A 72089-nucleotide genomic window follows, 5' to 3' on the forward strand; every position below is an offset into this window, starting at 1 on the left:
TCCGCCCGTCTCGGCCTCCCCAAGTGCTGGGATTACAGGCGTGAGCCACCGCGCCCAGCCTAAAAATCACCTTCTTAATTAAATTAGTATCAAAAGTGAAATTACTGTTCTATCCATATTGGTGACATTACTTCTTAAATTATTCAAATGAAAATATATTCTACGGCCGGGCGCGGTGGCTCACGCCTGTAATCCCAGCACTTTGGGAGGCCGAGGCGGGCGCATCACAGGGTCAGGAGATCGAGAACATCCTGGCGAACACGGTGAAACCCCGTCTCTACTAAAACTGCAAAAAAATTAGCCGGGGGTGATGGCGGCGCCTGTAGCCCCAGCTACTCGGGAGGCTGAGGCAGGAGAATGGTGTGAACCCGGGAAAGTGGAGGTTGCAGTGAGCCGATATCGCGACACTGCACTCCAGCCTGGGTGACAGAGCCAGACTTTGTCTCAAAAAAAATAAAAATAAAAATAAAAAGAACATATATTCTACCTGTGAGTTCAGGAAAAATTGACCATAAAGGAATGGTATCATACACAAACAAATATAGCTCACAGTTTTCGCCTAGCAATGAAGTGTTTACAGAACAAGTTACAGATTATTCTGCAATACGAAACAATTCTAAAGTGTTTTTAATCTTAAAATTCAAATTAGAAGTGAAATGATGTTCTTATTTCAGCAATGAATACAGAAGTGAAATGACTTGATTTTTCTGACGACTGTATTTTTCAGTGTTCATCTGGGTTTAATACTTTAAAGATTCCCTTTTATTCCTTAACTAATATTCTGTTTGTGAATGTAAACACCTTTTTCAGTTCCACTTATTCTGCAGAAGGACCCTTCCACATCAAGGATTAACACAATATGCATCATGGGTTCAAAAAGTTCAATTTGCAGCTCTCCTTAGCAAATCATGAGAACCATCTGGACTGACTGATGTGGAGATTGAAAGTAACTGATCCTGCAATTGAGAAGCTTTTTGAAACATGAAATTAAACAAGATGATATTAAGCATTCTGAAGTTCATCAGAGTGGCACATCAAATGTGTTACTAGCTGTTCATTTTCCTTCGTATTTTTATGAAAACCCTTGACTAGCAGAATGGAACAGAAACAGAAGGTAAAATAGCGAGCTATTGATGCAGTGATCAAAGACACACAGCTGGTTTACTTTGTTATAATAAGCATTTTATGTGGTACATGAAGACTTTGATCCCTTGATAAATGTCATTTGTAGGTGAGCAATTATTAATAGGATTGTAAGACTTAATATGCAAGGATAACCATTAATACAAGTAGACTCTTGTAAAGTGAATTAGCAATCATTTTACTTATGAATAAACACATACTATTTCAGGTCATTTTCTTATTGTTTCTTGAAAAAAGTCTTTTATAAGTCCAGTTAAATGTTATCTAATTTTCGCATCATATTTCATGGTTAACAAGGCTTATTTTCTTTCTTTTCTGATTTTAAAAGCTAAATTTCACTGGGGATATATCTTTTGTTTAAGGCTGGGTAACTGATAACCTAAGCCAAGACCCAAAGTTTGTTATTTTCTTTATTTCCAGCACACAATATTTTCCATCATGGTATATAACATCTTGCTAAAGAAGCAATGTTTTTTTAGCAAGACAATTGAAAAGCATGAACATTGGTTTACTAGAAAGATTTTTATTGTTCCATATTATTTACAACTATTTGCTTATTTCCATGTATAAAATGGTATTGATTCAATAGACTTCTTCCACATTTGCATGATATTCAGCTATACCACTAACTCAGGCACTATCCATATGACTCCAGAATTAAAGCAATATCTGACAAGAGGGTCCAGTGTGACCTCCCAACTGAATTAGAAGATAGGCATTTTGTGATTTGAGGAAGACATCCTGTGAATTTACAAATGTCCAGGAAGTGATACAAAAGAAAAACAAAAGACTTCAGTCTAGTTAAAAGTAGTGCCACTATTTGTTGAAATGCAGAAAGCTGTAATAAGTATCATTCCAAAATCTGGGGATAAGGTACAGAAAATGGCATCTCCCAATATAATCTTGGACATATTTGTCATTAAGGAACACAATGAAATATGACAAATTGTACAGCAACTTTTAAAAATTGCTAATAACACCTTCCTTTCTTGTTCAGATGATGCTCTGAGACATTGCCATTTATTTTGACTGCCTCTTTTTAAACAAACTTCCACTTAGGAACTTTAAAACCATCTATAAACCAATAGTCACAAAATAAGTGGGGAACTCAGTGTCTAAGCATTGTTGTTCTGCCAGACACAGTACTGTGCACTTACATAAATGCTATGATTTGAGCATGACAATAATGAAATAGGAATTGTACTTTTATTCCATTTTTACAGGTGAAAGAAATTGAGGTCTATAAAATAAATCAAATAATATGTTCAAATTCATAAGGGTTTTGATTTTAGAACTTTTAGATTTTTTGTTTAATACCTATTATTTTTAAATAATTCGACTCAACTCAGAAGTTAAAAAATACTAAAAGGAATGACCGTGTTATTTTCAGCCAGCTTTTCCCAATGATTACATCTAACTTAACCTAGTACATTGCCAAAGTCAGGAAATTGACATTGTTTCTATACTATTAACTCAGGTTCAGACCCTATTCATATTTTGAAGGATTTTACATGTACTCTTGTGTAGGTGTGTGTGAGTGCATGTGTGATGTGTGTATAGATCTATGAAGTGTGGATTTATGTAACCATTACCGTAATCTGGATGCAGAACAGCTCTATCACCACAAAGAAAGTGTAACATGTTTTCAGGTTATTCCGCACTAATCACATCTTCCAACCAACCCTAACCCTTGGCAGCCACTGATCTGTTCTCCATCACTAGGATTATGCTATGTAATTCAGGTATTTTTGAAGCCAAAACTCATGAGGTTGCAAAATAAATAATAATGTTTTATAAAATGTTATTTTCAGTCTTTATAAATGGCACACTGTAGCACATATTCCAATGTGCTATACATGTGTAGGTGGCAAAGTTTGAACATGGATCTAAGTGCCTGAATGTAAAAAATATTGTACGCTTTTATCACAACATCCCCATTTGTAATCTTTTCCCCCAAAAGCTAGTAGTAGTGATGTTTGCTTTCTCTTATTTAAACTATCAGAATTATAGTCATTACTAATTGAAAGTGTGTTTGAATAATGCCTGATTGCACTTACATAAGGTATCTAAAATAGTTAAACTCCTAGAAACAGAGTAGAATACTGGTTGCCAGGGCCTGGAAGGAGGGGAAATGGGGGTTGCTATTCAATGGGTATAAAATTCAGTTATAACAGATGAATAAGTTCTGGAGGTATGCTGTCAACAGAGCACCTATAGTTAACAAGATTGTATTGTGCAGTTAAAAATTTATTAAGAGGATATGTCTCATGTTAAACATACCTACTTAATTAACAGAAAAAAGCATGGAATATTTTATGCATAAAAATTACATATATGCCTGAATTTCACATTTCGTTTCACAAATTGAACTGGTGCTGAAAAGGTATTTTTATATTGAAAAACATCTAGCTGAAGGAGAAGTTACAAATGAGGGATCATTCATAAATAAAATATCATCCTAGGGACTGCTGCTGTTTTTCTATTTTGAATGCCCTCCACAATTAGTCTTACTAATTACTTTGACTCAATGCAAAATAATGATTTCTCAAGAGACAATAGAGAGTAGAGAATAAGTCCATTCTTGAGAAAATTTGTAGTTAGTCAAAGTAATTTTTCATCCTCTTTTCTTATTTAAACCTCAAGTACTCTCTGAGACTCTCTGCTCTTCTTTTCTAGTGTAAATTATGCCAGCTATCCAGAGAGTCAGGGCTTTCTCTAACCGCTCCTCCCTAGAGATGTCAACAGACTTTTACTCAGCTAGACTGTCTATTTGTCTGTCTTCATATCAAATTCGCAAGACCTGTGGACCATTCTCTTAGGCCCTTGCGGGGCAGTGCATAATACATTCCATGCTAATTATCTAATGAAGTTCACTAAGTTAATATTTTATTATACCACATAAAATATTCTTAGATCTAACGGTACAAAAATTTCCAATTATGGGCCGGGCACGGTGGCTAGCACCTGTAATCCCAGCACTTTGGGAGGACGAGGTGGGCAGATCATGAGGTCAGGAGATCTAGGCCATCCTGGCTAACACTGTGAAACCTCATCTCAACTAAACATACAAAAAAAGCTGGGAATGGTGGCAGGCACCTGTGGTCCCAGCTACTTGGGAGGCTGAAGCAGGAGAATGGCACAAACCCGGGAGGTGGAGCTTGCAGTGCACCCAGATCAGGCCACTGCACTCCCACCTGGGTGACAGAGCGAGACTCCGTCTCAAAAAAAAAAAAAAAAAGAAAATCCAATTAAGTCACTCCTTTGAATTACATCTAAAGGCTAATTTAAAGAGGGTATCACAAAAATAGAAATGATAGTGACAGAAAATGGTCCCAATCTTCACTGCACTGTTGCTGAGACCACCTTGCCATTCATGATTATAGAATGCCTTTCAGGTAACATAAAAAGAGCCAGTGTTAAAATGGAAGCTTACTACACCCATGTGTAATAGGCAGGACCTCTATTATTATTCATAGTTTACAGATGAAGCAGTTAGATTCGGCCCAGGTCACTGGCTTATTAAATGACAGGCTAAGACAGAACCAAGTTTTATTCTCAAATAAGACCATAAAGAAGAGGATTGATCCAAATGAATTATAAACATTTCTTACAGCCCCAGTAACAATAATTGATAAGCTAATGATTTCTTTAATAAAAATCTGATAGGACAAGTAGAATGTAACAGAATCAACATGATCTGTTAATCAGATTTGGGTAGTAGTTGGTAGCTAAATTTTGGATACTCATGGACATAAAGATGACAATATTTATGACTTTAAAGATGACCATTCCACAGTTTCAGAATTTCTACAGAGAAAGAGATGAAGGAGCTTTCTGAAGTGATTGAAACTGTGTGAAGATGAATTATTTGATTGATAAACTGCTATCATTCTAAATTGACTTTGATTTCTGAAAAAAAAATCCATAAGGATGAAATATGTATTGAATGGAAATCATATTTTGTTTTTCCATTTTTTACCTAATAAAAAAATCAGAAAAACAGATTTTTTTTAAAAAAAAAAAGAAAAGATGACAATAATAGACAATGGAGACTACTAGAGGCAGTAGGGAGGGCAGCCAGGGTTGAAAAACTACAGGGTACTAAGCTTCATACCTGCGTAATGAGATCCATCATACCCCCAAACCTCAGCATGGCACAAAATACCCAGGAAACAAACCTGCCTGCACACCCCCTGTATCTAAAATACAATTTGAACTTAAAAAAAAAAAACTAAAAAATAAATAGAGCATATCATTACTCTTTGAGTAGGACATTGTTTTAATTTGGGCTGCCATAACATATTTCCATAGAATAGGTAGTTTAAATGAAAGAAATATACCTTCTCACAAGTCTAGAGGCTAAATGTGTCCAAGATCAAGGTGCTGTCAAGTTGGTGTCTTCTCCAGCCTCTCTCATTGGCTTGTAGAGGGCTATCTTTTCCACGCATCTTCACTTCATCTTCCCTCTGTACCTGTTTGTGTTCAAATTTCCATTTTAGCTTAATTTAGCTTTACCTCTTTAAAGATCATGTCACCAAATACTGTCACTGTATTTTAGGTACTGGGAGTTAGGAACTCAGCATATGAATTTTGAGTGAACACATAAGGCAAGGGTGAAATAGAGCGATTATTTAAAAGGCTATTGCATTATCTAAAGGAAAAATGTTTTCTAATTGGACTAGAACACGGGTTATGAGATTCAGTAATTATAAAAGTTATATAAAGAAAGGAATTATACTGCTTATCAATGTTTTTTCATGAACTCCTCCAAACATTTTAGATTCCCTACCGTTTTCCCCCATGCTAACTATAATCCATGCATTAGGTCACCCAACTGGATATTCAAAAGATAGAATTCAATGTTGGTGTGTCTGGTTCCAAAGATCACATTCTGTCCTTCATAGCGTGCTTCCTGGAGGTTGACTTTTATCCTCCTAGAGTTATTTAATAGCAAGTGAATAAATATATGTTAATTAGGAAGCCTTTGATCATAGAGTGATTATATATGTTTTCCTAAAGATTATAATGTATATTTACTTTGCTTTTATATAGAATACATATCAGTAGTAACTAGACTTGAATTGAGGCTTTTTGTACAACAGTTCTTTATTTAGTCCCTATTGTTTATCGGGTTTTATAATAAATACTGGGAGGAATCAGAAGTGACTGTCTTTGCTTTGAGGGAATTTCCCATGATGTTGAGAAGAAAGGTAATATGCACATACAAATATGGTATTTGCCATGAACCAAATGAGTTAGCTGACAAATCGTGCTAGAGGAGTTCAGATGAAGAAAGCAGACAATCACCCCAGGCTTAGAAAAAGGAAAAAAGGATGAAGCTTCACTTCCAAGAATCTACAAATCCAATTTAAAAAAAGACAAAACCTAATAATACCATGTCACAAAAGTAGACTTCTTTTATTCTAGGTAGGCAAGGGTCTTCTTTTCTGAAGTCCTGTGTGAATCTTAGTCTTACAGTTTTAGGTTTCCAAAGATTGCTATTACATAAAAACACAGAGAGCATCCTGTGTTTTTCCTTCCTAGCAGTCTTCACATTTTCATTTTGTTTGTTTTTTTAACAGCAGCATCAGTTGGTAATTGGCAAGCATCAGGAAAGCAGGGATGACTTATATCTGTTTTCATTCCATTTTCACTCCTTCAGCACATAGAAAATATAGTGAGAAAGAAGTCAGTAGATTAGGTTCAAAGGCATAAAATGTGGCAAGAATAGCAATCAGGTAAGACATTTGCGTAAAATGAGATGATTGCAGGGTAGTTTTAAAAGTCATTTCCCTGATGAAAATATGGACTGTTGTGCACACTATTTCATAGACTTTGTGTTTGTTAAAGGTCTTAACCAAAAATTATCAAAGATTTCTCATATTAATAAATGTCAATAACATCATATTAATGGCTCTATAAAGACCTTATTCTGTGATTGTATCATAATTCAACAAGTGCCCTATTGTTGAACACTTAGACTCTTTCTGATTATTTCTTTACAAAAAATGCTATATTATACATTTTTGTATGTACTTTTAAGATATGAAATTGGTAGGGCAAGAGATGTGAATAAATGTAAGGTCTTTGATAAATACTGTCAGAATTCTCTCCATAGAGGATATGATAAAGCATCTTTTCATTTGAAGGAACAAGAATAACTGCTATGTGCTTCTGAGACTTCCAGTACTTTTTTGGTTTTGAGTTTTATTGTTGTTTATTTGGTTTTTTGGAGGTTTTCTGTTTTGTTTTATAAGTAGGTTTCAGTATTACTTAGTGATCAGTCATGGTGGATATTTGAAGAATAATTTCTCTCTTTCGGATTATTCCTCTAACACTACAAGCAAGTATCACTGTGTTCTTTCTCTAAAGGAAAATATAAAGCATAGACAAATTAAATGCTGCTCAGATTCTAAAACTTTGAAAACACAACAATGGAGAAAACAAATAGAAAGTTTGTAGCTACTCAATGACAAGCATTGAGTGAATCCCAGTATGCCTATTTTTGCATAGAATGAAAAAAGACACAGCAGGTTCCTTTGAAACATCAAAGTGAGAAAATTGACTACAGCTTTAACAGCCTTCAAAGAAATTTTGGCAGAATGAAAAAGTATGCATAATTGAGAAAAGTACCCTAATCTGTAGAATAAAATAGGTATAAAAAGAGGCTAAACAAAAATGCTGCTGCCTGTTCTTTCCACAACAATTTTCCACCTGTCCCTGACTGCTGTGTTTAGGGAATCCAAGTTTAGAGCTGAAAAAAATAGGAGGTTGGAGAGTTTAGGACGAAGGCAGTGTAGGGCTGTGTAAATTGCAGAGAACTTGGAGCCGGAAGACTTGAGCGGCATGCAATTGTGGGTGGGCTATGAAATCGGGGAGCCTGGCTTTAAATCCCAACTCAGACATGTACTAATCCTATGATCCCAGGCAAATACCATATCCCCTCTTTGACTCAGTTTCTACATTTTTAAATAGAGATAAAAATAGTGCTTTATGGCTGGGCGCAGTGGCTCAAGCCTATAATCCCAGCACTTTGGGGGGTCGAGGTGGGCGGATCACGAGGTCAAGAGATCGAGATCATCCTGGCTAACACGGTGACACCCCATCACTCTCCTAAAACTGCAAAAAATTAGCCGGGCATGGCGGGCGCCTGCAGTCCCAGCTACTCGGGAGGCTGAGGCAGGAGAATGGTGTGAACCCGGGAGGCGGAGCTTGCAGTGAGCCGAGATCGCGCCACTACACTCCAGCCTGGGCGACAGAGCGAGACTCCGTCTCAAAAAATACATAAATAAAATAATAAAAACAGTGCCTTACTTTCTCAGTACCCGACTCATATTATTTATTAAATATTAGCCAGTGTTTTATTATATAACTAGATTGGAACTAGACACGTCACCTTACTTTGTGTCTCAATTTCTTCAACTGTAAAATGAAGTAGTTAGACAATGTGAGCATGTGATATCACAACCAGAAGTGAAAGTCTGTGGTCCTGTCAGAACAGCTTAGAGTAGGTTTGGAAATTATTTGAAACCAGCAAAGTGAATATGAAAATAAAGAATTTGAAGCACAGTAGGAGAGAAAAGGAGAGAGGAGAAATAAAAAAAGACACTTTTACAGAAGGATTTTTTATATCTGCATTTATCCTCTGAAACTATAATTATATCAAATATATGATTGATTGCATAGGCCATAAAGTTACTCTAAAATAGTCATTTGTGCACTGCAAGAAGAGTGGCTTTTTCCAACTTCCTTTTGTAAGCCAAAAAGTGAATGAGTCAGATCTCAAGTGATTTAGAGATTTTGCTTTGCAAGGTGGAGGATACTTGCAAAGGGAAAATAGGAGGTTGGAGAGTTTAGGACATAGGCAGTGTAGGGCTGTGTAAATTGCAGAGAACTTGGAGCCGGAAGACTTGAGCGGCATGTAACTGTGGGTGGGCTATGAAATCGCGGAGCCTGGCTTTAAATCCCAACTCAAACATTTACTAATCCTATGATCCCAGGCAAATACCATATCCCCTCTTTGGCTCAGTTCCTACATTTTTAAATAAAGATAAAAATAGTGCCTTACAGCCCGGAAAAAGAAGCACAAGTCACAAGTAGGCGGTGTCCCGTGCTTTTTCTAAAGAGGGCTTCGGGAACTTCAATATTTAAAGGAGAAAGAGCAAGCAGGCAGGAAATTAAAACCAGGGAGGAAAAGAAAGAGAGAGAGTAGGCAAGGAAGCTAATTGCTACATTCTTGCGAGGCTCTGATTAGTTCTCACTGAGTCTGTATGTTACATGTGGCAAAAAAAAAAAAAAAAGAAAGAGTCAGTTGTGCATTCATCCTGGCTCTCAGTAAATCTACATTTTACGTAAGTTAAAGTAAGCATGTGAAATTACAGCTATCTGTTTGGGAACAAAAGGATGGCAGTTTTTGAATGACTCAGGTTCCAAGCTTAATTTTTCTTTGTCATAGTGAGTTTGGGGTCCTGAGATTTTATTTTCCTTTCACACTTTCTCCCAATATAAAGCTTCCTCATAGACGCCTTCTTTTTTCAAACATTTACAACCCTCATGGTTTTCTCTCCTTTTAAGTACAGAAAAACATAATACTGTGTAATAATCTTATCTGTCTTAAATACAAGACTGCTTAGGATTCACTTAAAATTTAAAAATGGCTCCACATTCCTGGTTTTCAGCTGGATTGTGATTTCCACCACAAATCAGAGCTTTTTAACATTGAGTTTGAGTTTCACAGACCCAGTAAAGTGGAAATATAGACTTTTTCTTAAGACAGTGTTATGACAGTCCAAGGAATCATGGCCAAACTTAATTACCTGTTGTAAACATCATTGCAGTTTTTTACTGAACTATCAGACACTTTCCAGGGCTTATCACAACGTATACTCTAAGTAAATATTATGGGTCCAGGCACACTGGCCCAGGCCTATAATCCCAATGCTTCGAAAGGCCAAAGCAGGAGGATTGCTTGAGGCCAAGAGTTTGAGACCTGCCTGGCCAACATACCACAACCCCATCTCTAAAAAAAATTTTTTTTTTAAATTAGCAAAGCATGGTGGCAGGTGCCTGTAGATCTAGCTACTTGGGTGGCTGAGATGGGTGGATCACCTGAGCCCAGGAGTAAGGTTACAGTGAACTATGTTCACACCACTGCACTCCAGCCTGGGTGACAGAGTGACACCCTGATTCTAAAAATAAAAAATAAATTAAAAACGCATAAATACGTAAATAAGTATTATGGAATCAGCAAATAAATACATTGAATAAACGATTGAGTAAAATTACGTGGTAATGAGGCCTTTCTTGTCTATCCTTACACAAAATAAATCCCCAGGCCCCCACATCCCCCTTACTATTCATGTTTTCCTCCATACCATTCATAGTCATGTTGTACTACATGTGTATTTGTTTATGGTCTTTCTCTTGCTGCTAGAATGTAAACTCCATGATAGAAGAGACGTTGTTGGTGTTTTCCTTTGTATTTTTTTCACTGCTTAATTCCCACTGCTTACAGTAAACACACAATAAATATTTACTATATGGATATTTAAGCAAGTCACTTCCCTTGATTTCTTCAAATTATTTATGTCACTTTGAAAGTAAAATCTCTCTTCTATACATCATTTTTCCTTCAATCTTCACTTTTAATATCTGTCACCGGCAAACTTAACACGTCTGCTCTTTGTCCAGGTCAACAATGAGAATTTTTAAGCACTTTATTCAATAAGTACTGAGTGCTCCTCCATAATGGACACTCTACTATACATTTCTGCCTTACTTGTGGAATGTATTCAATGTAATTACGCCACACACATAGACGTCCAGATCCTTGTGTCAAACTTACTTTCCTTGGCTTTGTGGGAGAACATGTACTTTTATGAAGCTCAGTTTAAGGCAAATGTTTCATGAAAATACAAAACTGATGGATATATGTATGCAGGGGTCCTTCTTATACGTCTTTTACAAACAATGAGGTTGTATTTCTCCTTTAGTATTTAATGTGTTTCATCAGATAATGCCCTACAAGTTTTATCAAAGCTTTCTGTCCACGTTTTGAGGTTGTATGAGAGTGAAAAAAAATGCAGTCTGCTGCTTCACTAATAAAACTAGGACAAAGGCCATTTAAACTTAAATATGTGAAAAACTTGCTTTTATTTCAAGCATTTTAAATGTCTAAATTTGGACTGGAGTAAAGACATTTCATAGAAAAACAGAAATATTTGTACTTGTTTATTTTTCAATCTTGATAACTTTTAATAGTTTACAGCCACAGTGGCAGCTTTTACATGTGTACATGTGTTTAAATATAGTTTCATACCATAAATAGCCATGTGGCAAAATACCCGCCTCTAGGCAAAAAAAAAAAACAAAAAAAAAAAAACCAAAAAAAACCTTTGCCATTACATAAACACCTTTAAGTAATACTGAAAATAGATGTGAGGTAACTTTTTATCTAAAGTGACTGTAGCCAACATTAAGACATATTCACTGTAACAATTCAAGTTTTAAAATCCTTGTTTTATAACTCTAAAATGTGCCTTTTTTAAAAAAAACATCTTTACATTTATTGCTATTGTACATTTATTTGGCAGGAAACAGGGATGTTTGATGTCTTGCAATGATAAAATTATCCTATTCAATAGAATATTATCTCACATTCTGCATGACTTTTGAACATTCTATAAGACAATTACATAAGAGAAAAACCAATTTGTAGATATCTGAGTGAGTACAACCATTTAATAAATGTGAATAAAAACATTTCCGAACATTTTAATATACACTGCATTTTCTGATAGTAAGATTTTAGGTTAAAATAAGATCACAATTTAAAAAGTTTACCATTTTGAAAAAAATCATATCACTGTTTGCAATGCCATTTTCATACTTGAGATGCTAGTCCAACATATTGCTTATCCATTTGCTTTTGTTTGATTTTATTGTTATTAGATTCATGATAATCCTAAAATACACACACGCACACACACAATTACTTCGGTATTTTTTTTTTATTAAAAGCCCAAAGAAAAGTGGTGACAATGTTCAGTTGAAATTTTGAAATTGGGTTTTATAATTCTGCCCACGTAGCAAAAGTTGAAATGGTCGATGAAGATGTAGTTTTTGAAATAATGCAGCAAGTAGTAAAATCAACAAAACCAAGTGAAAATTATACAAGGAAACACAATAATAAGTTAACAAAGGAATTATATATAATACACTTTTTCTTCGTGTTGACAAGACATGATTAAATCCTTTTTAATATTTTCCCATCTCATAAATAAATAAGCTTGCTTGTTAATACTTTGTCTAACTCTAATTTTTATTCTGTTACCAATGTCAGTAATACTTTATTTTTCATTATTTCTCTTATAAAGTGACTTCTGAACTTCCTAGTTTGTTTAAACTATCACAAGGTCAGAAAACCAAACACAGCATGTTCTCACTCATAGGTGGAAATTAAACAATGAGAACACTTGGACACAGGGCAGGGAACATGATACACCATACACCACGGCCTGTCATGGGGTGGGGGGCCGGGAGGAGGGATAGCCTTGGGAGAAATACTTAATGTAAATGATGAGTTAATAGGTGCAGCAAACCAACAGGGCACATGTAAACATATGTAACAAACCTGCACGTTGTGCACATGTACCCTAGAACTTAAAGTATAATAAAAATAAATACATAAATAAAATTAAATTAAAAGGTAAATGCAAACATATTAATCATAAGTAAATGAAATATCTGATGATCTCATTATGTCTGGTAGTAATGTCATCTCTGAGTACTTAAATATTCATCTATATATTCCTTTGCTAAATTTCCCTTTATTTCTCTTTTATATTAAACTTTTTTTTAGAGAGCGCAACTCCAAATCATCTTTTATTAATGGAGAAAGGTCATATTTAGCAAAAGACACAAGGCAGGGAAGTGTCAGACCTGAGGCCTGAGCCCGTGCTGAGGGAGAAGGAGGCTCGGGGCACGTGGGAGAAGTGCTGGGAAGGGCTGAGTGGTGGGGGCCGCAGAAAGTTCCAGTGGGCAACACTGTGGGCAGGTCATGGGTGGGACTCACGGGGACCTCGCTGCTAACTCTTGTTGCGTTGGCAGAGTGGGGTGGGGGGAAGGGAGGATCGTTAGTGCTGCCACCTGGAGTGAGAGCCGCCCCTTGGTTCCTGAGGGCACCATCAAGGGACACAGGACAGGAAGCCCAGGATGGTTAGTGCAGCTAGGGATGAGGGCCAGGGAGAAGCAGGTGCTCTGGAGTGGCCGGGAAAAGTCCAGACACGGAGGCTTAGGAGCTTCCTGTTAAGTGCGTGGGTTCCGCCCTGTCTCTGCCAGGCACTCTGACTAGGGATGGATGATCTCTCTCTTCAGGTGCTCCGTGGTGCTCTTGCTGCCAGCAAAGGTGGTCCGGATCCCTTTGCCCATCTCCCCTGTGACCGACAGCAGTTCCCTGTGGGTGCTCTGGGAGCCCTGGGCGCCAGGTGGTTTCATGGCCTGCATGCAGCCGATGGAGGCGGTCCAAAGTCGTTAAATAGCGGTCTGAAAGGGACAGCAGCTTCTGGCACCGAGCCCGACGGCGACGGGACGCTTCCTGTAGGGACCGGGGTGCCCAGCCCAGGGGTGCTGGAGCCGGGGGTGCTGCTGGGGGCAGGTGTGATGGGTTTGTAGGACATCCTCAACTTCTGGGCACTGCGGAGCCAGCAGGCCGCTCCTCAGGGTTTGGCTGCCTGGCCGCTCAGCTGAGATCTGATTTGCAAGCTGGCTGCACGCACCCTACTAAATCTGTGTTGAACTTTTTAACTGCAATTTTTATTAATCTAAATACAGTTCAGATATTCTCGATGAAAATTTCACATTTTAGTTAGTTGAGACATACTAAAATGTAAAATACACAATGGATTTCAAAGGTTTCATATGAAAAAAGAATGCAAACTATCTCTAGTAATTTTTACATTGATTACATGTTGATACAGTATTTTGGATATATTGAGTTAAAATATGCAATTATTTTTTAAAAAAAATCTATGCTACATTTTTGTTAAAAAATTTAAATAAACTATGAAATTACTTCTTGGGATAGAAAAGGGGACATTATTAAATATTTACCTAAATTTTTTTCAAAAACATATCTTTAACAAAAACATTATCAAACAAAACGAAAGTATTTTAATTTTGAATAGGTAAAATAAACTTATTCCTGCTGGAATTCAATCCTGGTATGATTTCTTTTTTACGCATTTGAGGACTCTGTTTATAACCCAGATAAAACATAAAGCTTATGAAACTCCTCTGAGAATGTCGAACACAAATTACCTGTATAGATATCAGGGTGCAGATGATGCTGAGGCCGGGCTGGCTGGAGAACAGCAGGATGAACACGCTGTACTGGCACCGGGGCTGGCCCCAGGTCACCCGCCCTTCATGTACGTGGCGATGGTCACCTGGCTCACCAGCAAAGTGAACAACAGGTCGGTGGCGGCCAGCCGCATACCAGTGTGTAGAAGGCGGTCTCCTTCTGCTCCTCGCGCGACTTGCACAGCAGCACGATGGCCACCAGGTTGCCCACCACTCCAAAAATGGACGGTCCCAGGCTGTCCAGCAGATTGGGCTCCAGGTGAGGGACACATTGACCTGGGAAGGGGTTAATATGACGGTGGCTGGTGGTGTGCAGCCCTGGAGTGTGAAGCTGAGTCTGGGGTGATGGAAGAGAGACAAAGCCTCCATGAGTGAAATGACCACCTGCAGGATGTCAGAGCCACGCCCAGGAAACGGGATGCTAACATGACAAGGGAGGACCTCAGTCCCACTCTCTGGATTGCAACCACTTACCAACTGCAGCCACCCAAATCTCCAGGCTCGCTCTGCTCCTGCCAGCGGCACACCATTGCTGATCTTAATATGTATAAACTGAGCCTCACATTCCTCTTCCTCCCCCCCGCCCCCCCCCCACGCCTATCTCACTACTCTGACAAGAGCCATCTTCAGGGAAAGGTAACTCCCTAGTATTATTCCTGACAGATTCTGAGTTAATAAAATGCTCACGGAAACCCTGGAAGACAATTTGGAGAGTGTTCTCTTTCCTCCGTGGCTCCGCCGGCAGTGCCCCATCTCCATGCCTTCTACCCAATGGCCCAAATCCCATGTCACGTGTAGCGGCCCCAGTGGTGGCCTCTGCACAACCCCCCATGGTCAGCCCTCAGCTGTCCTGGACCAGCCTCCAGCCTGCCTTCACCTCCTCCTGCTCAGCCTGGAAAGTGCCAGGGCTTTGGCTTCTGAGAGCCAGGTCTCAGTGGCTGCGATTTAGGGATCTGAGGTCAGAGTGGCCAGTTTTCAAAAACGTGGGAAACAAGAGGGCCAGCGGGATGGATCTGGAAAGAACAGTGCTGGGTTACTTGTTCGATTTTTTTCCTTCCTTCAAACATGAATACCAGCTTTGCGGTGCCCCCCCCCCCCCCCCCCCCCCCCGTGTAGGCTGTGGGAGGACAGCTTCCAGGTGTGAGCCGCACGCACAGGTGGCAGGAAGCCTGGGTCCCGGCTCTGGCCGCTGTCTGCCCCAGCCGCTAGCAGCGTCAGCAGCTACTGATGTTGGTGGCTGCCGCTCACTGGCATTTATAAAGTACTCCACCGTTGGCTGGGTGCAGAGGCTCATGCCTGTAATCCCACCACTTTGGGAGGCCAAGGCGGGTGGATCACCTGAGGTCAGGAGTTGGAGACCAGCCTGGCCAATATGGCAAAACCCTGCCTCTACTAAAAATACTAGAATTGGCCGGGCACGGTGGCTCAAGCCTGTAATCCCAGCACTTTGGGAGGCCGAGACGGGCGGATCATGAGGTCAGGAGATCGAGACCATCCTGGCTAACACGGTGAAACCCTGTCTCTACTAAAAAATACAAAAAACTAGCCGGGCGAAGTGGCGGGCGCCTGTAGTCCCAGCTACTTGGGAGGCTGAGGCAGGAGAATGGCGTGTACCCGGGAGGCGGAGCTTGCAGTGAGCTGAGATCCGGCCACTGCACTCCAGCCTGGGCGACAGAGCATGACTCCGTCTCAAAAAAAAAAAATTAAAAATAAAAAAATAAAAATACTAGAATTAGCCGGGTGTGGTGGCGGGTGCTTGTAATCCCAGCTACTGGGGAGGTTGAGGCAGGAGAATCGCTTGAACCCGGGAGGCGAAGGTTACAGTGAGCCGAGATCAGGCCATTGCATTCCACCCTGGGCAAAATGAGCGAGACTCTGCCTCAAAAAAACAAAACAAAATGAAACAACAAAAACCCCTGCTCCTCCACCCCCTAGCATCAGAATACAGCAGAACATTTAGGTACCCACAGAACATAAACCAAGATGGTCTGTGTCCTGCATTTTAACAAACATTAGAGTTTTAAAAGAACTGAAATCATGTAGAATGTATCCTCCAGCCAAAATGGCATCCAATTCAAAATAAAAAAGTAAGATAACAGCAAAATCTTAAATACTTGAAAGATAAACAGCACACAGTTTTGTTGGTTTTTTCTTTTTTACATTTTTATTTATTTTATTTTAAGTTCTGGGGTACATGTGCAGGATGTGCAGGTTTGTTACACAGGTAAATTTGTGCCATGGTGGTTTGCTATACATATCAACCCATTGCCTTGGCATTAAACCCAGCATGCATTAACTATTTTTCCTGATGCTCTCCCTCTCCCGCCCCCATCCAGGGGCCCCATTGTGTGTTGTTTCCTTCCCTGTGTCCATGTGTTCTCATTGTTCAGGTCCTACTTATAAGTGAGAACATTAGGTGTTTCCCTTTCTGTTTCTGCATTAGTTTCCTGAGGATAATGGCTTCCTGTTCCATCCATGTCCCTGCAAAGGACATGATCTCATTCTTTTTTTATGGCTGCATAGTATTCCATGTTGTATGTGTACCACATTTTCTTCATCCAGTCTATCATTGATGGACATTTGGATTGATTCCATGTCTTTGCTATTGTGAATAGCGCTAAACAGCAAGCACACTCCTAAGGGAAAAGTCTCAAGGGAAACTATTAAATATATTAAACTGAATAAAAATACGACATATCACACTTGATTCAACACAGGTAAAGCCAGTGCTGGCAGAAAATGTGTTTCACTAAATGTGTATGACGGAAAAGTAGAAATTTCTCAAATAAAATTTCAGCTATCACATCAAGAAAGTAGAAAATAGTAGCAAAATAAAACCAAAACAAATATAAGAAAGAAGCCCGAGCTCTGAGCGGCAGCCGTGGCCACCGGCAACAGCACTGCCACGAGTGTCTTGTGGGCTTTCCTCAGAGGAGCCTGTCAGCATCCTCCAGTTCCAGGCGCTCTAGCCCCTGTCCTGCTTCAAGAGGCTTTTTCCAACCAGAGGCCTCTCCTCCATAGCCTGAAGGCTCGGCCAGTTCCCACGAAGTTTGCTGGGAACGCAAGGCTGTCACTGATATTCGTGGCACCAAGACTTGTGCGCAGGTTGCACACATTGGCCACTGTCTGTGCCACGTGCAATGAGCCGCCTGAGGCGCGCACACCGCACGCGCACGCGCATAACGGCTTGGCTAGCCTGTAACGGCTAGGCCTGGCTCTGCGTTCCTGGCTTGGCTTGGCATTCCTCGCTTGGCTCGGCCTTAATCGCTTTGCCCGGTGTTTCTCGCTTGGATTGACGTTTCCTCCATCGCGTTCCTTTGCTGGGCTTGACCTTTTCGCTGCTGGGCTTGGCATTCCCTTAGCTGGGTTGGGTGTTTCCTTTGGGCGGGGCGGGCCGGGGGTTGGCCCTTCCTGGGGGGGGGGCGTGGGATCACCCCGGGTGGGCGTGGGCTTTCCCCGGCTGGGTGTGGGTTTTCCGGGGTGGGGTGGGCCGGGCTCCCCTGCTGGGGTTGGCAAGTTTGGGCTGGGATTGACCTTTGTCTTCAAACAGATTGGAAACCCAGAATTTCCTGCTAGTTGGTGAAACTGGTTGGTAGAGGCGATGTGCTCGCGACTACCGGCCTCCCCTGGCTGTTCAAAGCAGATGGTGGCTGAGGTTTCTTCAATACCTGCTGCCTCAGCTGTGAAGAAGCCATTTGGTCTCAGGAGCAAGATGGGCAAGTGGTGCCACCACTGCTTCCCCTTCTGCAGGGGGAGCGGCAAGAGCAATGTGGGCACTTCTGGAGACCAGGATGACTCCGCTATGAAGACGCACAGGAGCAAGATGGCTAAGTGGTGCTCCCACTGCTTCCCCTGCTGCAGGGGGAGTGGCGAGAGCATTGTGGGCCCTTCTGGAGACCAGGAGGACTCCGCTATGAAGACGCACAGGAGCAAGATGGCCAAGTGGTGCTGCCACGGCTTCCCCCACTGCAAGGGGGACGGGGAGAGCAACGTGGAAGCTTGGGAAGACTACGACGACAGCGCCTTCATGGAGCCCAGGTACCACGTCCCCAGCTGCAAGGGGCGCGGGGAGAGCAACGTGGAAGCTTGGGAAGACTACGACGACAGCGCCTTCATGGAGCCCAGGTACCACGTCCGTGGAGAAGATCTGGACAAGCTCCACAGAGCTGCCTGGTGGGGTAAAGTCCCCAGAAAGGATCTCATCGTCATGCTCAGGGACACTGACGTGAACAAGACGGACAAACAAAAGAGGTAACCGGGCCTGAGCTGGGAGGAGGTGGGACGTGGGGGGATGATGGGGACATACCCTCCTGGCGGGATCGGGGTCCTGGCTTTCTGTTCCTCCGCAGGCCCCACACCACCCTGGGTGTGGAAACCTCAGAGAGGTCAGGGCACAGGCCCTTTATGAACAACAACACAGAAACAAAACTTTAGCTGATTTCCTATCCGATTATAATTTCCCTTATAGAGCACTAATAGACTGTATGAAAGTGATTTAACTCGCAAAATCAAGTCGATGCAGCAGATTATTTTTAATGTACACATTTTAAAACAATGTTCTATACATTATAGAAAGGTGTATATTGAGAACTAAGTCCCATAATATATCAACTTCTGGGCGAAATATTTTTCAAATAAAATCCAATATGGATTTGATATCAATGTACCCTATGTAAATATGTCCTTTACTGAGGAACCTTACAAGGAAACTGAAATGGGAAGATGGTTTGTGTCCTTGAATAGGAAGATTCGTTTTTCTTAAGATGTGAGCTTTTTCTGTGTTTATCACTTTTACGTAAGCCAAATAAAAATAGCAAAGTTTTAGCATTTTTACACTGCACATCCTGTATTTTATTGCTGTAATAAGTTAATTTTTAGTAACAGAATGGAAAAAGACTTGCTTTTCCAGATATCAAAATGTGATGTGCTATTTCCACAAATTGTTTACTAACAACTGAAAAAATATCAATGAATAGAACAGAATAAGAAATCCGGAAATACCCAAATATATGTAAGAATTTAGCACTTGATAATGGTGATGTTTCATATTGATAAAGCAAGATTAATCATTAATAAATGAAATGCATGCTGTTTGGAGAAAACTAGCTAGATTTTTATGTCACAAAAGTAAGTTCCTGGAGTATAGATTAAAATTTTTAAATATACAAAAGGAGAAAAATACCAGAAGAAAACACAAAAGCCTATTTATATATGCAACTATTTATTTATTTATTTATTTTTTTGGGACAAAATCTCACTCTGTTGCCCAGGCTGGAGTTCAGTGGCGCAATATCAGCTCACTACAACCTCCGCCTCCCGGGTTCGAGCAATTCTCTGCCTCAGCCTATTGAGTAGCTAGGATTACAGGTGCCCGCCACCACACCTGGCTAATTTTTTGTATTTTCAATAGAGGCAGGATTTCACCATCTTGGCCAGGTTGGTCTTGAACTCCTATCCTTGTGATCCACCCGCCTCAGCCTCCCAAAGTGCTGAGATTACAAGCCTGAGCCACTGAACCAAGCATATATATGCAGATATAATAAAATAAGCTCAATTTAAGATTGGGCAAGGTACTTTTTTGCATATCTACCAGTGACCTGTGCACATAGGAAAATGTAGTGTTCCTGGCAAGAGAAGGAATATAAGTTAGAAGAGGAATGAAATACTGTTTTCTATTTAAGTTAGAAGAGGAATGAAAGGTCAGCTGCGGTGTCTCACGCCTGTAATCCCAGCACTTTGGGAGGCCAAGGCAGGTGGATAACGAGGTCAAGAATTTAAGACTAGCCTGGCCAGCATGGTGAAACCCCATCTCTACTAAAAAATACAAAAAATTAGCCAGGCATGGTGGCATGCACCTGTAATCCCAGCTACTCAGGAGGCTGAGGCAGGAGAATTGCTTGATCCAGGGAGGTGGAGGTTGCAGTGAACTGAGATTGCACCACTACACTCCCGCCTGGATCATGGAATGAGACTTCATCTCAAAAATAAATTAATTAATTAATAATAAAAATAAATAAATAAAGGAATGAAATACTGTCTTCTATCCACCAAGTTTGTGAGGGTGAAGAACAGTGGTACTTATGTAGTTGCTGAAAGTTTAAGCTGCTGCAACTTTTCTAACACACTTCGATGATAAGAACCACATGTTAAAAATGTGTATGCCTTTTACCTATCAACTCTATTATACTGAAATATCTATATGAAATAGACACATATGTTTTTCTTAGTATTGCTTAAAATAGCAGTGTATTGAGAAGAGCTCACATAAAGATTTTATGCAAAAATTTCAGTGCATCCATAGGATGGAATAACATGTAACCATTGAAGGTGTCAGTAGATACAGAGATATGTTGTGCAAAGATGTGCTTTGCTATATCAAGTGAGGAAAAAATCAGTTTGCTATACACCTACACAAACAGAATCTGCTCTTGTGTTACCTGAAAACATGTAGAAAACATAATCAAACTTATTTCTGGGGATTTGTAAGTGAAGTTCTTCCCTTTCTCTTATCTGTGATTTCTGCAATGAATATCTGAAAAGTTTTAGTTAAATTTCACTAGTAATGAAATAATCCTTGGGAAGAGAAGGAATGTGCTACTTGCATAGATACAAATAATTTCTCACATTTTATTATTTATTTTTATTCCTGTGGATAGCTATCTTCTGTGAACTTTTACCCTGTTGAGAAGTAGAGGGTTTCTGTTTACCTGTTCCTGTAGATTTTATTGTATATACATTTTATTATAAAATTATCTTTTCATTATATATATAAAATGTGTAAAAGGTATGAATTAATTATTTTATTTTAGTTATATATTTATGGAAACTAAAATAGCAAATATAAATGGCCATTACTATTGTAAATGCATTGCTCTACTCAACAGGAGCATTCTTTAAAAATATTGAACTCCCAAGCTGTGTTTATACATTCTTTCAATCCGTTTAGTCATCAAACATAAGCCAGACACCTATTATGTGGAAGGCATATTCTACCATCTCCCAGGATCCTTCCGTCTTTGAAAACTTCATATTTACCTGCTGGGCCTGAGCAAGTTGAGAGATTTAAAATTGGGGCATTAGGAGGTAATCTCAATTGAAACTTTTCTTCCCTCCTTTCAAACAAAAGCATTTCTGAAGGTAGACAATAGTAAAAGATAACCCTCAACTACCCTTCTGAAAATGTATAAGTCTTGGGTAAAGACTGTTTTAGTACTTTTAAGAACTAAAATGTGGTACACAAACAGCATGGAATACTATGCAGTCATAAAAGAAAGAACGAGAGCATGTCCTTTGCAGGGACATGGATGGTGTTGAAGGCCATTATCCTTAGCAATCTAATACAGGAACAGAAAACCAAATACCGCACGGTCTCACTTATAGGTGGGAGCTAAATGATGAGAATGCACAGACACCTAGAGGGAAGCGACACACACTGGGGCCTATCAGAGGGTGGAGGGTGGGAGGAGGGAAAGAAGCAGGAAATAGAACTAATGGGTACTGGGCTTAACACCTGGGTAATGAAATAATTTGTACAACCAACCCCCTTGACATGTTTTTACCTATGTAACAAACCTGCACATCCTGCACCTATACCCCCGAAAGTAAGCGTTGAAAAAAAGCTCCACAAATAGTTTCATAAATTCATTTTAAAAGGAGAAGAATTATAACAGTCTTAAATCCTAATATGAATGATTGGAAATATCTAATGTACATACATTGTATAAATCTAAGTATTGATAAAAATGAGCCCATGCTATTCATTTGAATTTCAAGCTTTCTTTGGCTTAAAGTTTTTGAAAACCAAAGTAAGAAATAGATTATTTTAGAAATTTGTTTGTGTTTTCACCTCAGCCTTCTTATTCCATACTTCTTTTAAGAACTAAAATTTATCTAAGTGCTAGTCATCTGACTGGAACCGCCCCAGACGTGTTATATTGTAACATATTTTACTTAATGTAAGGCACCAGGGATTGTATGATGCCCCATTATTGTATGTATCAATAAGAGAATTATTTAAATGCTGCCAATTATAGTTATAGTAAATCATGAATTATAAGTGGTATTTCAGTGTGAGAAATGGTGAAACATAGAGACAATGATCATCTTAGAATCACTAAAATACATCGTTACCTGTAATCTTTAAAACATACCTGAAAGTGTAGGTATAATTGTATCATCTCACTGAATTCAAATGTTGTCTTTAGTGGTATTAGTAAAAATTATAATATCTTACAATTACTGAGCTGTTATTTGTGTTAGGAACTATTCTATATCTTTCATGTAGAGTCTTATTTAAGCATTACTGTGGTTTCCTCTGAGAAATCGACTCTTTTCATTCCCATTTTATTGATGAGGAAATTGAGAGCCAAAAAAGGTAAGCAACAGCTGGGAAGCATCAGAGCTTCAAGTAGGATTCCAGCCCACGTTGAATGCCATTCAAGGGCTCTGGTCTTCCTATTCAAATAGGCTGCTCTTTCATTCATACAGTGAGTCATGAGGTAATAAGTAGTGTGCTTTCTTCAAAGGGAAATTAAGTTTGTTTTGAAGGCAGAGTAATAGCAGGCTATTCTGTGTTTGCTATTGCATGAATCATTGATGTAGCTGTAGATAGTGCACTACAATTTCCTAAAAAGTCTTCTCACTCTCATAGGACTGCTCTACATCTGGCCTCTGCCAATGGGAATTCAGAAATAGTAAAACTCCTGCTGGACAGACGATGTCAACTTGATGTCCTTGACAACAAAAAGAGGACAGCTCTGATCAAGGTATGCAGTAGTCAACTATATCAGCATGAGATGGCTTTGATTTCAATACATAGCATAAAAATGAGTTTTCTCATTTAAATGGAACTAGTTGGTGAAAGCTGTGGAATGTTACTTTTAATTCTCAGGACTTATAATTTATTTTTGGTCTAATACTGACAGGCTGTACAATGCCAAGAAGATGAATGTGCATTAATGTTGCTGGAACATGGCACTGATCCAAATATTCCAGATGAGTATGGAAATACTGCTCTACACTATGCTATCTACAATGAAGATAAATTAATGGCGAAAGCACTGCTCTTATACGGTGCTGATATTGAATCAAAAAACAAGGTATAGGTCTACCAATTTCATCTTCAAAATACTGAAATGCATTCATTTTAACGTTGACCTGGGTAAGGGCCAGTTTTCCATATTTGGAAGCTCAAGCATAACCTGAATGAAAATATTTTGAAATGAGTTAATTATCTAAGACTTTATTTTAAATATTGTTACTTTTAAAGAAGCATTCGAGGGTACGGTGTTTTTTTTTTTTTTAATGCTCTTGTGGTTTATGTTTTTTTAAAAAACACTGAATTTGTAAAAGGTAATACTTTGTTTTTTTTCATGCCAGGGTTTTTTTTCCCCTAATAAATGTAAAATGACAAAATTTGCCCTGGAAATAGGTTTTACATTAAAACTCCAAGAAAACTCAAACACAGTTCAGTGAATAGTAATCCTGCCCCTTTGGCAAGTTCCCAAAAAAACAAAACAAAACAAAAAACAGTAATAGATATGAGGTGATGGATTTCTCAGTGACAAGTCTTTTTCTCAGTGACAAGTCTTAAGATATTTCTGATTGCACATGAGGCAGAAGTGGAAAGGGAAAAAGACAGCAATCAGAAATATCAAGGCCAATTTGGAAATTAGGTAATGGAGGGAAAGACCATGAAGAGGTTTTCTGTGTGTGTGTGTTGCTGTTGATCATTCATTTGTTTCCTTTGTATGGTGAGACAAGGTTCTTTTCAATTTTAGAGAATGACAGTTTTCAGTTTGGGAGAGGGAGTTAGTGGGTTGTAAACTGCTTAGAGATCAATTTCAGGAAGCCTCTGAGGATCCAGATAGGCAGTGAATAGGTGGTAATGTAGTGGGAAACATTTGAGCAGAGGGAACGACAAGTAATTAACTGACTTAGTGTCCTATTCTGGTAAAAATGGCCAATTGGAGTCTCAACTCTGCTTTCAACTCTAGAATATCTTGATGGGAAGGTGGGTGATAAGGGGCTTATAAGGAACAAGATCAGGTTGGATTTTGAGTTTACTAGACCTTGTTCTACTCTTACCGGGGAAAATTATGTGATGTTTTCAGCAAATGAGTCTCTCTCCTACTCTTTCCTCTTTTTGGCCAAATCCTCAAATGATAAAGGGAATTGGTTATGTGGATGAGCGCTGAGACTGAAGTAATCATCTATTGCACTAGCTTCCAGCTAGAGTTGTGCATTCCAGTTACCTCAGGAAAATTTTTAAATAATCCACAAGTCTAGGCTTTCCCCTGAAGGTTTTGATAGAGTAAGTCTAATATGTGCATTTAAAAACGTTTCTTTGAAGCCAGGCGTGGTGTTGCATGGCTGTAGTCCCAGCTGCTGGAGAGTCTGAGGTGGGAGGATTGCTTGAGCTCAGGAGTTCGAGTCTAGCCTGGTCAACATAATGAGACCCTGTCTCTAACAACAACAACAACAACAACAACAAATTTCTCAAAATCTGGATACACTTCTGCTTAAGAACCATGAATACATAAGTGTAATATGTAAATTCTTATGTCTCAGAAACTTAAGATATTTCTAGAAGAGTTGGAGTTGGATATGTGCTAATTCCTTTAAATCTTTCCTTTCCAATAACATTAATCTAACTTTTTGTTTGTTTGTTTTTGAGATGGGGTCTCAATCTGTTCCCCAGGCTGTAGTGCAGTGGTGTGATCACAGCTTACCACAGCCTTGACCTCCCCAAGCTCAGGTAGTTCTCCAATCTCAGTTTTTGTTGTTGTTGTTGTTGTTGTTTGTTTGTTTGTTTGTTTAGTAGACACGAGGTTAATGCCATGTTTTTCAGGCTGACCTTGAACTCCTGGGCTCAAGTGAATCACCCACCTCAGCCTCCCAAAATGCTAGGATTACAGGTGTGAGCCACCATTCCTGGCCAAGTCTGACTTTTATATGTGGATGAGACATTAAAATGAATATTATTGGCACTATCAGCTTACGGAATAATACCTTTTCCTTTATACCTTCAGTTATTCCCTGCCATTCAGAAGGTCTTTAGAAATTTGCAGTGAGTAGTCTTTCATTAAGTAGAGAATGGCCCTCTCAGGATTTTGTGTCTCTTTGTTCACTTATTCAAGTGCTTAGGTCAGTAAGTCATTGTTAAGAGCAGAGTTTTCTCAATTAGAATTGTAGCAAATTCTAAACCTTTTTTTTAATCAATTGAAGCTGTATTGTGGACTATCCATTTTGTCTCTTATGTTTGCAGAGATTTGACATAATCAAGATGGCAGGTTTAAACACTAAAACCCATGGAGTTATTAAGAATACAGACGGGAATTCTGTTAGTTTCAGTAATCCTATGAACTGATGATTTAGTTAACAATCTGGAAAAAGTAAATACAAATAGATTTTAAATGAATGAATGGAAAAATTCTTCAAATGGGCAGTAGGAGTATTAATAGCAATTTTTATTGCACATTGGAGCTTGAACTTTTGGTAAAACATGTGAAACTTAAGAAATATTTTACATTCAAATTCTTGCTTTATACACAAGAATTTTGTCTTAGGGTTGGATAATATAGAGATAAAAGATACATCCCCTGCCCTCAAGAAGCTCTTTGTTTAAATGGGAAAAAAATCATCATCCAAAAGTGCCATGCCAAATGCTGGGTTAGAAGCAAAGAGTCTTGGAAGCAGTAAATGTTGAAAGTGAGTTTTTGAGATGATCAGAGTTGATGTGGTCAGGCAGCGAAGGGGTGTTTCCAAGGGAAGCAGCAGCATGTGGGAAAGCACAGAAGAGTGAGATGAAAGCAGCTACATTTGATTTATTTTCTGTGAGTGTAAGTCCATGGGATCTTATATAAAGTTTCCAGTTCAGCTGAGAAATACATAATTTTTTGAATTACATATTGTTTTTGTTTTATATTGTTTTACAGCATGGCCTCACACCACTTTTGCTTGGCGTACATGGACAAAAACAGCAAGTGGTGAAATTTTTAATCAAGAAAAAAGCTAATTTAAGTGCACGTGACAGATGTGGAAGGTATAGTTATTTCTTTTAATCTGTGTGTTGTTCGAGATTGATAGCAGTCACTCAAGTCATAAATAATAAATTAGTAAGATTAAATTATACTTATTGGGACATAGTGATGAGTATCAACACAAATCAGTTAAGTAGAAAAACAATTATTTGGACTGGGCAACATGAAGAACAGTTTTAGTAGGATTCATCTTCTCTTATTATATTGACTGATGTTATTTGTTGTATGATGTTTTTGGTTAGATGATATTATGTTAGCTAAAGGGATTTCATGTTAATTTTATGAAATGTGAACTTTAGCTTTTAGTTTACTTTATGACCCAGTATTGAACTTCTTAACCTTTTCTAGTAGTTTTTAACCTCTGTGTCGTATATGCTTTTCTGCTAAATATGCTGCATGAAACATAAATAGGAGTTGAAAATCCTTTTTTCTATTCAATGACTCTGCTTTAAGTTGCCTTGTTTGAAGAATATTAATGTTAGCTTATCCCTACTTGACAATTAATTGCTATTCCCACATACTGTGGGTCCAACAGCTTTTCCTTTTTTATTTCCAGTGTATTTTGATGGTTTTATTTTTAACTGGTATGGAGAGAGGGAGTGAAGATAGTTTTTAGTGGATACACTTTTCCTTTAATGAAGGCAAGCCGTAGGTGGGTGATAAAGAGAAAAGAGCTAGGCTTTGGATTCACACAAGACTGGGTTTAATCCCTAGCTTTCTTACTTGGTGTGTGACCTTGGGAATCTTATTTACCACCAAAAGTGTTGTCATATATGAAAAGTAGGAGAATATATCCTTCAAATTGATTGTGCATAAGTAAGGAAGATATATATGGCATTTAATTCAGTGCCTAGCACATGCTTATTGGCATCATTAACTGAAACTCTTGTGACTATTCTTACCATTATTATTAATATTACTGCTTTTAGCAAGCAGAGAGCTCTTACTTATCTTACCCTCTAGCTGATTTTCTATTACAGCATATCAGTCTAGGGAAGCTGTAAGGAAATCTTCACTTATAAATTTGTCCACTTCAGATAAGTGGCCCTAGCATTGTTTCTTGCCCATTGAAAGACTTTAAATTAATGTCTTCTACTTTCCAATACCTCACCGAGATAAGAGGTTTCCTTGTTGTCCCTTCCTTTAAGCCTTGTTGGTATTTTACAAAGATGAACACTTAAGCACCCAAGTGCTTATGTGTTTTAGTGCATGTAAATCTTTAATTCTGCATGGACAGGCATGATGTTAAGTTGATAAAGTATATTAAATTAGCTTTTAAAATAAGTTTATTACAGTTCCTAAGGGAGAAATTATCTCTGTCATTTTAGAAATGCTCTGATACTTGCTGTATGTTGTGGATCAGCAAGTATAGTCAGCCTTCTACTCGAGCAAAATATTAATGTCTCTTCTAAAGATCTATCTGGACAGACGGCCAGAGACTATGCTGTTTCTAGTCATCATAATGTGTAAGTGTTTACATTAAAAGGCGAGTTAATGCTAAATTGAGGTTTAAAAAATTATAACAATAGCATCTTACATATCAGGTGAGATGTCATAGTGCGGTTCAGCTAGTTTTAGAGTGGCAGTCAGTTAGTCCCCTGCATCAGCCAGAAATCAGAAAAAAAGCAAGACAATTTATAAGTACCAATGGATACAGGATTCTTTATCTCAGGACTTTTAAGACCTTGATACTTAGAGATCCCAACATTGTTCATTTCATCCAAGTATAACACCTATGGATGGGATTAAAAAACAGTGTCATATCTTTTATTTTTCTGATTAGTTGTTTGGGTCTTGAAATGTCCAGCTTAACAGAAAGCCTTGTACTGTCTTCTGGAGACTATTTCCTACATACTCCTTGAATTTTTCAATAACTGAAGGGATTCACTAAATCTAAGGAAGACAGTCCCTTTTATCAAGTCAGAAGGAGGAGAATAAAAAGGACATTCCAATCATTCTGATGTTTCCCTTGTTTCTGTTGCTGCGTTGTTGCCACTCAAACTGGTCCTGCTGCCTGGTAATGGTTGATCTTTGACACCAAGATGCCCTTACTGATTCAGATCCCTCAAGTCTTTAAGTTCCCATATCTATGCTTCTATGCTCAGCCATTGTTCCCAAAGCACCAACACCCTGCTCTGGCAGCTGGGCATCCTGACTTGATCTGCAGACAAAGTGAGCAAATTGACACTTCCCCCCATATTCAGAACCTAATATGGAAACCACATCTTAGCCAAGAATTAGCTGAGACCTTCATGGTACGAGATCCTTTGAGGCGGTTGTTGGTCTTTTCTCTGGTAGATATTAATTGGCCTTGTTCTAAAGGGTCAGAGGGGTTCAAATAATGTGACAGAAAGGGATCAGTGTTTGTTTCTTCTTCTTTGCTATCAGATCTGTACTTTGAGGCACCTTTATATTCTGTATAGAACCTTAGGCAGTAGAAAGTCCCATATGAACCTTCTCTGAGCAGTGGCTCCCAGTTGTGGTTGGCCCTTGAGTGATCTGTTTTACATGATAATGAAATTTGTCCAAGCTACTTTCATCTGTAACTCAAGATTTTAAAATATTTTCAAATTCTACCTCACAGGGAGCCATTGAAGAGAATTCTCAGAATCTCAAGTAGGTTAGTTGGACTTAACAGAACCAAGCCCTGTGCATGACTCATCACTAATCATGTGTAAAAGTAGGGCTTTGTGCTTGCTTCTGCAGCACATATCCTAAAATGGGAACAATACAGAGAAAATTAGCATGGCTTCTGTATAAGGAAGCAGCACAAATTTTTGAAGCATTCCATATTTTGGTCAGGCACTGGAAGGTCATTTGACTATTTGCTGACTAGCTCTAAGGAAACAGTGTGAATCAAAGCAAAATGGGTGCCACCAAAATATTGAAATTGTGATTTGCACTAAAAAAATAGTCATGTAAGATGGTCTATGAGGTGACTCAGAGCTGAATAAAGTGCTTGGTGCAAAATATGTTGTTAGTGTGTATGTCAAAAATTAGAGAATGTCAACTTACAACTTCTTCATGGAAACTAAAAAACATATAGGTAGAGTTTTGGTCTCCATGTCAGCTGGAATTGAACATCAATATAAACCATTATCCTAAGAAATATCTGCTGGCTCAGAGTTGGAGTCGGTAGAAAAGGATCACTGGTCCAAGCCAGGTCTTAACATCCATTGGTTTTTCTGCCCTTGGTGTGATTGGTCAACTCCGTAACAGTGGACACTCACATTATCTACTTTAATGAGATATTTATGAGTAAATTTAGTTACAAACTAAGACGTAGTTGAGATGCCCAGAATTATAAGCCCTAAGGAGCAGGAAAACTAAGAAGCAAAATTAAGACTTAATAACATTTGCTGAAAACTATAACATTTGCATATTAGAACCTATGAACAAAATATGCATTGGGTTTTATTTGGGATTCCAAGATAATTTTAGTTATAATGTTTAGGAACAGATTATTCCTTTGCTTTAGTATTTCTCTGAGCATTTAAAAAATGTTATCTTATTAAATCTTTATAACAACCTAGTGAAAGAAGGCAGCAAAGTCCTCACTTTGTTGAAGAAGATATTGAGCCTAAGACAAGCAAGTCGTCCAAGAACAAATAGCTGTTCATTATGGAGCTAAGACTTAAGCAGGGTTGGAACACTTTCTATTATGTCATGCTAATGCAAGCTAATTTACTGGGTAACACTGCTCTCGATTTATGAGCATTTCACCCTACATTTTTGTCTTCTTTACTTAGAAGTTTCAAGAGAAGTTTGTAGAATGTACTCGTAAGTGGATGGGATAATACTGTTAAGTTCTGATATTATGATATTGTTTGAAATTCTCTTAAGAATTTTACATTTGGTAAGTTTTTTACATCAGTATTAAAATAGTAATTTGGTTTATTACATTTTTATACATAGAATTTGCCAATTACTTTCTGACTACAAAGAAAAACAGATGCTAAAAATCTCTTCTGAAAACAGCAATCCAGGTAACACTTGTGATAGTGAATTACTTTAGGTCAGTTGTCCCCGATCTTTTTGGTACCAGGGACTGGTTTTGTGGAAGACAGTCTTTCTATGGGCTGGGGGAAGGTGGGGATAGTTTCAGGATTATTCATTCATGTTACATTTATTGTGCTACTTTATTTATATTATTATTACATTGTAATATATAATGAAATAATTATACAACTTACCATCATGTAGAATCTGTGGAAGCTCTGAGCTTATTTTTCTGCAACTAGATAGTCTCATCTGGGGGCAATATGAGACAGTGACAGATCATCAGGCATTAGATTCTCATATGAAGCACACAACCTAGATCCTTCGGATGGGCAGTTCACAACAGGGTTCTTGCTCCAATGAGTATCTAATGCTATCAATGATCTAGGAAGGGGCAGAGTTCAGGCAATAATATGAGCCATTATTATTGGTTGGCTGTAAGTACAGGTGAAGCTTCCCTGGTTTGCCTGCTGCTCACCTCTTCTTGTGTGGTGTGGTTCATAATAATCCATGGACTGCTACCGGTCTGTAGCATGGGAGTTGAGGACTCCTGCTCTGGGTGGTCCTACCATAGATAAAAAAGTAAAAGTAAGGAACTTTTGATCTCAAAAGAATGCTGAAGCAAAGTTATGTTACATATGCTTGTCCCAACAAGGTCTCACTATTACTGACTTCATTCCTCCTCATTTGAAGTTGGAAAGAGACATATTTACTTTGTTGGAACAAGATGTGCTCTTCTACGTGCTGGTTAGTTATCATGATAACAGCAATTTTGTTAGAACAAATGCTCTGCTACCATTTGCCAAAAGATTGTCATAATAAATATACAAATTGCTCAACTCTAGGCTCAGGAGATTATAATAAAATTAGAAAAATGTTTCACAATAACAAAAATGCTAGTATGCTACCTGGTTGTGGACACCTAATACATTGTATAACCCAAACAGTATGAAGACACTTTCAATTTAGCCATCAATTTATCAAAGAACTTTTGTAAGTTGGGTTTTGTAAGTTGCAGGAGATAAAGATGGAGCAGATGTAGTTTTGATCCTTAAGGTGCTCATAATAGAGCTGTCTCTATTTCATTTCTGTGCTTTTTCAATAGAATTTACAAAGAAAATATTTCCATTTATGTTTTCACTTCACTTAACAAATAACTATCGAATGTCTTTTAGATACTAACCATTTTTCTAATGCAACAGAACACAACAGAACACAATTAAAAATACAGACAGGAGCTTGTTATTATCATTGTCATTATTTTTTTATTTTACTACTTTATTCAGTTCTTACTGTGTGCTAGATGCCCACTGGAAGCTTATAATTTATTATTGATTGTGTGCCAGACATATGTGATGAAGAATGAAAGTTCTGGTTAAAAAAAAAAAAAGTAGGTATGATTCAAGGGAAGCATGCAGAGTGAGAAGAATTTTTCTAGGTAAAGAAGCAGAAGAATAATGTTTGACAGAAGGAACATGCAACAAGATTGTGTGTTGGCCAGAAGGAACATCTAAGGAGATTGCCTGTTTGGCAGGAAGAGCAGCAAGTGCAAAAGACAAGATGCTTGAGTGAACTTTGCAGGGTTTCTGAGCAGTTCACTTTTGCTAGCACCAAAAGTGTGAGATACCAGAGGTTGGGAATGAGGTGAATACTTAGCTAAGGCAAGTTTATGACAGACTTTTTAATACTACAGAAATGAGTAGGTTTTATCCTGTGGGCCATGGGAAGTTTACCAGGTGGAATGCTTTGGACTGCAAATACTGATGAGCAGTGGTGAAAACAGTAGGAACCAGAGTTGTTTTGTTTGTTAAGTGATATCCTAGGGATCCCTCTTGTCCCTCTTTCTGTGCTGTCGACAGTGTTTTATTCATGTCTCCTTTCATGGTTGGGTAATCTGCAACAGCTCCAAACATCTTGTTCTCACAACACAACATCTCAAGGGCTTCTTTTCTTCACCTGTGTTTTCTAAACAGGGAGAAAACTTAGAAGCACACAAGGGGCTTCCTGTAACATTTCATTGGCTGTGTTACACTACCTGCTCATTCCCAAACCAGGCACTGGGAATGCAAATACGTGATTAGCTTAGAATTAACGTTTCTCTTTCTGAGGCTGAGGAGGGAGATTCGGATAATAAACATCCCAATAGACTTGTGTTTCTTCTGCAAGAAAGAATAAGGAATGTATTGGTAGGGAGCCGACAATGTTTGCTGCAGGGGCTCATTGGAGACATGGGAGCAGGGGAGTCACAAGATTAAATTTGAGTATTAAGGCATTCTGGTTATGGTGTAAAATGGGTTAGCAAGCTTTTCCTGTAAAGGACCAGGCGGGAAATATTTTAGACTATGTGGTCTCTGTCATAGCTACTTACCCCTGCTGTTGTCTGCTGTTGTAGAGTGAAAGCCACCATGATTCTATGTAAGCAAACAGGCATGACTGAGCTCCTATAAAATTTTATTTACAAGCCATAAGGCAGATTTAATTTGGACTGTGGCCTATAGTTTCCTGGGATTGGTGGAAGGTTACCATGGAAAGAAACCAGGAGACAAAGGAAGCTTTTGCAATAGTCAGCTATAGTTTCTGTCACACATCCTTGGACTAGTATCAATGTATTATAAGGTTTTCACCCATCCATGGTGGAATAAAGTTAGGAATCTCAGTTACTCATTTTAATATGTTGGCCTTTGTTTTTATGGTGTTATGCCTTTTTATTTGTTTTGCTTAATTTTTTTCATGTAAGAACTAACATTAGTAGTTGACGGTTTTCTTTTAAATAGAAGCCATTTTGTAAATGTTTATGTTCCCAGTGGCAGTGGGAATATAAAGCAGAGACAGAAGAGAGGTGTAGTCTATATGATTTAGTGATAATTGAATGAGAAAGGCTTGGGGGACCGAGAGAAATGTCAGATGATTTACAGGTTTCCAGGTCGTACACTAGTATTTAACCTGGACATGAGGAAGGAGTAGGAAATTTTCTGGTGAATACAGAAGAGCAAAGAGCTGCAGGTCAGCAGAAAGGACCATTTTTTTCCTATGCATGTTTAATGGAATATTCATGTAGGATATTTTGAGTAGGTAATTGGATAACCAGCATTTATAACTCACATCCTACTAGTTTGACTCCCAGTAACAAGACTTGTCAAAGATCAAAGAATCTGAAAGTTGATGAAAATGTCCATGTGTATCACCATCAGTGACCAAAAGTCAGCATCCACAGAACACAGAATTGGGACAGGTGAACTTAATAGATAAAGATGACTATCAGAGTTGTGTTCCTCTTACGGAATGATAGTCTCCATGATCTGTGTGAGTCATGGCTGCCAGAAAAGAAAGAGAGCAAGGAGTGTATTAAAGAAGCACAGCAAATTCAGTCCTAGAGTGCCCTGCTTGACTTCATATCATAGTTCTGATTTCTAAAATACCATTTTCTGCAAAATATGCTTTCTGTTTTTCCCCTCTTGTAGCCTGCAACCAAACAGAATCCCTTCAGTGGGGCATTTTTGTGTTCTTCCTTTAAAAACAGCAACATATAAATAACAAAAAGAAGTAAGAGAAAGAGGGTTTTTTTATAGGCTAGTATTTAACGTAAACTTGAGAGTGAGTATCAACATTATACTTAGAATTTACAGACTGGGTAGGAAGACGAGATAGAAATCTAAAGATTACTGACTCAAACACAGTGTCCTTTCATTGCTTTATTGTCGCATCTCTGAATTCACAACTATGAATTATATTCGTATGCACTATAACTTTAGAAAGCACCTTCCCAAACCAAATATTAAGTGATTGATTATAATTTCTTTGACTTATTATAGAATTGACTTTCCAAGTGCTCATGAGAATTATTGAGAATTTGCTACATAGTAACATCTCAGCTGTGTCCACAAGAGCTATCTGTCTCCTTGTCTTAATGACTATTGGCTCACTAGGAATATTGGTTTTGGCATTAAAATGATATTTTTCTAAATGCAGATAGGACCAGGGATCACTCTTGAACATTAATGTCCAAGCATCTTAAAATTACACATCAGGTTTCATAATCTGACTTCTGTCCCACTCTCCATCTTTAGCCCTTTTGCCTGTGCGCCCTTTCTCTGGCATTACTGAGCTGCTGGTAATGTTCTACTCACTCGTTCACTCTTTCAGGCCTCACTCCTCCTCTTGCTGCTGTGTGCTGTTACCCTTTCCTGCCCTCTACCGCTTTTAATCTGGCTAGCCTCAACATTTCAGTCCTGCTTGGGCGTGTGTTCTAGAAAAGCCATCCCTGATATGCTTTATTTTCATTGTTTTTAAACCCTAATGCCTAGCATGTATGTAGCAGGACTCAATAAGAAATTTCTGAGTAAAATAAAGACTGTTTTTACAAAGATGATGTGCAAGACTGTTCTCTGCAGTCTTGGAGCAGAGGGGACAGACATGTGGGGGAATAATGTACAGTTCAGGTGGTAAATATGCAGTAGAAAAATCAGTGAAGTCAGAAGGCAGCCTCAAGAAGGAGGTACCTTTTTATCTGGGGAAAGACATGCAGAATCAAGGAAGACTTCACATATTGTTTTAAAAGATGAAAATAAGGTCAGTTGTTGTGTCTCACAACTGTAATCCGAGCATTTTGGGGGGGCTGGAGGAGGTGGATCACAAGGTCAAAAGATCAGGAACATCCTGGCCAATCATGAAATGCCATCTCTACTAAAAATATGAAAATTAGCTGGGCATGATGGTGCATGCCTGTAATCCCAGCTTCTTGGGAGACTGAGACAGGAGAATCACTTGAACCAGGGAGTCAGAGGTTGCAGTGAGCTGAGATTGTGCCACTGCACTCCAGCCTGGTGACAGAGAAAGACCTTGGCTCAAAAAAAAAAAAAAAAAAAAAAAAAAAAAAAAAAAAAAAGAATAAGAAGAAGAAGAAGAGGAAGAAAAAAAGAAAAATAAATTTGTCAGAATAGTGGAGGGAAACATTTTAGATATTAGGAAGACATTGTGCACTAATAAAGGTGTCAGTAGTAGTTTTGGAAATCATTTATAAGGTACTATTGTTGCAGAAAACAGGAGGCAGGAGAGACCCAGTGGGTGAAACAGGAGGATTTTATTTAGATGCACACCAGTTCAGTGGATTTGCATCCAAATGCTGAGTCCTGAGCAAAGACAGAGCCTGGCTTATAAAGGCAAGCTTACAGAAGCAGTACAAAGGCAGTTAATCATATAGTGACAGTTTTGCAACCTCAGCATAACTTGTGACTTTGCAACTACATTGAAGGAAAAGAGGAACTTGCAAAATATATGCATTTGTACAAATAGCTATGAGTAAATGCTGAGGGGAAGGGGAGACGGTAAAGGAATTTGTTTTCTTAACCTTGCTCTGGGATGTCTGGACCCATACCTGTGGGCTCTGGCTTCTCAGACAGGGTCAACACGACCTTACCTGGGCCCTGCCTGTTACTATCCTTAGAGTCAGAGTAGCTAAGTGTAGGAAAACTTGTTTCTCTTTAAAACTAAATTTCCTTTTCATTACATTTACTGCTTCATGATTAGGAAGTGGAGAACAACATACTGTGTTACCTTATATGTTTCTACTGTATTTTAAAGTTGTGTTTCTGGTGGTTTTGTTCATTTATGTTGGGTGGATGAATTTGTGAGTGAATCTCATCAGGTGTCTCCCCAAGTGGTTTGCTGAAGTCTTAGAGAATGATTTCCTAAGTAACTATTTCATGAAACACTAAACACTCAACTTATGAGATAAAATAAAATGTTGTCTTAAATCTATTTTTATAAAGGCAATAGTTTTTAACTGTTCTAAGTGGTTCATTTTAACTGAATATATGGATTTCTCAACAGAACAAGACTTAAAGCTGACATCAGAGGAAGAATCACAAAAGCTTAAAGGCAGTGAAAATAGCCAGCCAGAGGCATGGAAAATTTTACATTTAAATTTTGGATTTAATGTTGTTTTCTTTGCTTTAATAATATTAGGTAGTCCAAATGAAATTACCTTTCAGACTAGGTTTTGAGAGTCAATAGATTCTTTTTTCTAAGAACTTTTTAATAGATTCATAAAATTTAATAAATTCAGCAATCTCATTAACAGAAGAATCAATAGATTCTAAGTTAGCAATTGAAACTTAACTTAAAAAACATAACCACTATAAAATTTAAAATTTACTTTACAATATTCTTATTTAAAATATTCTTATCTGCCTTTTTGATTAGCTTATAGGTAATCTTTCCTTTTGGAATAGAGGCAAAAGAAATTCCAGAACTTTGTTCTTTTATTCTTACAACACCCTGACGTGATAAAGAAACTAACATCAATTATTGGATTATATTATTAAGCAATGGAACTATGAACAATGCAAAACTGATGGTCCCTGAGCTGGATTCGTGGTTGAAGAGTAATCATGGCCAGTGATTGAAAATCTGCAGTTTTATATTGCAGTCACTGATAGCAAGGTGAAAGATATATTCTGCCTTGTGATCTCTCATTGACCTCAGCGTTTCTCTTCAGGGAGGGAACCAGGTCATAAAAGCAACCCAAATGCCTATTACAAGAATCATATCTTGCAGAACGGCACCTTTGGTGTTAGTGCAGAAACACAATAACATTCGCACTTACTACAGTTGCAGAAAATCAGTACAGGTTATTAAAATTTTTATCCACTGTCATTAGTACACGTTAGACTATATTAGAACTGGACTTAAGCAGATAAACTAGATACATAACACTATCATATTACAACATATAATCTCAATTAAAATTTAAGAATTTGCAATTCTTTCTTTTTGGTGTTGATTTCAGCTTCTAATAATTGAAAGCATGCCTAAAATCCAGTTAGTAATCTGTAGAGGCTCACTGGTTAGGGTTTGGTGAGGTAAACTCTTTTCAAGTGAGGAATTGCAACACTACAAATCATCTGCTGATGCATTTTTGGCAGATTTAACACATAAACAATTAAGTTGAGACCAAACAAATGGTGACAAAGTTAAGTTTGCTGGTTCATGTTTTTCTTCTTCCGTTGGCTAAGGTGAATTATTTTTCCCATGTTAGTCAGAAGCCAGTGATGTGGCAGTAGCTGAACGTAGATTAAAAAGTTAATTTTTAATTTTAATTAATTATTTATTTTAAGTTAAATTTTAATTTTAATTATTTTCTAATTTTTCATTGTCTATACTTGATTACTTAAAATAAAATTATTTTAAAAACATGCATTCCAAAAGAGGAGACATCACAGAAATACAACAAGCAAATTAACCTTCTATTTTTGCATTTGCAGGAAATGTCTCAAGAACCAGAAACAAACAAGGATTGTGATAGAGAGGTATACCATTATATTCAAATGTTTCTGTTGAATTAGATTTTTACATTATGTTGTTGAATAAAGTGTTGTAAGTGTAGGCATACATGATCCTATCATGTAAGTAGCATAAATCATCAGTGAAAAATTTAATATTTAACTCAGAAAGAATTCTGTAGATTGAGTTTTAAAGAGATACAAACCCCAGAGATATTCTTTCATTATTATGGAATAATCCTGAATGGTGCCGTAAAGTGCTAGGTCATGCCACTTTAGGAGCTTTGGATCCATCATTTTATCTTTCTTGGTTTTAGTCTGATTATCAATAGATAATGTGGCTAAAGAAGATAATTTCTTATTCTGTGTATCTTCCAGCTAGAAAATTGTACGGCTATCGAATGTGAAATTTGGGGAGCATCTTATTTTCTGGGCATCCACGCTTGTACCTCAGCAGTTTCGCTCTGCTCCTTGTGTTGTGGTGAACTTTGGTTCCCATGTTTCAGTGAGAACCATCATGTTTTTGATATCCCAGGAACCAAATGAAAAAAGAATGATCAAAAGCAGTGGGGGAGAAGAATATCTCAGTGCAGAAAAGGGCAATCTTCCTTTCTATTCCTGAAGCCCCACAGTGTCTCATCCTGTAAATCTGACTGCTTAATGTGAGATCTAGGTGGTAAAGACAGAAGAAGACACATTTTACATCCTTGTCTTTTTATTTGTGTGTTCCCACGAGTCAAATGGGATAAATACATATATAAGATTCTGAAGAGTGGTTGGGAATAAAAGCACAAAATGAAGGAGGGCCCTTTTTGAATTTTGGAAAATTCTATTTTATTCAGTCAAACAGAAATGAAGCAAACTTTACAATGATATGATAATTACATCTTAAAATTAGATGGTAATTGTTCTGTATATATGATCAAACTTAAGTGTGAAATATTTTTAATGACTACAATAATGACAAACTGAGTCAATTGATAAAATCCATTAAAAAGGTTCTTTTTATTCAATAAAGTGAATATCCTTAATATCCTTAATATCAAACTTCCATTCAAGGCTGAAGAAGACATGAAGAAGCACGGAAGTAATAATACGGGATTACCAGAAAACCTGACTAATGATGCCGCTGCTGGCAATGGTGATGATGGATTAATTCCACAAAGCAAGAGCAGAACACCTGAAAGTCAGCAATTTCCTGACACTGAGAATGAAGAGTATCACAGGTAAGCCTATGGCAACATTTAATAGGAGATAGCCATATGCTGTCAAACTAATCCTAATTTGGACTAATATTCATGATTAAAAATTTTATATTTTTCCTAGGATATTCAGCCTTGCCTGGTAATCAGAAAAATGAAAATCAGAAAAAATGAGTTACCATTTTTTCCAGTCATTAATTTATTTGAAAAATAACGAGTATTAGCAAACGTGAGGAGAAAGGAATTTCTTTACGTTTTAGTGAACTTTTATTTTAGCTTCAGAGGTACATGTGCAGTTTGTTATATAGGTAAACCGTATCATGGAGGTTTGGGCTACAGATTATTTCATCAGCCACATAATAAGCAAAATACCCAAAAGGTAGTTTTTTGGTTGTCTCTCTCCAGCCATGCTCCACCCTCAAGTAGAACCTTTTGCCTGTTATTCTCCTCTTTGTGTCCATGAGTTCTCATTGTTTAGTTCTCGCTAATGAGTAAGAATATGTGGCATTTGATTTTCTGTTTCTGCATTAGTTTGCTTAGAATAGTGGCCGCCAGCTCCGTCTGTGTTGCTGCAAAGGAAATGGTCTCATTGAAAAAGACATGTCATACACTGTTGGTAAATGCATTTGGAACATTAATTGAGTAGCATATTCACACACACATATATAACATAGTAAGGATATATATGTATGTTAAGGTTACTTTTATAGATTTGTTACATATATACTTACATATAAGAACATTTATTACAGCATCATTATATCAAAAGATGGATCCTTATCAGTAGGAATTTATCATTATTAAAAGTAAATCCTTACCAATAGGAAATAGCTCAATTTTCATTCCCAGAAAATAATATAGTATGGAACCATTTTTTACAAATGAGGTTAGATCTAGAGTATACTGATTATTTTACAATTAAAATGTATTTAAAACCTTTACTTTGATAACATATCTTAAGATAAATTTTTTAGAATTCTTGTAATATCTGCTGTGTTGCAAATGGAAGCTACATGCTCCATTGACACTGTACCTTGATTGCTAGTTATTAAATTTTTGTTGTCAGTGCCTGAGTGCTGAAATATTGGATCTTCAATCTGAATATTGCCAAGGGATTCTATGGGGATCTATATTTAATATAAACATTTCAGTATATTGGGTAAAACTTTTATTAAAATGTATCAAAGGATCTTTCATCTACTAAACCAGGATTTGGCCAGATTTTTCTGCAAAGAGCCAGTTAGTAAATATTTTAGGCTTTGCAGACTATGTATATATTTTTGAGACAGGGTCTCTGTTGCCCAGGCTGGAGTGCAGTTGTGTGATCACGACTCACTGCAGCCTCAACTTTCTGGGCTCTAGTGATCCTCCCACCTCAGCCTCTCTGCTAGCTGGGACCACAGGTGTGCAACATCACACCCAGCTAATTGACTCTGTGAACTGTAGAGTGAATAAGCGTGGCTGGGTTCCAAGATACTTGACTTACAAAAACAGGCAGTGGGATTTGGCCCACAGGTGCTAATGTGCTGACCTTGTGCTAAAAGGAAGGTGCTGCTAATGCAGTAACTCTTATTCATAAAAGTGTCCTGCATGTGTGACATTATCCTTCCTTTTAGAAAAGGATATATTTCAGCATTCACCACACCACATTTTTCCACAGTGACTTCATATAATTTTTAAATTTGCATTTATAAAATAAGACTATTTTCTGCATTTCTGCCCCTTTATTCCTATGAATAGAACTCAGTAGTTTACTGTGATCAATTACTTTGTATATTTGATGAGTATCAACTGTTCTAGAATTGGCTGATTTTTATCAAGCCAGAAATACTCTCCTTGAAACGTTTAGTGTTTCTTGGTCTTTATGTATAAGCATGAACAATGTGATATTCAGCTTATGGAATCTAGAAATGTTTAAGGTGACATTTAGTTCTATAGTTTTAAGAATTTAACACCTCAGTCTGGCATTTTTAATGCCATATGTGTATAATTTTATAATCTTTAAAATAAATAATTGTTATGTAAAATTTGAAGACTACACCTGTTATATATAAAATTTGATATTAATTGTCTATTGCTGTTCCATGACTGTGGAAGAAAATTACAACATTCTCAGCCATGAACTCTAAGTTTGATGTCCTTAACAGAACTGTCTACACTCACGAACTCAATTTGCTTTTCATTCACTCTTGATCTCACACCAGTAAGTCTTCAGTTTCAGTACTCCTCCAACATTGTTTTTCCTCAAGATTATCACTAATTTTTTTCTGTAATAAATCTAGGCATTTTTCTTACACATTTTATTTAATCTGTTAGCAGAATTTGAGCCAGTGGAGGACATCTCCTCTCTAACAGCGTCTTCAACTTGGCTTTCAGGACCTCACTCCCTCAAGCTTTTCCTCCTGCCTTTCTAATCCATTCATCATGGCCTCTTTTACTTGCTCCCTCTCATCTTTCTCCATTTGGACATTGTTTTTTCCCAGGGCTCAGTCCTCAATCTTCTCTCTCGTGACTTTTTCTTTTTTTGAGACAGAGTTTCACTCTGTCACCCAGGCTGGAGTTAAGTGGTGTGATCTCGGCTCACTGCAACCTCCACCTCCTGGGTTCAAGTGATTCTCCTGCCTCAGCCTCCTGAGTAGCTGGCATTACAGGTTCGTGCCACCATGCTCGGCTAATTTTTGCATTTTTAGTAGAGACAGCATTTCCCCATGTTGTCCAGCCTGGTCTCAAACTCCTGACCTCAGGTGATCTCTCTGCCTTGGCCTCACAAGGTGTTGGGATGACAGGCATGAGCCACTGCACCCAGCCCCTCGTGACTTTTTCTACCGTGTATATGCTAGTGATTTCCAAATGTATGTCTCTGGCTCAGATCTCTCTCCCTAATTCCAGATTTCCATATGAGCCTGCCTACTTGACATCTCTATTTGGTTAGCTATTGGGTATCACACACTTGTCAGACTCAAAATTGGGCTACTGATGGCCTTCCTGAAATCTACCCCTCATGTAGTCTTTCCTACTTTGGTTAAGGGCAACTCTTCCAGTTGCTCTGCCAAAAATCTCATTGTCATTCTTGATTCATCTCTCTCTCCGTCTCTGACACCTTACATCTATTCTCTCAGTAAATCTTGTCAGGTCTATCTGAAGGTATGTCCAGAAGCCAGTCATATCTTCTACATCTGAGCCACCCTCATCTGCAGTCTACATGAGTGTCATAGACTGGTAATTGATAGTCCTGGCTTTTAAAAACTTCCCTTTTCATCAATTCTTAACTCAGTGGATGTACCTAAAATATAAGTCAAATTGTGTCAGTCCTGTGCCCCAGCCCTTCTGATTGCCTCCCATTTCACTCTGAGTATGTGTCAAATTTCCTCCTAATTCTCTCCCTTGCTCTGCTTTAGCCACACTGAACTTCTTGCCATCCCTTATCTACCCCTAGTGCTTAAAGACTCCAAGCACACCTCTGTACTTGGCAGTTCCCTGTGTCTGGAATGCTTTTTCCCCAGATATCCTCCTAGCTTACTCTTTCCATTCCTTCAGTTCTTTATTTAAAACCTCCTTTCGACTAAGAAGTAGAAAAAGGGTAAAAAGAATCACATTATGGAACAACCACTTTCTGAGGAAGAACCATGTACTACCCAGACGCATCATGCTTAAGATTCAACTGGAAGCATACCAGGGCGGCTCTCTAATGTAACCAAGGGAAGGTTCAATGAAACTAAGTGATTTATCATCTCTAACTTCAAACCAATTTGTATCTTGACATCAACACTCTTAACCTTATATCATCATTTCTTAGAGTCTTTGATATACAAATAAAAGGTTTTTGTATTAGAAAGAAAAAATCTCCTTTCTCAGCAGAGACTTTTCTGACCATCCCAACTTTCCCACCACCCTCCCCATCAAACACGTAAACATTTCATTTTCCTGCTTTAGTTTTTCTCCTCTAACGTACTGTATATTTTGTCTTCTCTGTCTGTTGTTATTGTGTGTTTATCTCACTCTCATGAATAGGGATTTTATTTTTCACTACCATTATCCTTACTGCTTAGAAAAAGGCCTAGCATATTGGATGTAGCTACCTAATAAATCCTTATTAAATGAGTGAATGGAGTTTATCCTGGGTATATTGTTTGATTGATTCTCACTTTAAAATTTTGACATGAGTCATTCTAATAGTTTTGTCTGGTAATTATACACATTTTCAAATTTGTTTTGGCTTTTTATAATAAGCTACATTCTTTATATTAATTTTTTTTATTTAGGGAGAAAAGCCCAATATTGCGGTTATTCATTATTTATTCTTTTACTAGTAATCATAATTGTAATTACGGTAAACTGAGCCAGAGGAATTGCAAACTTTACTAGTATTTGATTTGATTTGATTTTTGAGATGGAATCTCACTCTATCGCCCAGGCTGGAGTGCAGTGGAGGGGTCTCATTTCACTGCACCCTCCGCCTCCTGGGTTCATGCATTTCTCCTGCCTTAGCCTCCTGAGGAGCTGAGATTTACAGGGGCATGCCACCATGCCCGGCTAATTTCTGTATTTTTAGTAGAGACTGCGTTTTACCTTGTTGGGCAGGCTGGTCTCGAACTCTTTACCTCAGGTGATCCACCCACTTCGGCCCTTCAAAGTGCTAGGATTACAGGCGTGAGCCACTGCACCCGGCCACCTGCTTTGAAAAAAAAAAAAAATTGGGTGGCACATTTAATGGACTTACAAATTCTTTTCAGGGGATTATGAACCTTTAGTATTTGAAATAAAAAGACAGAGTTGGAAATTTTTTGCTTCCTATAGTAAGAGGAATACTGGTCAAGCACTGGCTATTCTGATGGAGCAGGTGCTGCTGCTTGGCTGTATTTCAGAAGCAAGCTGCTCACATCTGTATTGGTTGGTGAGCAAGACCAGTGGTCATTGATTGGTTGACTAGATTTCAAACTGGCTCTGGGTGGCTTCTTGTTACCATTGGTACAGGTCATTTCTTTCCTAAGTTAGACTCAACTTTAACCGAACATTTTTGGTTTAAAAGTTGCCTTCAATTAACTATGTTCAAAATGAAACTATTTTGTATTCCAGAATTTTAGACCTCATTTTAAAATTGTGGTCACGATGAATTGGTTAATAATAGCTCTCAGGAAGATCTGTTTACAATTTTAAAATAGATATTTCTCTGCATAATTTATTCCTTAAAATTAATTGTCTTGTTTCTGCTGTTGGTATTTCTAGAAGCTTTTGCTCAAGTCCTAACATAATCTCCAGTAGGAGATTTTAGTCTCTTTGTCAGTTAATGTATGTATATGGTAGTGATATTCTCTTTTTAAATTCCTTTTCTTTTCTTGTTCACTGTCTTCTCTGTACAATAACAGTGATATTCTTATACATTTTTACCTCATTAAAAATAATTACAGTTTTCAGGTCATGTGATGCCAACATGTTTGTTCCTTTTGCTTGGTGTGTGTGCTGCTATTCAGGTTCTGTTGTAGTTCTACATGAATGGCAGCTTTTTAAAATAACTCTGTGAAGAATGACATTGGTACTTGGATAGAAATTGTATTGGATCTGTAGACTTCTTTGGGCACTATGATCATTTTCACAATATCAATGCTTTCAGTCCAGGAACATAGGATGTATGTTCATTTATTTGTGTCATCTCTGATTTTCTTCAGTGGTGTTTTCCAGTTATCCTTTTATAGTTGACTCACCTCCTTCGTTACGTATTTTCCTAGGTATTTTACTCTTTTGCAGCCACTGTCAAAGGGACTGGGTTCTTGACGTGACTCGCAGCTTGGTTATAGGTGGTGTATAGTGGTACTACTCATTGGTATTTGTACATTTTGTAGCCTCTGAGACTTTACTGAATTCATTTATCAAGTCTAAGAGTGTTTTGTAGGAGTCTTTAGGGTTTTCTAGGGATAAGATCATATCATTGGTGAAGAGATAATTTGACTTTCTTTTTTTCAATTTGGATGTCCTTTATTTCTCTTGCCCAATTGCTCTGCCTAGGACTTCCCAGTTTTATTCTTAACATACATGAAATAAAAGTAAAATCAAAAGTGATTAAGGATTACTTTATTTCACATCTCTGTCGCATACACAGATAAAATTAATTCAAAGTTGTATGTTAAAAACACAATATTAGACCTTGTCTTGTTTCAAAAGGAATTTCTAAGTTGTCTATAAAATACAGAGGAATCAAGAATATAAGTGGAAAGTGTTTCCCAAAAATAAATATAAAAAGTATGGGTTAACACAGGGCTTCCCAATCCCCAGGCCATGGACCAGTACCAGTCCCCTGGACTGTTACGACCTGTGCCACACAGCAGGAGGCTAGTGGCAGGTAAGCTAGCAAAGCTACATCTGTTTAAAGCCACTCTCTGTCACTCACATTACTGCCTGAGCTCCTCTTCCTGTCAGATCGGTGATGGCATTAGATTGTCATAGGAGTGTGACTCAAACCCTGTTGTAAGCTGCTTACACAGGGGATCTAGGTTGTTCACTCCTTATGAGAATCTAATGCTTTATGATCTGTCACCATCTCCTGTCACCCCCAGATGGGACCATCTAGTTGCAGGAAGACAAGCTGAGGCTCCCACTGATTCTGCATTATGGTGAGCTATGTAATTATTTCATTATATAAAAGTAATAATAGAAATAATGTGCACAATGAATGTTATGTGCTTGAATCATCCTGCAACCATCCCCCAACTCAGGTCTACAGAAAAATTACCTTCCACAAAACCAGTCCCTGGTGCCAACATGGTTGGGGAGAGCTGGATTAAGAGATGTGAGACCCCTTTGCCTTGTCTTGGATTAATGTGCAAATATACATTGTGTGAATGACATCTGAGGGCACCATCTTGCCCTGTAGATCATTTTAGGGACACCTCCAGTATTTCATGAAAATCAAAATTTCTTCTAGTGATGAACAAAATGATACCCAGAAGCAAGTTTCAGAAGAACAGAATGCTGGAATATCACAAGAAGAGATTCTGACTGGTAAACAAGAGCAGATGGAAGTGGCTGAAAAGAAAATGAATTCTGAGGTATTTTCTTTAGTCATTTTCAAATGTTTTAATATGTGTATTTATTTAAAAGACAACTTTATGTATTTTGGAAAGTATAAAGGATTTTAAAAACATATATATACACACACTCCATAGATCCTTTATCATATATCTGTATATGTACATACAGGATAAAACCATGTTCTTAATTCAACTGCATTTGCCTGCAACTGTAGAGTAGTGATCTTCACAATGGCCTCAATCCACAGGAGAAGCATTTCATATGTTTCATAAGAATTGATGATCTTTCCAATATCAAAAATAAGTTTTGCTATTAACAACAGATTTTCTAGTTTTTGGACATTAGTTCATCTTTTTAAAATATTGATAGAGAAATCAGTTTGTTATTTTCACTGATAGGAAAGTAGGAAATGTATAGCTGGGTCAGAGGCCACATTGTGGATGTCATTATCCTTGCTTTTGAGGAGAGTAACAGTTTGCTCCAAGAAGTTTCTCATTTCAATGCAAAGAGTTTTGAATACAATGGCGTGCCATGATATACATTTAGTGATAATTTATTGACAAGCATTTTGTTCCCAGAGAAATATTTCAGTATATTTCCCTTATTTCACACTTATTACTATTTCAAACATTATAAAGAGGAAAGAAAAGTTATTGCAATGGCAAATAATCTCACGATTTCTAAGAAAAGCTTTGTAAGTTGTATCTTATTTACCATTTGTATTTTGAAATATAGGGCTTCTTTTGTATTAATATATTTACACCACAAAAGTAACCGTGATTTTATGAAGTCGCCCATGCTGGAGTGCAATGGCACGATCTCAGCTCAGTGCAACCTCTGCCTCCCAGGTTCACACGACTCTCCTGCCTCAGCCTCCTGAGTAGCTGGGTTTACAGGTGCACAGCACCACACCCAGCTAATTTTTTGTATTTTTACTAGAGACAGGGGTTTCACTATGTTGGCCGGACTGATCTCAAACTCCTGACCTCATGATCTCCGCCCACCTCAGCCTCCCAAAGTGCTGGGATTACAGGTGTGAGCCATTGCTCCCGGCTGCATTTATTTTCTGACCTCTCCTTTTAAGAATCATGATCTTAAATGAGTTCAGTGTTGTTTGTAGAAGTGCAATGCTTAGATGCCGATGTGTACATTGTGGAAGGGTACAATGCTTAAACAGTTATGAATAAATGCAATTCCTATAACTGACTGTAAAAATATTAGAAAAGCAGTATATTGATAAAACTTTCTTCAGAAAAAGGAACTTAAAGAACTTTAAGAAATTGCTTCTGTCCAAATATATGCATAGCTAAGGTTCTTACAATGGTGTGGTTGATAGGTTAGATATCAGAGTATAAACCCAATTTTAAAAATATATGCAAGCATATTAATCTTATATTTTATGCATCTGGTTTTTTTATAATTCAGAGAAAGGCTTTTCCAATTCTGAAATTCTAAAAATCCTCCAGTGACTTATTTTTCATGGTCTTTAAATAAGTATTTCAACTTTTTGGAATTTACACATTTTTAGATTTGAAGTTTTGTCCAACTTTTTTCCCGTTAAATATCCACTATGGGAATTCTTTCCTTATACAAATAAATGTCATTCTTCAATTTCAGAAGAAATCACGATATGTCATTCTCTTGAGTGCTAATTAGAAGTTCCCTTTGTTTACTTAGGTTTCTCTTACCAATAAGAAAGAAAAAGATCTCTTGCATGAAAATCGCATGTTGCAGGAAGAAATTGCCATGCTGAGACTGGAAGTAGAAAAAATAAAACAGCAGAGCCAGCTAAGGGAAAAGAAACTTTTTGAGGAAATTGAAAGTGTGAAAGCAAAGAATGATAAACTTCTAAAGGCTGTAAAATTGAGTGAGGAAACATTAACAAAAATTAGTATTTAAATACAGTGGACAGCTTAGCATTTTGACAACTGAGAACAATGATAAACTTCTAAAGGCTGTAAAATTGAATGAGGAAGCATTAGCAAAAATCAGTATTTCAGTAGAGTGGACAGCTTAGCATTTTGACCGCTGAGAATGCTCAGTTCTGAACTGCAGAATGTAAGACACAGCTAGGAAACACTGGAAATGGAAATCCTATCATGTCGTTTTAGACTGACTACTGCCCTACATGACTGTGATCAATGTCAAATAGATGAAAGAGACTTCTTTACAGAGAACAAACATGAACAGGTTTATTTACAGGAAAAAATGAATTCTCATATATCTAACCTAAAAGATAACAGTGAGATTCTTTCTGAACAACTCTAATGTTGACAGCAAAATTAACAGGCTAAACATTAAGCTGCATCACACAGGATAAATTCTGAGAGACAAGATGGGGCAGGCCCCCATCTTTCCTGTTCAGACAACTTAGTCATTCTAGTGTGTGGGCTTTGGAGACTACAAACCCATCAAGGGCAGAAGAGATCCTGTGGCACGGCACAGCTGCTTTACCAAATCATGGCCAGACTGCTTCTGTAAGCAGGCCCTGATCCTGTTCCTCATCACTGGACAGGACCTCCCACCTGAGGCCTCTAGCTACCCCCACCAGTGTTCCCTGGCCAACGGAGATTTGAAACCTTCCTGGGACAGAGTTCCCAGAGAGAGGGGAGGAGCACCACCTTTGCTGTTTGGGTACCTAGCCGTTCTGGCCCATGGGCTTTGGAGAGCCCAAGCTGACCAGGGGTGGAAGTGGTGTCTCAGTGCAGCACAGCCACCCTCCAAAAATGTGGCCAGACTCTTGTTTATTTATTTATTTTTTTTTTTTTTAATTTTTTTTTTGAGATGGAGTCTCGCTCTGTCGCCCAGGCTGAAGTGCAGTGGCGCGATCTCGGCTCACTGCAAGCTCCGCCTCCCAGGTTCACGCCATTCTCCTGCCTCAGCCTCCCGAATAGCTGGGACTACAGGCGCCCACAACCGCGCCCGGCTAATTTTTTGTATTTTTAGTAGAGACGGGGTTTCACCGTGGTCTCGATCTCCTGACCTTGTGATCCGCCCGCCTCGGCCTCCCAAAGTGCTGGCATTACAGGCGTGAGCCACCGCGCCCGGCCCAGACTCTTGTTTAAAAGTCGGTCCCCGACCACATTTGTAATCACTGGGTGCAGGCTTTCAACCAGGGTCTCCAGCCACCTTCACTGCTGTTCTCTGGCTGACAGAGGTTTCAGACCTCCCTGAGTCAGAGCTCCAGGGGAAGGACCAGACTGTCATCTTTGACGTTTGGACAACTTAGCCATTTCAGCCTTCAACTTTCAGAGTGTCTGAGGCAACCAGGGGCTGAAGTGAACCCCCAGCAGAGCATAGCCACTCTACAAAAACGTGACCAGACTTCTTTTTTAAGCAAGTCCTTGTTCCTGTTCCTCCTGACTGTTCAAGACTTCTCAACTTGCCTCCAGCCACATCCTACAGGTGTGTACAGATTGGTGACAGGTTCATACCTCTGAGGTGCAGAGCTCCCAGAGGAAGGGGCAGGCTATCATCTTTGCCTTTTTGCAGACTTCACTGCTGATACCTTCAGGCACTGGAAAATAGGAGGCCATTGGGGACTGGAGTGGACCCCCAGCATACCACAGCAGCCCCACAGAAAAGTGGCCAGACTGTTATGTGGATGCCCATTTCCATATCTCCTCAATGGGTAGGCCCTCCTGGCAGGGTCTCCAGCCAGCCCCCCACTGGAACTATCAAGCCTGTAGCAACTTGGCAATTCCCTGGACTGAGCTTCCAGGAGCAACTGAAATCCTCTCTGCCGCTGCCTCTGCAGTGGAACTGCCCTTGCTTCCCTCAGAATATCAAGGGAGCAAAGACCCTAAGTGCCATATCGACACCTCCAACAAGCTGCAGTTGACCCAAGGAACACACCAGTCCATCTCCCACGGGTACCACACACCCTGCACTGTTCATCACCAGACAGGGAACCCTGGCTTGGGCTCACAGCACAGACCCTCCATCCTGGGGTGATTACATTAAGTAACTGCTAACTTACATCTCTCAGGTGGAGCCTCCAGGAGACAAGGAAAGTTGTAGAGCAACAAGTCAGATGATATGCAGCCCAGAGGGCAGGGACAGCTATCTATCTAGCTCTGCTTGCTCTTATGAGACACTTTATCCCAGCACTTAAGGAGTGCTGCGGTCAGACCAGCCCTGTCTCATGTGCAAGATTGCCCAGCACAGATCAGGTCTAAGAGTTACCTTCTTTAAAAAGGGGAGTTGCTTAAAAAAGAAGTCTGGCCATGTTTGTGTAGAGCAGTTGTGCTGTGCTGGGTTCACTTTTGAGAGTTCTCTGAGACCTGATCTCTGCTAGGCAGTTTTGCACATCAGGTGAGGCTGGTCTGACCTCAGCACCCCTTAGTCAGCTTGCCTCTCCCAGGACCCCAGCCAGGCCACACCTGCTTACAGGACACTCTCGGGTGCACACACCATAGCTTCTGTACCAGTGGACCGTGCCTCATTAGTGGAGAGCTGCAGCAAGGTGGCCCCTACAGCCATGCACCAGCCTGCACATCACCTCTCCATACTGCAGCCCTTTATATGGAAACTTCTCACATCCCTTTGCTGTGTGTGTTTACACAGGTGGGTTTTTCTGTACTTGCCCTGATAGCACATGGGAGTGCAGCACACACCCCAACCCACACCAACTGCCACTGAAGACGAAGCTGTGGTTGGAACAGAGCCAAAAACCCCACCCCTGTCAACATCTCACCCTTGAGGTAATGCTGTGCAGAGAAAAAGGGACCTTCTTATATCCTGAGTGACCACTGCTGCTTTGGGGGAGGGGGGGCTCAGAGAAGGCACCCAGACGTGCACTGGCCAGCAGTCCACCCCAAATCAGCACTGCCTCCAGTGTAACAGCACACAGAGTCAGCAGGGGCCCCCTGGCCCACACCTCAGCTGTCTTGCCTCCACCTCTAGTCAACGCTCGCAGGAAGGCAGGGACTCCTGCATCTGCTAGCATTGCGCCGCAGCTGCCACACTTGGATCCCCTCAGTGCAGTGGACTCCAAACCTCGAGGAGCCAGAGAACAAAGATGGGGCCGAATACACGTTCCCCAGAGTTAAAGAACACAGTTCAGGAATTGAGAGCTGCGTGTTGGCCCCTAAAATCCTCCAAAAACAAAACCAGTTGGCTGAGTCTGCCTTACACCACAATCAAATCCTCAAGGTCATCAGATATAATAAAAGAAAAATACCCTGTCCAAAGGTCAGCAACCTCAACGACTGAAGGAGGATAAGCCCATAAAGATGAGAAAGGATCTGTGCAAGAACACTGAGAACTCAGAAAGTCAGCATGCCTCCTTTCCTCCAAATGACTGCATCAGCTCTCCAGCAAGTGTTCAGAACTGGGCTGAGGCTGAGATGTCTGAAATGATACAAGCAGAGTTCAGGATACGGGTAGGAATAAAGTTCACTGAGTGAAAGAAGTACGTTGTCATCCAATACAAGGAAGCTAAAAATCATTGTACAACACTGCAGGAGATGACAGACAAAATAGGCAGTACAGAGAAAAACATAACTGACCTCATAGAGCTGTAAACCACACTACAAGAATTTTCATAATGCAGTCACATGGTGATTGTGTGTGATGGCATTATGAAAATTATTGTAGTGTGTGTGGGCACCCGAGAGTGCCCTGTAAGCAGGTGTGCCCAAGCTGGAGTCCTGGGAGAGGCAAACAGACTAAGGACAGCAGAGGTCTGACCAGCTCCATCTCATGTGCAAAACCACCCAGCAGAACAGACAAAGCAGAGGAAAGAATCCCAGATCTTGAAAACTGGCTTTCTGAAATAAAACAGGCAGGCAAAAATGGGGAAAAAAAAGAATGAAAAGCAATGAACAAAACATCCGAGAAATATGGGATGATATAGATGACCAAATCTGTGACGAATTAATGTACCTGAAAGGGATGAGGAAAATGGAACCAACTTGGAAAACGTACTTCAGAATATCATTCATGAGAATATCCCCAACCTAACCAGACGGCCAACAATCAAATTCAGGAAATCCAGAGAACCTCAGTAAGATATGCCACGAGAAGATCATCCCCAAGACACACAGTCATCAGATTTTCCAAGGTCAAAATGAAAAAAAATATGTTAAAGGCAGCTGGGGAGAAAGGCAAGGTCACCTACAAAGGGAATTCCATCAGACTTAGCAGACCTCTCAGCTGAAACCCAACAAACCAGAAAAGATATTCAACTTCTTAAAGAAAAGAAATTTCAACCCAGAATTTCATGTCCAGCAAAATGAAGCATCATAAGTTAAGGAGAATTGAGATCCTTTTCAGACAAACAAATGCTGAGGGAATTCATTATCACCAGATCTATCTTACAAGAGCTCCTGAAGGAAGCACTAAATATGGAAAGAAAAGACCACCACCAGCCAGTACAAAAACGCACTGAAGTACACAGTCCAGTGATGCCAAAAACCAACCACATACACAAGTCTGCAAAATAACCAGCTGACAGCATGACGACAGGATCAAATCCACACATACCATGACTAACCTTAAATGGAAATGGGCTAAACGCTCCAATTGAAAGACACGGGGGCAAGCTGGATAAAGAATCAAGACCCATTTGAGTATGCTGTCTTCAAGAAACCCATCTTGCATGCAGTGCCATACATAAGCTCAAAATAAAAGAATGGAGAAAAATATTTCAAGCAAATGGAAAACAGAAAAAAGCAAGTGTTGCACTCCTAGTTCCTGACCAAATGAACTATAGCAATAAAGATAAAAAAAGACAGAGGGCCGGGCGCAGTGGCTCACGCCTGTAATTCCAGCACTTTGGGAGGCCGAGGTGGGCAGATCTCGAGGTCAGGAGATCGAGACCATCCTGGCTAAGACGGTGAAACCCCGTCTCTACTAAAAATACAAAAAGTTAGCCGGGCACAGTGGCGGGTGCCTGTAGTCCCAGCTACTTGGGAGGCTGAGGCAGGAGAATGGCATGAACCTGGGAGTCGGAGCTTGCAATGAGCTGGGATCGTGCCACTGCACTCCAGCCTGGGTGACTGAGCAAGACTCCGTCTCAAAGAAAAGAAAAAAAAGAAGGAGATTACAAAGGTGGTCCTGACCTTTGATAAATCTCATTATTGATTGATACCAACCTGGGCTATCTTTATTGCTCAAACCAATAGGATAATTTGCTGAGGTTGGGGAGTTTCTCCCCTGCAGAGAGTTCCTAATCTCCCAAAATTTGGTTGAGATCTAAAGTTGATTTTGCTGTACAAGTCCTTTTCTGAAGTTTTACTCATCTCCAACAACGAAGGCAAGTTTTACTGCTTCCATGGCGATGGAGAGCAGGCACCTCCTTTCCTGAGTTTCGGCTTGCTTCTGACAGGAAAGGTGAGTGTCAGTTTTTTCCAGCTTCTAAGATGGCAGAGAACGATCACCAGCCTGAGCCTTATTTCCAGGTAAGTAGCTGAATTAGAATTTTGTCTTAAAATTTTTTCTAATGACTAAAATTTAAGATTATCCACCAGCTGCTTTTAATTTCTCTTTACCACGAGAACACTCAGTAATCATATAAATGGTGCATTTGTTTGTTTTGCTCAATTCTTTGTGTTTGTTTGTGTTTGGGGTTTTATCTCTTCCTGACTTGGTCAAATCCAAGGAAATGTTCCAAATTGTGGGGAACAAGGCATCTGAATTGGCTAAAAGCCCTGTGGCTGCAAAAATGAAAGAAAAAAATCCAGTTATCAGAAAATATTTTTTATGTGTTTTTTTGTTTGTTTGTTTGTTTGTACATAAGCGGGCTCACCTACATAACAAGGCCATCTTGTGCTAGCCAAGGCCAGGCTGAAGGAGTAGTCTTGGTGACCCAGTGTTAAGATTCTGCCTGTTAACTACAGAAATCTGAGTTTGGTTCCTAAGTCTAGTTCTCTCTGTTTGATGTTTGTGTTACCTTTAAAATATCAGAAGTTTGTCCAAGCTATGATGTGGTAGTAAAAGATTCAAAAGGATTTTTCTTTTAAAGTTCTATGATTAAAAGTTTACTTAAAAGCAAATTTCCTTTTTTTAAAATTATACTTTAAGTTCTGTGGTATATGTGCAGAACATGCAGGATTGTTTTATGGGTATACACATGCCATGCTGGCTTGCTGCATCCATCAGTCCGTGATCTACAGTATGGATTTCTGCTAATTCCATCCCTCTCCTAGCTCCCCACCCTGACAGGCCCTGGTGTGTGGTGTTCCCCTTCCTGTGTCCATGTGTTCCCATTGTTCAACTTCCACTTATGAGTGAGAACACGTGGTGTTTGGTTTTCTGATTTTGTGTTAGTTTGCTGAGAATGATGGTTTCCAGCTTCATCCATGTGCCTGCAAAGGATATGAACTCATCCATTATTGTGGCTGCATAGTACACCATGGTGCATATATGCCACAGTTTCTTTATCCAGTCTATCCTTGATGGGTATTTGGGTTGGTTCCAGTCTGTGCTGTTGTCAACAGTGCCTCAATAAACATACATGTGCATGTGTCTTTATATTAGAATGATTTATAATTTTGGAGGTATATACCCAGTAATGGCATTGCTGGGTCAAATGCTATTTCTAGTTATAGATCCTTGAGGAATCATCACACTGTCTTCCACAATTGTTGAACTAATTTATACTCCCACCAACAGTGTAAAAGCATTCCTCTTTCTCCACATCCTCTCCAACGTCTATTGTTTCCCGATTTTTTAATGATGGCCATTCCAACTGGCATGAGATTGTATCTCATTGTGATTTTGCTTTCCATTTCTCTAATGACCAGTGGTGATGTGGTTTGCTTCACATGTTCGTTGGTTGCATAAATGTCTTCTTTGGGAAGTGTCTGTTCGTATCTTTGCCCACTTTTTGATGGGGTTCTTTGTTTTTCTCTTGTAAATTTGTTTAAGTTCTTTGTAGATTATGTATATTAGCCCTTGGTCAGATGGAGAGATTGCAATAAATTTCTCTCATTCTGTGGGTTGCCTGTCACTCTGATGATTGTTTCTTTTGCTCTGCAGACACTGTAGTTTAATTAGATCCCATTTGTCAATTTTGGCTTTGGTTGCCATTGCTTTTGGTGTTCTAGTGATGAAGACTTTGTCCATGCCTATGTCCTGAATGGTATTGCCCTACTCAAGGACATTTCTGTGCCTGAGTGCCATACCACCTAAAGTAATTTATAGATTCAGTGATATCCCCATCAAGCTACCACTGACTTGCTTCAAAGAATTAGAAAAATTGCTTTAAATTTCATATGAAAACAGCAAAGGGCCCACACAGCCAACAGAATCCTAAGCAAAAAGCACAAAGTTGGAGACATCACAGTACCTGACTTCAAACTATTCTACAAGGCTATAGTAACCAAAAGAGCGTAGTACTCATACCAATCCAGATATATGGACCAATGGAACAGAACAGAGACCTCAGAAATGACACCACACAACTAAAACTGTCTGATCTTTGACAAACCTGACAAAAACAAGCAATGGGGAAAGGATTCCCTATCAATAAATGGTGTTGGGAAAATTGGCTAGCCATATGCAGAAAACTGAAACTGGGCTATTCCCTTACGCTTAATACAAAAATTGTATTAAGATGGATTAAAGAGTTAAATGCAAGACCTAAAACCATAAAAAACCTATAGAAGAAAACCTAGGTCACCAACTGCAGAGAAAGGTACTTGCAGTGAAATGCATGGTACAAACACGCATTCCCGGCTTCCCTGAGTGGGTCAGGTTGACGAGTGGTCCACCTGCTCCGGGCAGATCCCTGCAGACATGGCTGGTTGCTCTTTGAGCCAGCTTGGCCTTGCCTGGCATGCACAAGCCGCAGTGCAACAACTGTGCTTCAAACGGAGCCACACAGAGAAAAGCAGCAGCAGGATCAGGAGCAGGGTGTGCGCTGCCTTCAGGGTTCCAGTCCATTCCTCAGGGCTCAGATGGCACTGTGGGCTTCTTCGTTGCAAAGAGGGAGACCACAGGCCATCTTGAGGAGGACTTTATGTTCAAGTGCAGAAAGCAGCCAGGAGTTCCACCGAGTGGACTCGGCCTTCTGTGCCCCTGGCCAGATTTAGAATTTTACCCGAGGCAGGACAAGCTCACTCAGAGTAGCATGGTGGTAGCTGGGGTCTATGCATGCCAGGCAAGGCCAAACTGGCTCAAGGAGCAAGCAGCCACGTCTGCAAAGGTCTGCCTGGAACAGGTGGAACAGCTACTGACCTCACCCACTCAAGGAAGCAGAGATGGCCAGGTTTCAACAGCCAGACTGGCTGCCACCTGATGGCTGATGGAGCTGAGGCCTGAGTAGAAGCAGATGGCGCTGGGGCCCTACCTCTAGGGTAGAACTGATGTACCATGAGCGGAAGTGAGTGAGGTTGGTGGCTGGTCCACCAGCTCCTGGCACACCCTTGCAGAGGTGGTTGGTTGCTTTTTGAGCCAGCTTGGCCTTGCCTGGCATGCACAAGCCTCAGTGAAACAACTGCCTTACACATGGAGCCACATAGAGGAAATGAGCAGCAGGCTCAGGAGCAGGGTGTGTGCTGCCTTTAGGGATCCAGTCAATTCATCAGGGCTCATATGGCACTGTGGGCTTCTTTGTTGCCAAGAGAGAGACCACAGGCTGTCTTGAGGAGGACTTTCTTCTCAAGTTCAGAAAGCAGCCAGGATTTCCACCCAGGGGCCTAGGCCTTCTGTTACCCTGGCCAGACTTAGAATTTGGCCCTAAGCAGGACAAGCTCACTCGGAGCAGTACTTTGGTACCTGTGGTCTGTGCATGCCAGAGAAGGCCAAGCTGGCTCATAGAGCAACCAGCCACCTCTGCAAGGGTGCGCCCAGAGCAGGTGTAGCAGCCACCAACCTCACCCACTCAAGAAAGCAGGGATGGCCAGTTTCCAACAGACTGAGTGACTGCCACCTGATGTCTGGTGGAACAGAGGCATGAGGAAAAGCAGATGGCACTGGGGCCCTACCTCTAGGGTAGAACTGATGTACCATGAGCGATAGTGAGTGAAGTTGGTGGCTGCTCCAATGGCTCCAGAGGCACTCTTGCAGAGGTGGCTGGTTGCTCTTTGAGCCAGCTTGGCCTTGCCTGGCATGCACAAGCCTCAGTGCCATATTGAGGAAAAGAGCAGCAGGCTCAGGAGCCGCGTGTGGGCTGCCTTTAGGCTCCAGTCAATTCCTCAGGGCTCAGATGGCACTGCGGGCTTCTTCATTGCCAAGAGGCAGACCAGAGGCCATCTTGAGGAGGACTTTATGTTCAAGTGCAGAAAGCAGCCAAGATTTCCGCCCAGGGGCCTAGGCCTTCTGTGGCCCTGACCAGGCTTAGAATTTGGCCTCAGGCAGGACAAACTCACTCAGAGCAGCACTTTGGTACCTGAGGTCTGTGCATGCCAGGCAAGGCCACGTTGGCTCAAAGAGCAACCAGCCACCTCTGCAAGGGTGCCCCTGGAGCAGGTGGAGCAGCCACCAACCTCACTCACTCAAGGAAGCAGGGATGGCCAGATTCCAACAGACTGTGTGGCTGCCACCTGATGGCTGATGGAGCAGAGGCCTGAGGAAAAGCAGATGGCACTGGGGCCCTACATCTAGGGTAGAACTGATGTATCATGAGCGGCAGTGAATGAGGTTGGTTGCTTGTCCACTGGCTCCTGGCACAGCATTGCAGAGGTGGCTGGTTACTCTTTGAGCCAGCTTGGCCTTGCCTGGTATGCACAAACGTCAGTGCAACAATTGGCTTACAAATGGAGCCATATAGAGCAAATGAGTAGTAAGGTGTGGGCTGCCTTTAGGGCTCCAGTCAATTCCTCAGGGCTCAGATGGCACTGCAGGCTTCTTGATTGCAAACAGGGAGACCGCAGGCCCTCTTGAGGAGGACTTTATGTTGAAGTGAAGAAAGCTGCCAGGATTTCCACCCAGGGGACGCGGCTTTCTGTGGCCCTGGCCAGACTTACAATTTGGCCCCATGCAGGACTAGCTCACTCAGAGCAGAATGTCAGTAGCTGGGGTCTGTGCATGCCAGGCAAGTCCAAGCTGGCTCAAAGGGCAACCAACCACCTCTGCAAGGGTGTACCTGGAACCAGTGGACCAGCTACCAACCTCACCTACTGAAGGAAGCAGGGAAGGCCAGATTCCAACAGCCTGAGTGACTGCCGCCTGATGGCTGATGGAGCAGAGGCCCGAGGAAAAGCAGATGGCACTGAGGCCTTACTTCTCAGGTAGAAGAAGTGATGTACCCTAACCGGCAGCGAGTGAGATTGGTGGCTGGTCCACCGGCTCCTGACACACCCTTGCAGAGGTGGGTGGTTGCCCTTTGAGCCAGCTTGGCCTTGCCTGGCATGCACAAGCCTCAGTGCAACAATTGTCTTACAAATGTAGCCTTATAGAGGAAATGAGCAGCAGGCTCAGGAGCAGGGTGTGCGCTGCCTTTAGGGTTCCAGTCAATTCCTCATGGCACAGATGTCACTGCGGGCTTCTTGGTTGCAAATAGGGAGACCACAGGCCATCTTGAGGAACACTTTATGTTCAAGTGCAGAAAGCAGCCAGGATTTGAACCCAAGGGACTCGGTCTTCTGTGGCCCTAGCCAGACTTAGAATTTGGCCCAAGGCAGGACAAGCTCAGTCAGAGCAGAATGTCGGTAGCTGGGGTCTGTGCATGCCAGGCAAGGCCAAGCTGACTCAAAGAGCAGCCAGCCACCTCTGCAAGGGCGCACCTGTAGCAGTTGGACCAGCCTTCAACGTCACCCATTTAAGGAAGCAGAGATGGCCAGATTCTAACAGCCTGAGTGGCTGCTGCCCGGTGGCTGATGGAGCAGAGTCCTGAGGAAAAGCAGATGGCAGTGGGGCCCTACCTCTAGGGTAGAAAAAATGGTGTACCCTGAGCAGCATCGAGTGAGGTTGGTGGCTGGTCCACTGGCTCCTGGCACACCCTTGCAGAGGTGGTTGGTTGCTCTTAGAGCCAGCTTGGCCTTGCCTGCCATGAACAAGCCTCAGTATAATTATTGTCTTACAAATGGAGCCATATAGAGGAAATGAGCAGCAGGCTCAGGAGCGGGATGTGCACTGCCTTGAGGGCTCCAGTCCATTCCTCAGGGCTCAGATGGCACTGCGGGATTCTTGGTTGCAAAGAGGGAGACCACAGGCCATCTTGAGGAGGAATTTATGTTCAAGTGCAGAAAGCAGCCAGGATTTAAACCCAAGAGACTCGGCCTTCTGTGGCCCTGGCCAGACTTAGAATTTGGCCCAAGGCACTACAAGCTCATTTGGAGCAGCATGTCAATACCTGGAGTCTGTGCATGCCAGGCAAGGCCAAGCTGGCTCAAGGGCAACCAGCCACCTCTGCAATGGTGCGCCTGTAGCAGTTGGACCAGCCTTCAACGTCACCCATTTAAGGAAGAAGGGATGGCCAGACTTAGAAATTGGCCCCACGCAGGACAAGCTCACAGGCAGCAGTGTCTGTTTCTGGGGCCTGTGCATGCCAGGCAAGCCCAAGCTGGCTCAAAAGCAGCCAGCCACCTCTGCAAGGGTGCATGCAGAGCAGGTGGAGCAGCCACCAATCTCACCGCTCAAGGAAGCACGGATGGCCAGATTCCAACATACTGAGTAGCTGCCACCTGATGGCTGATGGAGCAGAGGCATGAGCAAAAGTAGATGGCACTGGGGCCCTACCTCTAGGGTAGAACTGATGTACCATGAGCAATAGTGAGTGAAGTTGGTGGCTGCTCCAACTGCTCCAGAGGCACTCTTGCAGAGGTGGCTGGTTGCTCTTTGAGCCAGCTTGGCCTTGCCTGGCATGCACAAGCCTCAGTGCAACAATTGTCTTACAAATGGCGTCATATTGAGGAAAAGAGCAACAGGCTCAGGAGCCGCGTGTGGGCTGCCTTTAGGCTCCAGTCAATTCCTCAGGGCTCAGATGGCACTGCGGGCTTCTTCATTGCCAAGAGGCAGACCAGAGGCCGTCTTGAGGAGGACTTTATGTTCAAGTGCAGAAAGCAGCCAAGATTTCCGCCCAGGGGCCTAGGCCTTCTGTGGCCCTGGCCAGACTTAGAATTTGGCCTCTGGCAGGACAAACTCACTCAGAGCAGCACTTTGGTACCTGAGGTCTGTGCATGCCAGGCAAGGCCATGTTCGCTCAAAGAGCAACCAGCCACCTCTGCAAGGGTGCCCCTGGAGCAGGTGGAGCAGCCACCAACCTCACTCACTCAAGGAAGCAGGGATGGCCAGATTCCAACAGACTGTGTGGCTGCCACCTGATGGCTGATGGAGCAGAGGCCTGAGGAAAAGCAGATGGCACTGGGGCCCTACCTCTAGGGTAAACTGATGTATCATGAGCGGCAGTGAATGAGGTTGGTTGCTCGTCCACCGGCTCCTGGCACATCCTTGCAGAGGTGGCTGGTTACTCTTTGAGCCAGCTTGGCCTTGCCTGGTATGCACAAACGTCAGTGCAACAATTGGCTTACAAATGGAGCCATATAGAGCAAATGAGTAGCAAGCTCAGGAGCAGGATGTAGGCTGCCTTTAGAGCTCCAGTCAATTCCTCAGGGCTCAGATGGCACTGCAGGCTTCTTGATTGCAAACAGGGAGACCGCAGGCCCTCTTGAGGAGGACTTTATGTTGAAGTGAAGAAAGCTGCCAGGATTTCCACCCAGGGGACGCGGCTTTCTGTGGCCCTGGCCAGACTTACAATTTGGCCCCATGCAGGACTAGCTCACTCAGAGCAGATTGTCAGTAGCTGGGGTCTGTGCATGCCAGGCAAGTCCAAGCTGGCTCAAAGGGCAAACAACCACCTCTGCAATGGTGCGCCTGTAGCAGTTGGACTAGCCGACAACGTCATCCACTGAAGGAAGTAGGGATGGCCAGGTTCCTGCAGCCTGAATGGCTGCCTCCTGATGGCTGATGTAGCATAGGCCTGAGGAAAAGCGGATGGCACTGAGGCCTTATCTCTAGTGTAGAAGATATGATGTACCTTGACCGGCAGCGAGTGAGATTGGTGGCTGGTCCACCGGCTCCTGGCACACACTTGAAGAGGTGGCTGGTTGCCCTTTGAGCCAGCTTGGCCTTGCCTGGCATGCACAAGCCTCAGTGCAACAACTGTCTTACACATGGAGCCACATAGAGGAAATGAGCAGAAGGCTCAGGAGCAGGGTTTGCTCTGCCTTTAGGGTTCCAGTCAATTCCTCAGGGCTCAGATGGCATTTCTTTGTTGCCAAGAGGCAGACCACAGGCCGTCTTGATGAGGACTTTATGTTCAAGTGCAGAAAGCAGCCAGGATTTAACCCAAGAGACTCGGCCTTCTGTGGCCCTGGCCAGACTTAGAATTTGGCCCAAGGCAGGTCAAGCTCACTTGGAGCAACATGTCAGTACCTCGAATCTGTGCATGCCAGGCAAGGCCAAGCTGGCTCAAAGGGCAACCTGCCACCTCTGCAATGGAGCTCCTGTAGCAGTTGGACCAGCCTTCAACCTCACCCACTGAAGGAAGCAGGGATGGCCAGACTTAGAGTTTGGCCCCACGCAGGACAAGCTCACATGGATCAGTGTTGGATTCTTGGGCCTGTGCCTGCCAGGGAAGTCCAAGCTGGCTCAAAGAGCAACCAGCCACCTCTGCAAGGGAGCGCCCGGAGCAGGTGGAGCAACCACCAACCGCACCCACTCAAGAAAGCAGGGAAGGCCAGATTTCAACAGACTGAGTGGCTGCCACCTGATGGCTGATGGAGCAGAGGCCTGAGGCTCCTGGCACAGCCTTGTAGAGTTGGCTGGTTGCTTTTGAGCCAGCTTGTGCTTGCCAGGCATGCACAAGCCTCAGTGCAACAACTGTCTTACAAATGGAGCCATTTAGAGGAAATGAGCAGCAAGCTGTAGAGCGGGCTGTGTGCTGCCTTTAAGACTCCAGTCAATTCCTCAGGGCTCAGATGGCACTGTGGGCTTCTTTGTTGCCAAGAGGCAGTCCACAGGCCATTTTGAGGAGGACTTTATGTTCAAGTGCAGAAAGCAGCCAGGATAGCAATCCAGGGGACTAGGAATTCTGTGGCCCTGACCAGACTGTGAATATGGCCACAGGCAGGACAAGCTGACTCAGAGCAGCATGTTGGTACCTACGGTCTGTGCATGTCAGGCAAGGCCAAGCTGGCTCAAAGAGCATCCACCCACCTCTGCCAGGGTGCGCCCAGAGCAGGTGCTGATGGAGCAGAGGCCTGAGGACCCTGCCTTCTGTGGTCCTGGGCAGATTTAAAATTTGGCCCCAGGCAGGACAAGATCACTCGGAGCAGCTGGGGCATGTTCATGAAAGGCAAGGCCATCCTGGCTCTAAGAGCAACCAGCCACCTCTGCAATGGTGCGCCTAGAAAAGTTGCACCAGCGTCCAACCTCACCCACTCAGGGAAGTAGGGATGGCCAGGTCCCAAAAGCCGGACTGGCTGCCACCTGATGGCTGATGGAGCAGAGGCCTGTGGAAAAGCAGACGGCACTGAGGCCTTACCTCTAGTGTAGAAGAAATGAGGTACACGAGCGACAGTGAGTGAGGTTGGAGGCTGGTCCACTGGCTCCTGGCACACCCTTGCAGAGTTGGCTGGTTGAAAGCCAGCTTGGCCTTGCCCTGCATGCACAAGCCTCAGTGCAACAACTGTCTTACAAATGGAGTCATATAGAGGAAATGAGCAGCAGGCTCAGGAGCAGAGTGTGTGCTTCCTTTAGAGCTCCAGTCAATTCCTTGGGGCTCAGATGGCACTGCGGGCTTCTTCATTGTGAAGAGATAGACCACAGGCCGTCTTGAGGAGGACTTTATATTCAAGTGTAGAAAGTAGCCAGGATTTCCACCCAGGTGCCTAGGCCTTCTGTGTCCCTGGCCAGACTTAGAATTTGGCCTCAGGAAGGACAAGCTCATTTAGAGCAGCACTATGGTACCTGCATTCTATGCATGCCAGGCAAGGCCAAGCTGGCTCAAAGAGCAACCAACCACCTCTGCAAGGGTGCCCCTGGAGCAGCTGGAGCAGCCAACAACCTCACCCACTCAAGGAAGCAGGGATGGCCAGATTCCAACAGACTGAGTGGATGCCACCTGATGGCTGATGGAGCAGAGGCCCGAGGAAAAGCAGATGACACTGAGACCTTGCCACTAGGGTAGAAGAAATTAAGTACCTTGACCGGCAGCGAGTGAGGTTGGTGGCTGATCCACCGGCTCCTGTCACACCCTTGCAGAGTTGGCTGGTTGCTCTTTGAGCCAGCTTGGCCTTGCCTGGCATGCACAAGCCTCAGTGCAACAATTGTCTTACAAATGGAGCCACACAGAGAAAAGGAGCAGGAGGCTCAGGAGCAGGGTGTGTGCTGCCTTTAGGGCTCCAGTCAATTCCTCAGGGCTCAGATGGCACTGCGGGCTTCTTCATTGCCAAGAGGCAGATCACAGGCCGTCTTGAGGAGGACTTTATGTTCAAGTGCAGAAAGCAGCCAGGATTTCCACCCAGGTTCCTAGGGTTTCTGTGGCCCTGGCCAGGCGTAAAATTTGGACCCAGTCAGGACAAGTTCACTGAGAGCACAATGTCCATACCTGGTGTCTCTGCATGCCAGGCAAGGCCAAGCTGCCTCAAAGAGCAACTAGCCACCTCTGCAAGGGTGCGCCCAGAGCAGGTGGAGCAGCCACCAACCTCACCCACTCAAGGAAGCAGGGATGGCCAGATTCCAACAGACTGAGTGACTGCCACCTGATGTCTGGTGGAGCAGAGGCCTGAGGAAAAGCAGATGGCACTGGGGCCCTACCTCTAGGGTAGAACTGATGTACCATGAGCGGCAATAAGTGAGGTTGGTGGCTGGTCCACTGGCTCCTGGCACACACTTGAAGAGGTGGCTGGTTGCTCTTTGAGGCAGCTTGGCCTTGCCTGGCATGAACAAGCCTCAGTGCAACAATTGTCTTACACATGGAGCCATATTGAGGAAAAGAGCAGCAGGCTCAGGAGGAGTGCATGGGCTGCCTTTAGGCTCCAGTCAATTCCTCAGTGCTCAAATGGCACTGCGGGCTTCTTCATTGCCAAGAGGCAGACCAGAGGCCATCCTGAGGAGGACTTTATGTTCAAGTGCAGAAAGCAGAAAGGATTTCCACCCAGGGGCCTAGGCCTTCTTTGGCCCTGGCCAGACTTAGGATTTGGCCTCAGGCAGGACAAGCTCACTGAGAGCAGCACTTTGGTACCTGCGTTCTGTGCATACCAGGCAAGGCCAAGCTGGCTCAAAGAGCAACCAGCCACCTCTGCAAGGGTGCGCCCAGAGCAGGTGTAGCAGCCACCAACCTCACCCACTCAAGGAAGCAGGGATGGCCAGATTCAACAGACTGAGTGACTGTCACCTGATGGCTGAAGGAGCAGAGGCCTGAGGAAAAGCAGATGGCACTGGGGCTCTACCTCTAGGGTAGAACTGATGTACCATGAGGGGCAGCGAGTGAGGTTGGTGGCTGCTCCACCGGCTCCTGGCACACCCTTGTAGAGGTGGCTGGTTGCTCTTTGAGCCAGCTTGGCCTTGCCTGGCATACGCAAGCCTCAGTGCAACAATTGTCTTACAAATGGAGTCACATACAGGAAAGGAGTAGCAGGCTCAGGAGCAGGGTGTGCACTCCCTTTAGGGCTCCAGTTAATTGCTCAGGGCTCAGATGGCACTGCGGGCTTCTTGTTGCAAATAAGGAGACCACAGGCCATCTTGGGGAAGACTTTATGTTCAAGTGCAGAAAGCAGCCAGGATTTAAACCCAAGGGACTCAGCCTTCTGTGGCCCTGGTCAGAGTTAGAATTTGGCCCTAGGAAGGACAAGATTACTTGGAGCAGCTGGGACACGTGCATGCAAGGCAAGGCCATCCTGGCTCAAAGACCAACCAGCCACCTCTGCAAGGTTGCGTCTGGAGCAGTTGCACCAGCCACCAACCTCACCCACTCAAGGAAGTAGGGATAGCCAGGTCCCAACAGCCAGACTGGCTGCCACCTGATGGCTGACAGAGCAGAGGCTTGAGGAAAAGTCGGTGGCACTGAGGCCTTACCTCTAGGGTAGAAGAAATGAGGTACACTGACCATCAGTGAGTGAGGTTGGTGGCTGGTCCACCGGCTCCTGGCACACCCTTGCAGAGTTGGCTGGTTGCAAGCCAGCTTGGCCTTGCCTGGCATGCACAAGCCTCAGTGCAACAACTGTCTTACAACTGGAGTCCTATAGAGGAAATGAGCAGCAGGCTCAGGAGCAGGGTGTGTGCTGCCTTTAGAGCTCCAGTCAATTCCTCAGGGCTCAGATGGCACTGCGGGCTTCTTCATTGTGAAGAGGTAGACCACAGGCCGTCTTGAGGAGGACTTTATATTCAAGTGTAGAAAGCAGCCAGGATTTCCACCCAGGGGCCTATGCCTTCTGTGGCCCTGGCCAGACTTAGAATTTGGCCCCAGGCAGGACAAGCTTACACAGAGCAGTGTCAGTTTCTGGGGCCTGTGCATGCCAGGCAAGTCCAGGCTGTCTCAAAGAGCAACCAGTCACTTCTGCAAGGGTGCGCCTGGAGCAGGTGGTTCAGCCACCAACTTCACCCTCTCAAGAAAGCAGGGATGGCCAGGTTCCGACAGCCTGAGTGACTGCCGCCTGATGGCTGATGGAGCAGAGCGCTGAGGAAAAGCAGTTGGCACTGTGGCCCTATGTTTAGGATAGAAGAAAGGATTTACCATGTCTGGCAGCGAGTGAGGTTGGTGGCTGGTCCACCTTCTCCTGGCACACTCTTGCAGAGGTGGTTGGTTGCTCTTTGAGTCAGCTTGGCCTTGCCTGGCATGCACAAGCCTCAGTGCAACAATTGTCTTACAAATGGAGCCATCTAGAGGAAATGAGCAGCAGACTCTGGAGCAGGGTGTGCGCTGCATTTAAGACTCCAGTTAATTCCTCGGGGCTCAGATGGCACTGCGGGCTTCTTCGTTGCCAAGAGTCAGACCACAGGGCGTCTTGAGGAGGACTTTATATTCAAGTGCAGAAAGCAGCCAGGATTGCAATCCGGCGGACTAGGCATTCCGTGGCCCTGGCCAGACTTAGAATTTGACCCCAGGCAGGACAAGCTGACTCAGAGCAGCACATCGATATCTGCGGTCTGTGCATGCCAGGCAAGGCCAAGCTGGCTCAAAGAGCAACCAGCCACCTCTGCAAAGGTGCGCCTGGAGCAGGTGCTGATGGAGTAGAGGCCTGAGGACTGTGCCTTCTGTGGCCCTGGGCAGATTTAAAAGTTGGCCCCAGGCAGTACAAGATCACTCGGAGCAGCTGGGGCATGTGCATGAAAGGCAAGGCCATCCTGGCTCAAAGAGCAACCAGCCACCTCTGCAAGGGTGTGCCAGGAGCAGTTGCACCAGCCGCCAATCCCACCCACTCAAGGAAGTAGGGATGGCCAGGTCCCAAAAGCCGGACTGGCTGCCACTTGATGGCTGATGGAGTAAAGGCCTGAGGAAAAGCAGATGGCACTGAGACCTTACCTCTAGGGTAGAAGAAATGAGGTACACGAGCAACAGTGAGTGAGGTTGGTGGCTGGTCCACCTACTCCTGGCACACCCTTGCAGAGGTGGCTGGTTGCTCTTTCAGCCAGCTTGGCCTTGCCTGGCATGCACAAGCCTCAGTGCAACAATTGTCTTACAAATGGAGCCATATTGAGGAAAAGAGCAGCAGGCTCAGGAGCAGGGTATGAGCTGCCCTTAGGGCTCCAGTCAATTCCTCAGTGCTCAGATGGCACTGCGGGCTTCTTCTTTGCCAGGAGGCACACCACAGGCCGTCTTGAGGAGGACTTTATTATATTCAAGTGCAGAAAGCAGAAAGGATTTCCACCCAGGGGCCTAGGTCTTCTGTGGCCCTGACCAGACTTAGAGTTTGGCCTCAGGCAGGACAAGCCCACCTGGAGCAGGTGGAGCAGCTGCCAACCTCACCCACTCAAGGAAGCAGGGATGGCCAGTTTCCAACAGCCTGAGTGGCTGCCACCTGATGGCTGATGGAGCAGAAGTCTGAGGAAAAGCAGATGGCACTGGGGCCCTACCTCTACGGTAGAACTGGTGTACCATGAGCGGCAGTGAGATTTGTGGCTGGTCCACTGGCTCCTGGCACACCCTTGCAGAGGTGGCTGGTTGCTCTTTGATTCAGCTTGGCCTTGCGTGGCATGCACAAACCTCAGTGCAACAATTGTCTTACAAATGGAGCCGTATAGTGGAGAGGAGTAGCAGGCTCAGGAGCAGGGTGTGCACTGCTTTTAGGGCTCCAGTCAATTCCTCAGGGCTCAGATGGCACTGCGGGCTTCTTGGTTGCAAATAGGGAGACCACATGACATCTTGAGGAGGACTTTATGTTCAAGTGCAGAAAGCAGCCAGGATTTAAACCCAAGGGACTTGGTTTTCTGTGGCCCTGGCCAGACTTAGAATTTGACCCCAGGCAGGACAAGCTCTCTTAGAGCAGCACTTTGGTACCTGCGGTCTGTGCATGCCAGGCAAGGCCAAGCTGGCTCAAAGGGCCACCAGCCATCTCTGCAAGGGTGCACCCGGAACAGTTGGAGCAGCCACCAACCTCACCCACTCAAGGAAGCAGTAATGGCTGGATTCCAATAGCCTGAGTGGCTGCCACCTGATGGCTGATGGAGCAGAGACCCGAGGAAAAGCGGATGACACTGAGGCCTTGCCACTAGGGTAGAAGAAATTATGTACCTTGACCGGCAGTGAGTGAGGTTGGTGGCTGATCCACTGGCTCCTGGCTAACCCTTGCAGAGTTGGCTGATTGCTCTTTGAGCCAGCTCGGTATTGCCTGGCATGCACATACCTCAGTGCAACAATTGTCTTACAAATGGGGCCATATAGAGGAAAGGAGCAGGAGGCTCAGGAGCAGGGTATGGGCTGCCTTTAGGGCTCCAGTCAATTCCTCAGGGCTCAGATGGCACTGCGGGCTTCTTTGTTGTCAAGAGGCAGACCACAGGCCATCTGAATGAGAACTTTATGTTCAAGTGAAGAAAGCAGCCAGGATTGCAATCCAGGGGTCTAGGCTTTCTGTGGCCCTTTCCAGACTTAGAATTTGGCCTCAGGCAAGACAAGCTCACTCAGAGCGGTATGTGGGTAGCTGGGGCCTGTGCATGACAGGCAAGGCCAAGCTGGCTCAAAGAGCAGCCTGCCACCTTGGCAAGGGTGTGCGTGTAGCAGTTGGACCAGTCATCAACCTCACCCCCTGAAGGAAGCAGGGATGGTCAGGTTCCCACAGCCTGAGTGCCTGCCACCTGACGGCTGCTGGAGCAGAGGCCTGAGGAAAGCAGATGGCACTGAGGCCCTACCTCTAGGATAGAAGAAATGATGTACCCTGAACGTTAGCGAGTGAGGTTGGTGTGCTGGTCTACTGGCTCCTGGCACACCCTTGCAGATTTGGCTCGTTGCTCTTTGATCCAGCTTGGCCTTGCCAGGTATGCACAAGCCTCAGTGCAACAATTGTGCTGCAAATTGAACCAGACAGAGGAAATGAGCAGCAGGCTCAGTGGCAGGGTGTGTGCTTGCTTTAGGGCTCCAGTCCATGCCTCAGGGCTTGTATGGCACTGCGGGCTTCTTGGTTACCTCCACAAGCCATCTTGAGGAGGACTTTATGTTTTAAAATGCAATTCAAATTAGCATAAAACATTTACAGCCTAGGGAAAGGCTTATGGCATTAGAATCCTTATTTATATGATTGTTTTATGTTTTTTTGAGATATGGTCTTTGTCTCTCATCCAGGCAGAAGTGAAGTAATTTTGTCATAATTCACCACCGCCATGAACTCTGAGTCCAATGCATCCTTTTGCCTTGGTCTCCCAACTAGTTGGAGCTGCAAGCATAAGGCACCGTGCCTACCTAGTTTTTTAAATGTGGTTTTTCTTTTGTTGTTGTTGTTGAGAGTATGGTATCACTATGTTGCTCTGGCTGGTCTCAAATTCCCGGCCTAATGTCATCTTTCTGCCACAGCCTCCTAAAGTGCTGGGATTACAGGCATGAGCCACCATGCCTAGCATAGAGTATTACATTATTTTCAAAGTCTTATTCTAAGATCCATTTGTTGACTTTGGCCTAAATAACTCAATATAATATCTCAGAAACATTTTTTTGACAAATTTTGGGGCATGATGATGAGAGAAGGGGGTTTGAAACTTTCTAATAAGAGTTAACTTGGAGCCTTTTAAGGAGGAACAAACACAAATTATCAGAAAAATAAAAGAAATATCAAGTGGAGAAGTTCTGTGGCAAAAATGATAGTAAAGAATATACGATTGTGACTCATGGTGGCTTTTACTTTGTTCTTGAATTTCTGAGTAACTTAAGGGTTAACATTTAAAGAATGTATGTTATAGATAACATTTTATTGCAAGTAAATATATTTCAAATTTTGTTACTGGTTTTGTATGAGATTATTCTCAGCCTCCATTATCAAGCTGTATTATTTTATTAATGTAGTTTGATGATATTATAATACAGCTGGGAGCTGTATCTTCAAAATATGTCTATTTGACTAAATAAAATCAAGTTATTCAATGGGAGTTACTATCTATGAAAAAAGTACCACAGGAATGTAAAAAATTTGAGGAGGATAAAAATATGTTGGAAGAAGAAATATTAAATCTTAAGATGCTTATGGAAAGAACACACTGGTGAAGACAAATTGGTGATGTACAAAATTATAAATTGGATCTAGAAGAAAGGGCAATGCAGGCAATAGAAAAATGAGTAGAAATCCCTTTACAGGTTAGTTTGTAAAATCAGGTAAGTTATATTTAAAATGTGCTTCCATTTATTTCACTGCAAATTATATTTTGAAGATATATAGATATTTCCTCTGCCTCTCTTATAGCAATTTGCCTTGTAGAATTCTAGCAATAAGGTGGCATCTGTTTTTACTTTCAAATATTTAAATTTCCTTCATTATAACAAAATTGATTTTTCAGAGTAATGATTCTCACTGTGGAGTCATTTGATTAATAAGACCCATTGGCATAAGATTACATCCTCTGACTACAAAAATCCTGGAAGAAAAACTAGGAAATATTCTTCTGGACATTGCACTTCGCAATGAATTTATGGGTAAGTACTCAAAACCAATTGCCAGAAAAATGAAAACTGACAAGTGGAATTTATTTAAACTAAATAGCTTCTTCTGCACAGCATGAGAAACTATCAAGGGATTGAACAGACAGCCTACAGAATGGAAGAAAATATCCACACACTATGCACCATAATCCCAGCTACTCAGGAGGCTAAGGCAGGAGAATCATTGGAACCTGGGAGGCGGAGGTTGCAGTGAACTGAGATCATGCCATTGCACTCCAGCTTGGTCAACAGGTCAAAACTCCGTCTCAAAAATAAATAAATAAAATAAAATAAATAAAAACAAATAAATAAAAGCTAGAAGTTCTATGGAAACATTAATGCACATATAATCTTTTTAAAATGTTCATTCTCTAGAGATTTCAATACCTATTCTAGCTTATTACAGTAACCTATAATTTGTATTATATTGACTATGGTATAAAAACCTTAAAATGTATATTCCTCTTTCCTCCCTCCTTTACACTATATATGTCATGCATTATAGTCTCAAATATTATGAATTCCATGATGTGAAGTTACTCTTTTTTTAAAAAAAAAAAAGTAGACAATCCATGATCTTTAGAGCAATGTAAAATAATTGGGCTACATATCTTTATATCTTCCCTGGCACTCTTTATTTCTTTGTGTAGTTTCAACTTTCATCTGCTTCCATATTCCTTTTGCCTCAAAAAATCATTTTGACATTTATTTTAGTGCAGACCTGTTAGCAAGGGACTCTTCCAGTGTTAATCTGAAAATGTCTTCATTTTAGTTATATAGTTATTTTGTTATTTTAGTTATATAGTTAATTAATATAAGATTGGGGACTGACTTTTTTCAGTTATTTAAAAATTTGTATCATTGGTTTCTGACTTTTAGAGTTGCTGACAAGCAGTTCACTGTAATGTTTGCTTCTGTTTATCTCTGTACACAATGTGTCTATTTTTCTGTGACTGAATTCAAGATTTATGCTAATCGTTGGTTTTCATCAGTTAGACTAGTGTGATTATTCTAGCGTTCTTTAACTTTTGTATTAATCCTTCTTGGAGCTTTTTGAGGTTACTTGGTGTCCTCAGTCATCTTTTTCAAATTTTTCTTCTCTCACACTCTGTTTTTAATCTCCTTCTGGAATTCCAATTAATTGTATTTTAGCGAATTTCATATTACCAGAGAATTCTTGGATGCACTATAGTATTTTATTTGCTTGGTTCATTGGATTATTTTGTTTTTCTCTTTCCTCCCTTTGTGCTGCCATTCAAATAATTTGTGTTGACCTATTATAAAATTTACTGCTTCTTTCTTAACTCTGATGACCAGTCTTCTAATCAGCTTGCGGATGTAATTCTTCATCTCTGTTCTCAAGCTTTCACTTATTTCTAGCTTTTGCCTTTTACTGTTCCCATCTCTGCTGAAATTCCTCATTTTTCCATGCATGTCTTTTTTTTAACTAGATCCTTTAACATTTTGATCATTATTATTTTAAATTACTTGCATTTAGTTCCAACATCTGAATTATCTCTGAATTTGATTCTGTTGACTTTTTATCTTTTCAAAATATTATAACTCATAACTCAAATTTTAACTTCCTTTTATGTGTCTCCCAATTTCTAAAAAAATGCAAATCATCAGATGTACAAAAACAGTAGCTCATGAGATGATTATTTATATCAAGATTGTTTTATGTTTCTGTTTCATTTTGGTTTGTGTCATGCTATTAGTGTGGGCAGGAACAAAGGCTGGTTTTTGCTGTGGTGTCTGAAACATTCAGTGAACCATGTAACTTCAATTTCTCCAGCAGTAGGCTGCCATACCATGTGCCTTGTGTGGGGCCTTAGGCTCTGGAGGGCATATGCCAATGCTCCTCTTCCACAGTTACCTTCCAGTAGTCCTTACCACCTATGACACAGAGAGGGTCTCTCTCCACTTTCTTGTTCCTCTCTAACTGCAGAACATCATTTCTTGTGTGTGTGTGACTAGGCAGAAAATTCAGGTTGGGAGCAGAGGGATGATTCATGTTATTTTTGAGCCA

The 72089-nt window shown here is 41.6% G+C and overlaps 1 protein-coding gene, 1 non-coding gene and 1 pseudogene across 3 annotated transcripts; 2 read left to right on the forward strand and 1 right to left on the reverse strand.

The window, feature by feature from the left end:
- Positions 1 to 13355: 13355 nt before the first annotated feature.
- On the reverse strand, positions 13356 to 13820 carry LOC135965349 (cyclin-dependent kinase 2-associated protein 2 pseudogene; annotated as a pseudogene).
- A 4325-nt stretch (positions 13821 to 18145) lies between these two features.
- Positions 18146 to 47949, forward strand: LOC135965567 (POTE ankyrin domain family member G-like). 2 transcript variants are annotated; one of them, XM_065522616.1, is made up of 12 exons: positions 18146 to 18540; positions 18628 to 18753; positions 23153 to 23267; positions 23427 to 23600; positions 26439 to 26545; positions 27872 to 28009; positions 30459 to 30529; positions 36372 to 36442; positions 37805 to 37849; positions 38882 to 39048; positions 45944 to 46067; positions 47728 to 47949. In XM_065522616.1, exons 1-12 carry the CDS (start codon positions 18146 to 18148, stop codon positions 47947 to 47949), a joined length of 1755 nt encoding a protein of 584 aa, XP_065378688.1. The 2 variants fall into 2 exon arrangements, with proteins under 2 accessions (XP_065378688.1, XP_065378689.1); XM_065522617.1 differs by having other exon boundaries at positions 18146 to 18382; positions 18575 to 18753.
- LOC135965794 (U6 spliceosomal RNA) lies at positions 29234 to 29340 on the forward strand. The gene has a single exon (XR_010578907.1). It is a non-coding gene; the product is annotated as a U6 spliceosomal RNA (small nuclear RNA).
- Positions 47950 to 72089: the final 24140 nt, after the last annotated feature.

This window comes from Macaca fascicularis, chromosome 10 (assembly GCF_037993035.2).
Source record: "Macaca fascicularis isolate 582-1 chromosome 10, T2T-MFA8v1.1".
NCBI lineage: Eukaryota > Metazoa > Chordata > Mammalia > Primates > Cercopithecidae > Macaca > Macaca fascicularis.

Excerpts from the sequence above, each read along its gene's own strand:
- LOC135965567 (XM_065522616.1), top strand. The coding sequence starts at position 18,146 with ATGGTGGCTGAGGTTTCTTCAATACCTGCTGCCTCAGCTGTGAAGAAG. Across the intron at positions 26,546-27,871 it reads GCACGTGACAGATGTGGAAG|AAATGCTCTGATACTTGCTG; the intron begins GTATAGTTATTT and ends CTGTCATTTTAG. Across the intron at positions 30,530-36,371 it reads TTCTGAAAACAGCAATCCAG|AACAAGACTTAAAGCTGACA; the intron begins GTAACACTTGTG and ends ATTTCTCAACAG.